Source organism: Phalangium opilio, unplaced genomic scaffold (assembly GCF_054372755.1).
Source record: "Phalangium opilio isolate 3A_F unplaced genomic scaffold, DU_Popi_V2 ptg000329l_1, whole genome shotgun sequence".
Lineage (NCBI taxonomy): Eukaryota > Metazoa > Arthropoda > Arachnida > Opiliones > Phalangiidae > Phalangium > Phalangium opilio.
In genome coordinates, this window is record NW_028324226.1 from 3,970,799 (window position 1) to 4,036,410 (window position 65,612).

Here is a 65,612-nt window from a genome sequence, read left to right on the forward strand (position 1 = left end):
AGGTTATTAAATTACTATAGCCCATTTCGATGTAACTCAGAGAGGGGAAAGACCCGGGGGTAAAACTTTGCTTTCCATCTCGCTTTATGGCACCTGCGCTGTAGTCTTTTTGAATACCAGAAGTAGGATAAGGGACTAGAAGTATAGAGCTAACCAAATTCTTCACTTGGCGAAAGTGAATATTCTTGATAACCCACCAACAGTTAGCCCTCTAGTAGCGGTTTCTGAATTTACCCTCCAAAACGTGAGACGCTCGCGGCGGTAGATGGCCTAACTAGATTCAAGCACCCGCGTCCGTGTTCCACGGCTTTAGGTTGAGGGGAAGTGGGTAGGAACGTTTTTTTGAACTCGGCCAATTTTTTTCTCTCTAGTGTAGGCGCGATGGAAGCGGCATAAAATCCTCAAATTTGTTCACTAGTGCCAGGATCTACCACCAATGCTAGAGCTCTTTACTTCTAGTCTCATCTTACTTCTGCTGATAATCAGCCCCTTTTTTGCATCGAAAAGATCTATTGTAATGGATCAGTGACCAAGCATGCGGTTAGTGTCTTTCGTTCATTAACATAAATAAACGAGAAACTGGGTGAAAAGACATTACCCTTGCCATATATATCAAGTGCTCATATTAGAAGGTAATTACCTTTATCTTTAAAGGGAGGGTGAAATGGAAAAAAAGTGATATAGGGCCTACAGGGAATATCTCCAAATTATAATAGATTCAGATTCCATCGATAACTTACCGAAGTTAATCACGTAACGCTTCCAGCAAATGAATTTTCAGTAGCACCACGCGTTACATTGACAAAATGGCGCCCAAGAAATGATAAATAGAGCTCTCTACACGTAAGCTTGGCGATAACCGTGGCGCCCGACCCAAGGAATTATTTTCAGAGAGGGATCGGTTTTAAAATTGGTCGTACACTCTTGAAGGAGAGAGGGGTGGAGCAGAAACCTCCATAGCTATAACGTTACAGTCTGTACCCCCATCTATGGCAAGGAAGCCCTCCCAGCATCCTCAGCGTTTTGGTAGGGGTCATACGGTACGGAAACGTCCAGGATGCCCTCTGTGTCTTAAAAATAGTAGCTAGTTCTCCTACAAATACAATGGCGCTACGCGGCAGCACTTAAAAATCGCCTACCAAAGGGTAGGGGCGTGCGCGAGGTACACTGGGAGACTATCATTGCAGCAGATCGCCCATCACCATTACCGCTCCATCTTACCTCTTTTCTCCTTGGTAGACGCGATGCATTTTACAGTCCACCTTCACTTTAAGATAGCCCTGACGACTTTTTCGGTTTCATAACTTTGAGCATAAGTTAATAAGATATGTTCCATAGGTATGGCACAACCTGTACTTCGCAAAAATGATAAAGACTTACTGAGAGCTTGTTCGATAACGACAAGCGAGAATTGACTAAGAATCTATGACGTTTCACCTACGTCACTTCATGACCAGCTCTAACTAACCAGTGTCAAACTTATGGAACTATCTTATGAACTTATGCTTCGAGTATATCGAATTTCAAAACAAAAAAAAAAGATAACTTTTGCCTTGAAAATTTCTTCCTAGAGCTAAGCTAATGATGTTACATTTACCTTATTTGATTTTGGCTTATTAATTTCTTAGAAATGAAATATGGTTGGTTTTACCTAAAATTAATTTTATTACCTTACAAAAAGAGCGCTTTTCACCATGCTTAATTTTTCACTCAGTCTTCAGGAGGTATAGTTTCAGATCGTTCTCGTAGGAGTTGAACTATTCTTGGGTCGTAAACTTTTCGAATTTTATTGTACATGTACTTAAAGAAGAAGAGGACGTTGTCGTATCGGCCATCGTAAGGTTCCAATCGCTCTTGGTTGAAGATTTCATCGAATTCCACGAAGAAGTAATAAATAGCTTCGATAGTGGCCAAGTAGGACATGGGTTTTGTTCTTTGGTGCCGCCAAAATAGAGATTGACGGTCATTCAGGATAACGCATGGTAGTCCTGATAAACAAAGTGAAGTTCGTATGTAAATCAACCGAGGTTCTTTGTACAAAACTATTGTTTCGGTCAAAATTATGGCGTTTAATTTTCGCAGAAGTGAGGTGAGACTAGAAGTACTGAGCTAACCAAATTCTTCACTCGGCGAAAGTGAATATTCTTGATAACACACCAACGGTTGGCCCTCTAGTGGCGGTTTCAGAATTTCCCCTCCAAAACGTGAGACGCTCGCGGCGGTAGACGGCCGAACTAGATTCAAGCACCCGCGTCCGTGTTTCGCCGCTTTAGGTTGAGGGGAAGGGGGTAAGAAATTTTTTTGGAACTCGACCAATTTTTTTCTCTCTAGTGTAGGCGCGATTGAAGCGGCGTAAAATCCTCAAATTTGTTCACTAATGCCAGGATCTATTACCAATGATAGAGCCCTTCACTTCTAGTCTCATCTCACTTCTGATTTTCGTATAATACCAGAAGGGGATAATAGAAGAAGAATGACACTCTGTATCCTCTCAATACTTTAGTTATGTAACATGATTCTTCCCAGGCTCACCCTTTTTGTTTGCACACTTGCTCATAAAACTAAGTTCAGATGGGCATCGCACCATGCCAGGGTGAATTCTATAACTGTTTGGTACTAAATCCTCCGTAATCAACCCACAAACCTTCGTTGTCTTGACGTGGGGCAAAAATCCATGTAAAAGCGAGCCTTGGCAAATAGTTAAGCGATAATAGAGTAATGATGAGGGAAATATTTATCGCTTATGTGATTCGGTTTAGTAACTTTGCTATAATAAATGTTAAGGGATGTTGGGAAGAATAATGTTACAATTAACCCGCTTTGCGTTAGTACACTTCTCTCGATGAGAAGCATTATATACGTTTGACATTCCTTAACCCATAGAAGTGATACCGGTAATCTTCATCTCTCTGTTTCCACAGCGTGTACTGTGTAAGGACGTAACTTTGTCAATACAATCTACTCTCACTAATTATCAAAATTCCAGCCGGGGTAATTAAAAAAATTACGAGGTACTGAACATTCTTGCCAAACAAGGTAGGTACTAGCAAAAGTATATAGAAATAGAAACAAAAAAGTAGACTTCGTTGAAACTTGCTAGCGCCGTGTAATATGAGAAGCCCTAACTCCTTTATGCCAGAATAGTGTCGACCCCCCTATGCGTTTGTTTGACTAACTTCCCGAACAAGAAGTGAATAGGCTCATAAAGTAGCAGATGCTAGCAAGATGCTAGCTCTAGTACCAAAAATTAACGTTATAGAAGCACTTCCCTGATTGGTTAGTTCGTGTAGGGGTTGAGGGGAGGGTAGTTTGCTTCTCAGTTTACATGTCGTCTACAGCCAAAGGCAGGGAATTGGTAATGAAGTGTACTTCTGGTTTTTATATCTATATACGTTTGGTAATAGATGCCTGTATTGACAATAGAGTAATGTCAGTTCTACGTATGCAAACGTCACACCCTTCTATCTCTTAGCTCAGTGTCATCCCCCCTACCAGGCGCGTACAGTATCCCCTCTTACAAAAGCGCGCCTAGAGGGAGGGATACACCGTCTACTCCCCTCTCTACCGACACTACTCTATAATGGATCAATTAACATATACAGGGTGTATCTGAAATGGACGTAGGAGCGAAAGTATTTGGGTTCCTGGGGCCAATATAAGGCGAAACTGTGGTATGACATTTTGAGGTACGCCAACCCATTTGGAAGTTACTTGAACCTCACACTTGCTAGTTTGCATAAATCACAGCATGTTGACTTCGTCTAAAACAGTAGGAATTAAGTTCAAGATAAGGATGATTTGCTAATTTAATGGAAACAAGACGTCGCCGGATATGTAGTCTTGTACAAAAACCAAAATGAACGCTTTTGCAACCTTTCGATTGTTTGAAGAATGAAGCGAAATGTCGGTGTTCCTTATTAGTTTCCGCTACTTATCGCTGTCAGTTTCCCGTTAGTATCGGTCAGTTGTTTCAACAAAGTAATCGTAACATGTTGTTTTACAATGATGTTCGTTATGAGTTACCAACTGTACAACTTTCTACTCCATAAAATTTTACTCTATGGCTATGAGGCTTTTTTGTTTTAGCTGGCAACCACTAATTTGCAATAATCATCCTATCTTGAACTTAATTCCTACTGTTTTAGACGAAGTCAACATGCTGTGATTTATGCAAACTAGCAAGTGTTAGGTTCAAGTAACTTCCAAATGAGTTGGCGTACGACAAAATGTCATACCACAGTTTCGCCTTATATTGGCCCCAGGAACCCAAATACTTCCGCTCCTACGTCCATTTCAGATACACCCTGTATTTGCAGCGGTTTTGTAAACTACACAAAATTATAGTACTTAAAACACTCTAGAATTTTTGTACACAATAAACGTCACCCTACAAAACAACAACCAGATGCAGATTGGTTTCTATCGGTTTCAATCCTCAAAAGGACCTATTCCGAGGGGCTAATCACTCCCAGTCACTGTATAGTCAAAGTTACCGAGTGTACATCAATTTCGCGGAATGACTGACCCCTCCAAAACTAGCTGATTAAACTAATTAGCGTGTTCACAGTTCTCTAAGCAAGTTTGAATAATGTGCGATAGAATTAACTACAAATATTAGTCGTTGCCCTACACAATGTGAAACTAGCTCGAAAAATACAATGAATGTTTAGGAAGTGTCAAAGAGAAAATGTTAGACTATTATTAGGTAGTATGGGCATAAGTTCATAATATGTTCCATAAGTTTGTCACTGCTTACAAACTGGAGCTTGTCATGAAGTGACGTAGGTCATAGATTCTTGTAAAGCGACGCCTGGTGAGGAGCTGTCAAAGGCTTAGTACAGACCAAGAAGCGATATCTAGTTTACTAGGGAGAAGGTATAAGATGCCTAAGTATTCGCGCGCCATAATCCCAGTCCCCCTTTCAAAATACAAGGGGGGGACGTAAAAGGAGGCCGGGCTATTTCGCCTCTCCTCAGTAAGGAAAACACGTACTTTTCGTCATTCGCGTCGCGCTGACGTGAGTTTTCAAGAACCAATGAGATGCTGGTTGTAATTTAGAGGCGAGGATTAACTCCGGAACTACGTTTGGACTGGAGATAAAGCTAGAAACGTGGCGAATTTATATCTTCTCCCTAGAAAACTAGATATCGCTTCTTGTACAGACTAAATAGGAAGATGGAAGTCCTGCAAAACGAACCGAGTGTAGTCGCTCTCGAACTAGCTCTCAGTTCGTCTCTAGCACTACGAAGTATAGGAAGTGTCATACTTATGGAACATATCTTATAAACCTATGGTAGTATGTGAGAGTATTTTGAATCGGGTAGCATTAATAACTACAAGGAGCTCGCTTTTGTCAGTAAGAACAATGAATTTCAAGGAGAGAAGAATAGAGCAAACGAGGATAGGAATAAATTAGACGTAGGTAGCTTACTGTTTAATCTTTCGTCCCCGTAGAGTCGCTTCGTTTGTCTCCAGGTGCTAAGAGTAAGCAAAAGGATGGACATTCAGAAAATGATTGAAAAATTTAACAAAAGATTAGGGGCATTCTTAGGCTTTAAAAATATCAGGGATCAACATTATTTACAATGACAAAGGACTGGGAACTTCAGATTTAATATCGCTATAAGTTTATAAGATATGTTCCATAAGTATGACAATACCTAATGCTAGAGACTTACAGCTCGAGCTAGTTCGAGAACGGCAAGCGAGAATTGAAGTCCTACACTCGGTTAATTTTGCAGTCTATCTAGTCCTATTTAGTCTGTACTAAGCCTTTGACAGCGCCTCACCAGGAGTCGCTTTACTATAATCTTTGACCTACGTCACTTCATGACAAGCTCTCAGTAGCCAGTGACAAACTTATGGAACATATCTCATGAACTTATGATATCGCCTAGAACCATTAAATTTTGATAAATTAAATTTGCATATTTTTGAATGCCTATAATATTTTAATGGTTTGATATGAAACTATAACCAAATTTTAAGAAGGCTGAAGTATTAGACTTAAGTCTGCTCATAAGACACCAAGCTGTCTTTGCGGATATTGTATCAAATAAATAAATAAATAAATAAATAGAGTAGTGGCACTCCATGTTAATTTCTCATAGAGCGTAATGTAGCCAAAGCCAGGGAGGTGCCATTACCCTATATACCAGAGGAGCATTTGAGAAATTATGAAATACATTTCAATAAAATGGTATGACTAGGGCTGTTTATATATTATTTGATTCGAGGGGCTAATCATTCAGCGTTATCGGTGTACATGCAGCACATTTTCCAGTACTAAAGGGGTTACGCGTAATCTTTAAATGCCGCTAAAATGATTATGGTTAATCCCTATTCGATGAACAGGGAATCTGAGAGTGATTAGCCCCTCAATTTCACTAGCTTTTGGTTTTAAAACGAGAGTATCTTTCGTTAATATAGGGATTTTTAGTTTCAGCTTTTGAATTATTTGAAACTCGCGGCTTTAGTATTACAGGAAAGCACTGAAAGATGGCGCTAAGCCCCTTAAAATAGCTTTAGCCAATGCATGCAACGTGCGTCTGGGAGGTACTAATTAGCAGAATATTTATTTGCAAACCTTTTTTACAAACTTACAGAACCTTCGAATATCGTAACCCTCGAAAAGGTTTCAATTGGCACGGTACTCAATGGTTCTGCAAGTTTGCAAAAAAGGTTTGCAAAAACCGTTCTGCAAATTAGTAAAAATAAAATAATCTGCAAATTAGTACCTCCCGCGTGGCTACACAGTTTTGGCCATAGAGGTACGACCGAGGATATTATTAATTGCCTAGGGCGGTCAAAGGTCACTGCAGTGTTTACTGGTCATTCTATAATAGTTTTCGCAAAAAACAATGTTGCTCTTTCAAAACGCGCGATCGATAGGCCGCCTTGTAACAGTAAATCAATTATTTTCTTGTAATTACATAAGCCCCAGGTTATTCGCCTCTGGCCCACCTTTGCCCAAATGTTATTTTGACGTAACTGCGGATGGTAAAGACTTGGGTAGAATAGTCTTTCAACTCAGGTCTGACGTAGTACCAAAAACGGCAGAGAATTTCCGCGCTTTATGCACTGGTGACAAGGGTTTTGGCTACAAAGGAAGCATTTTCCATCGCGTTATCCCCAAATTTATGTGCCAAGGAGGAGACTTTACTAGACATAATGGTACTGGAGGAAAATCTATCTACGGGGAAAAATTTGAAGACGAAAATTTCAATTTGAAGCATTCAGAACCTGGTTTATTATCTATGGCCAATGCGGGACCTAACACAAATGGCTCTCAATTTTTTATTACTACCGCTATAACATCATGGTTAGATGGAAATCACGTTGTTTTTGGGAAAGTGATTGAAGGAATGGATGTTCTTAAAAACATTGAAAGTATGGGGAGTTCTAGCGGAAGAACTAAGAAGGTCATTGAAATTAAAGATTGCGGAGAATTACCCCAAGAAGAAAAGAAATAAACTTAATTAAAATTATTTGTAGAATCTTGTTCTAATCATAAATGACTTGTAATAAATTCTAAGTTCAAAACATACCTTATAGCTTTTGGAAAAGAATATTTATTTTGGAAAAGAATACTTATTTTGGAAAAGAACACTTATTTTGGAAAAGAACACTTATTTTTGGAAAAGAACACTTTTTTTCGAAAAGAATACTTTTTTTTGGAAAAGAATACTTTTTTTTGGAAAAGAATACTTTTTTTTGGAAAAGAATACTTTTTTTTTGGAAAAGAATACTTTTTTTTCAAAAAGAATACTTTTTTTTCAAAAAGAATACTTTTTTATTTGGAAAGAATACTTTTTTATTTGGAAAGAATACTTTTTTTTGGAAAAGAATACTTTTTTTGGAAAAGAATACTTTTTTTTGGAAAAGAATACTTTTTTTTGGAAAAGAATACTTTTTGGAAAAGAATACTTTTTGGAAAAGAATACTTTTTTTGGAAAAGAATACTTTTTTTTGGAAAAGAATACTTTTTTTTGGAAAAGAATACTTTTTTTGGAAAAGAATACTTTTTTTTGGAAAAGAATACTTTTTTTGGAAAAGAATACTTTTTTTTGGAAAAGAATACCTTTTTTTGGAAAAGAATACCTTTTTTTGGAAAAGAATACTTTTTTGGAAAAGAATACTTTTTTTGCAGAAGAATACTTTTTTTGGAAAAGAATACTTTTTTTGGAAAAGAATACTTTTTTTGGAAAAGAATATTTTTTTTGGAAAAGAATACTTATTTTGGAAAATAGGCCTACCATTGTTTTTGTGGCAAGTTCTATTTTGATCTAAAAACAATAAGCTTACCTGTCAATAAAAACCACTTTTTCAAAAGGACACTTTGGATGTTCCATCTTAGAGTCAGTATTAGTAATTTTATCACAATAATCTTTAAGTGGTTTTGCATTTTTCCCTGGGAAAACTAATAATACCTAAGAAGAAAATTTAATAGCTTTATTAATTAAAGATAACACCAAAATCTACTGAGTAACTTTTAATTTATTATAGCTTACATTTTCATTAGAATAATCTGGAACATCTGGATAGATATAAACTTTGACTTTATCTCTTGCTAAGACAGCAGCATGAATTGCTGTACTTTTTCCGTCAGTTTCTTTAGCGTGTTTGATGATATCAATGCTTATTGGTAACTAAGAAAAAGTTGCTCTCTGTTGATTCTATGTATCATAGGTTGAAAATAACTAGGTTAAATCTTACTTTAAGTGATGGTAGTTTATCTCTGATACTGTCAAGGGGTACACAACAGTTATAACAGAAATATTTCCGGGATTTGCCACATTCTGGACAACATCCTCTTTGGGCAGCTACATCATCCAAGAAACTAGAGTCGCTAATTTTTAATTTGGTCAAAGGTTCTATTTTATCACAGTTTGTAAAGAAGCAACTGTATTCAATTAAAGGTTTTATATCCTTTTTGATGTCATTTTCAGCAACTTCACTTGACATTTTCGTATATGAATTCAATTTCCTATTCGTTAAAACGTTAAGCCTTGGCTTGACAAACTAATTATTCAAAAAACGTTGTCTAGTTATAAGATTATTCTTATATTGTTGCGTTTAAATTAGTAGTTGGATATTAATTATAGAATAAAATTGTAATCCGTTTTTCTTCGTCGTTACTATTTAAAATTAGAGTTAAAAATTAATAATGATACAAAATATACATCCACAGAGAGCTGCGGTTGATGTAGCAGACGCCGTACGACGTTCGTCGACACAATTCATCCTGATACCATGGAGCAATATTTTAGGAGAGCTAGCTGTTATCTAAGGCACTATTAGGGAAACTTTAATATCACTCCAATAAAATTACTACATGGAAGATACGAACGGGAAAGGGCATAAGAAACATATAAGCGGGAAATTTAAACGTTCTAACAACACGTGGTGCTCAACATATCTTCACATAAAATATAAAATAAAAATGTTTAATAACAAATTTTGTACAACCAGATACAACATTATATGACTTTACCAAAAAACTGCTTACTTATAATTTAACTTGTTAAAATGCAGTATTGTGGTAGTCATAAACAAACGTTCTAAAACCTTCTTTTTTATATTAATATTCACTAACTCCTATCACAACGTAATTAATAGTGTTGATGATTGTGATATATTTCCCGTAAAGTATAAATTCGTGGCATTTTCATTAGAAATGTTCGCCACGCTGGAGTAAGAGGAACCAGGAGCTTGTAATGCCCACCAAGGTATGTCTTTTAAATCGAAAATGTAATACCCCAATGCATTGAAAATAAAAACCTCCACACAACAGCATAAAATGTTCATAACAATACCGGGAAACATCTATTTTGGAGTTGATACATTCAATTACAAGATAATTTCGCGTTACTCTCCTAAAACGTTCTAAACCTTACCAGTTGGTATGTTCGAAGCTCCCCTCTTTGGAATACGATGGCATTGGACGGCTGAGAGACGGGAAACATGAAGGCGAATGAACTTCCAATGGTTGCGGGTATCATCAACAAAAGAGGGTTGATGTTTTTCAACTGCGCCTGTGTGAAAATAGAAATTAATTCGCGTTCATCATCAAGCACACTAACTCTGTTACTTACCAACTGGCTCAAAATTGGTAGGGTCATACTAGTAGCCACCATATTGTTCAAGAACTCCGTGAGGGCGGCAGTGCTTAAACAAACCACAAACGCCATAGCCCCAGGTGTGAGATACTCCAAGGTCATGAAAGACTCCGCTACGTATGTTGAGAATCCAGATTTCTGCGTCATTCACCCAAAGATTAAGGTTGCAATCACCAGTTAGGAGTTGGATAACGACAAGTACCTTAGTTCCTTCAGCCACGACGAATCCGGACCCAACAAGCATGAGCAAACCCCATGGAATTCTCTTCTGGAACGTTTTCCAATCCAGCAAGGGCACTGAAGTCATAAGGTTCTTGGGATCGGACGGTATTAGAAACAGTAAAAGCGCAACACCGATGGATGGTGTAGCATCTTCAATACGACTAAACCATGCATCCAAAAAGGATAGAAATTAATTATTATATCCTCGTTGGAAAAGTACCGCGTTTCTAATAGTATTTTACCGGTAAACTCACACATGGGACGACAACCAAGTTCCCCAACCTGGAATAAATTTCGGTTCACGCATAAACCATATCACAACCAGAAAGGAAAGCAAGAACAAAACGGCGCCTTCCCGGAAAGTGAAACTGCCCAACTGCTCATACTTTTTCTTCAAAACATTTGCTATGGACTTTTCGGTTCTTATTTCCGAATCCGTAGATTTTAAAATACTGTAACAGCAAAAAGTATAAACTCGAAATTAATTATATCCAAGAATACAATAGAGCGTTACACTTGGAATGCCAGTGTATCATAAGTTTATAAGATATGTTCCATAAGTATGACACTACCTAAACTTCGAAATGATAGATGAGAGCTAGTCGGAGAACGACGCGAGACCTGCAGTCCATCTTTCTATTTATTCTGTACTAAGCCTTTGACAGCGCCTCATCAGGCATCGCTTTCCGAGAATCTGACCTACGTCACTTCAAAGCAAGCTCTCAGAAGCCAGTCACAAACTTATGGAGCATATCTAATGAACTTATGATTGTATGTGTACGATTCAAATGTAATAATCCATAGTAAATGAACTCTGTCACTCACCCTAAGCCTAAATACACTATTTGTAAGAAAAATGAGGACAAAAGAGTGCATATAACAGCAACAGGAATGTGACACAACATCCATGTTGCGTAAGTCGGTTCTTCGTGGTTAGGATATAACCTTGAATTAAACTACTGTTTCAGAAACATTCACGAAAATTTTGATTAAATCATCTTACTCCTCCATAATTCCCTTGAAAACAAAGTTAGGACCACTACCATTGAGCGTCGCTATTCCACCAAAGGACGCTCCGTATGTTAAACTCAACATCAGGGCTAATTTAATTCTCTTCTTTTGTCCTTTACTGGATGAACGTACGACTGAAATGTTGAGTACAATTAGAATTCGATAGAAACTGCGGTGTAAATCGGTGTTTATTTCAAATAAAATACTTTGGGTTCGAAGTAACTCTACTTTTCCGTCATTAATGGCGGTTATTTTCACCATCATATCAGCCTTTTCGTCACCGACTTCCGGGTCGATGTCGAACTTCAGTTCACGAAGAAGAGTTTCAACTATGGGTACCATGGACATGGTTGCAGTGAGATTGTTTAACCACATTGACATTAGCATGGTCACCAGCATACAACCAAACGTCAACCTGAAAGATTGCACTTTGGTTGAACGAAGTCAATAGATAATGGCCGAAGTATATTATACTTCTCTTCGAGAGAAGTGTGTCACAAAGCGGGGTAATTGTAACATGATCCTTCCCAACATCATTTTACATTTAAAGCAAGGCTACTAAACCGTATCGCATACGCGATAAATAGCTCCCTCATCATTACGCTATAAGCGCTTAACTATTTGCCAAGGCGCATGCGCGTGTGGATTTTGGTTCCACGTCAAGAAGAGGTTTGTGGGTTGATTATTGACGATTTAGTACCAAACAGTTATGGGATTCATCCTAGCCCGGTGCGATGCCCATTTGAACTTAGTTTGATGTGCAGAAGAGCAAACAAAAAGGGTACTTGAGTCTGGGAAGAATCATGTTACATAACTGAAGTATTAAGAGGATACAGAGTGTCATCCTTCTTCTATTATCCCCTTCTGATTACGGCGTGTCTGCTTACCTTCGTATACTTGTTCCAATTGACAACAGAAGCTTATAAGCGATTCTTTTGTGTAGGCCACTTTCTTCTATGGCAATTCCAAGTGCGAAGCAGCCCATATAGTTCATGACGGGGTCCTATGTCAAGAGTTAAGTTTAGGTGTAAAATAGGCACACTGTAGGAAAAGAGACATACAAACCTTCATCATAGCTTTGCAAGCCACCGAGGTGTCCAGAATAGACATCATGGGGAAAAGAAACACTGGTATTAAAGCGGAGACCGGAACTCCAACTGGTTCCACAATCCAATAGGAAACCGTTAAGATTATGATATAGGAACATTTTGCCACCTGCAATAAATGGTTACTATTAAAGAATTAATTCATTATAAACAGAAGTATATAATACTTCTCTTCGAGAGAAGTGTACGACTAAGAGGGGTAATTGTAACATGATTTTTCCCAACATCAGAACATTTGGAGCAAAGTTACTAAACCGAATCACACACGCGATAAATAGTTCCCTTATCATTACTCTATTAGGGCTTAACTATTTGCCAAGGCGCGCTTGTCAATTTTTGTCCCACATCAAGACGAGCTTTGTGGGTTGATTGCTGAGAATTTAGAACCAAACAGTTAAATAATTCACCCCACAGTGCGATGCCCATCTGAATTTTGATGACCAGTACAAGAGCAAACAAAAGGGGATACGGAGTGTCATCCTTCTATTATCCCCTTCTCTTACTAATAATTAAAAGATATTGTCAATAAGCTATTAATTGCAACAAAATATGAAGACTATATGCGCGTTGCACATAGCACGTGCCTGGCCTCGCGTTGCTATCAACCAATGAAAGAAAGAACTGTGAGAAAGACGTCAGAAATATAAGGTGTGACGGATAGTAAGTTCTCAAGTCCGGCCCACAAACCCCGCATAGAAATTAAGGTTGGAGATATTACGGGATCATAATGATTCCTATTAGCTGCATGCATTCCTGAATACATTTACATATAAACTCTTCTTTATCAAAGTTAACCATGCCCGAAGGTGACAAGTCAATGTCAAGATTTTAATTTCTAAGAATTTCTTGGATGTATCAAGAAGTGATATCTAGTTTATTAGGGAGAAGATTTAAATTCGCCACATTTCTAGCTTTATCTCCAGTCCAAACGTAGGTCCGGAGTTAATCTCCGCCTCTAAATTACAACCATCATTTCACTGGTTCTTGAAAACTCATGTCAGCGCAGCGCGACGCGAATGACGAAAATTACATATTTTCCGACTGAGGAGAGGCGAAATATCCCGGCCTCCTTTTAGGTCCCCCCTTATATTTTGAAAGGGGGACTGGGACTATGGCGCGCGAATACTTAGGCATCTTATACCTTCTCCCTAATAAACAAGATATCTCTTCTTGGGTGTACTAAATGGAAACTGATACATATATAGCTAGAGGGTAAAGTAATACATTTTTACCTGCGTCTGGTAATAAAGAGGTAAAGGTAGTAGAAGTATCGGAAGGGCAAAACCCAACGCTCTCCTCCAACATTTGCGGAAAAACTGAAATTAAAATATTTACAAAACGTTGGTTAATATTACATTTTTAAAATTTCATTCACAGTTCAAGAAACCAATAGACGTTTCTGATGATAGTAATAAAATTTTCAAAAAGACTATTAAATTGATTTACAACTCTTCAAAAACAGTCAATAAAAATCACGGATGAAATGGATTGAACTTCAATTTGAATAAAACCTCAAAGTCCTTCAAAAGTTAACCATAAACAACTAAACACAACGCACCTTATAAGTATTAGGTTTAATCATGGTGAAAACCGTACTATCTAGAATGGTTATACTCTATTTAAAATATTAGAAATAATTACATTCAATTTAATTTAATTTAATTTCACGCAAAGTTTGATGCATTTAAACAGTATAAAAGTGTTCACAATACTAGTAATAAACAAATAAAGTATCTCATTTGCATATTGCTTTATACAGCGAAATCCTTAACACAAATACCGTGAACTACAAAAGTCAGACTGAATCCGATTTCATCTCCCCCTCTTTTCGCCGACGATATTTTGCTATCACGCCTCACTTGATAATATATGTCAAGTTTTTACGTATTCACCAGAAGAAAATTAAACTGAAGATGTTACAAAACGTTAACCAAACCAAAGTCACTTAAGCGGTTGAAACTTGCGGTCGTAGATCCATAAGCTTTTAAAGGGATGTAGGCTACAATGCGTTATGTTGGGAAGTGTCAAGAACTATGTTTTGAAGTAGTAGTGACTGAAAGGGCCGTGACTCATCAGGCTTCGCTTTAGGAGAATCTATGACGTTTCAACTACGTCACTTCACAACAAGCTCTCAGTAACCAGTGACAAACATATGGAACATATCATATAAATTTATGATGTAACCAAGAAGTGATATCTAGTTTATTAGGGGGAAGGTATAAATTCGCCACATTTCCAGCATTATCTCCAGTCCAAACGTAAGTCCGGAGTTAATCCCCGCCTCTAAATTACATCCAGCATCTCATTGGTTCTTGAAAACTCACGTCAGCGCGACGCGAACGACGAAAATTACGTATTTTCGGACTGAGGAGAGGCGAAATAGCCCGGCCTACTTTTACGTCCCCACTTGTATTTTGAAAGGAGGACTGGGACTATGGCGCGCGAATACTTAGGCATCTTATACCTACTCCCTAGTAAACTAGATATCGCTTCTTGGTCTGCATTACTAAGCGCGCGAATACTTAGGCAACTTATAATAACTTCTCCCTAATAAACCAGATATCACTTCTTGATGTAACTAAGAGGGAAACACATGGGGATAAAACTTTGCATTCCATCTCGCTGTAGGCTTGGGGTGTCATGAGAGTGCACAGAGACGGCAAGGGATCACCCCCTTGTACATCCCGATACTGAGGGTTGACTACCACTTTTTTTCATTTGAAAGGGTCTATTTCTAATGCACCGAGAACTCAAAGAAATCCACGCATGCCTAGTTGAGCTCTCTTTGATGGAAGATAAGCTTGATATAGGTCCTAACCGTACACAACACCTTGTACATTTGGCGGCATTTTATTTACAACATGACCATGCACTAGGAAAGACTTTCTTGCCGCGTAACTACTACGTAATTTTCTTCAGCATCCAATGTAAGTAGTTTTGATAATCGGTAGGTAACGTAGATTACGTATTATTTTTAACTTCGAGTTAATCTTTTTCTGAATCTCACGTTTTTGAAGATGAGCAGATACAGTTTTCATATCGCTAAGTATTATTCCCGTAAAATGTTTTGATATTATATTGACCCTCAAAATGTACTTATTATAAGCACAAACACATTCTTTTTTTCTTATCCTTAAAAGTTGCTCAACCATTTCCTTCAAAAAAATATTCTGTTAAACTTAATTTAAGTTACTTTTTTCCGACCTTGATATACCAATTCAAACATTTATACATTTATTACTCACGAGGTTTTAGGAAGATTTATAGAATTTTTCTAGACAAAAATGCTACGCTTGATCCTGTCAGAATAATCGCAATTTAGAATGACATAAACGATAACTATTTATAGCTAAGTTATTTTAGCGGAATGCTCTAGCTTTCCCTCACATTAGTTAGTATAGTGATAAGTATTCTGGTTCATTGCAAATTTACCCGAGTCTGGCAAAACATTAGCCAAAAAATTAATCATTACTAGACTAACTAACAAATCCGCCCAGATACGTTGAGAAAATGATTGCGAAATGATTCCTAGTAGCTGTATGTATTACTGTTTAAGCTTATTTGCTTAAATGGGGAAGAATTTATTCCAAGGAAGGCAATTTTTATTACTCCAGACCAGGAATGTTTTGTGGGGATTTTCCAATGAGGAAAACTATGGGTAAAAAACCTTAATGATGATAGTCTAATAAACTCTAAATGGTCTTTGCATAAATTATAAAGCACTCTTAAATATATTTCACTAAACTATCCTAGACCTGTGTTTAGCCATGATTATTTACCCATGGTCCTACCATTGCCAAAAAATTGGTAAAACACTGCAGGAATTTTGACCTTCAAATACCCCTACTTAATTATACCCAATAATGAGCTAACAGTTGGTCAAGTTTGGAAATAGTTTGACATCATACAGCCCTCCATAGGTGGAGTAGTTGCGGAGAGAATACTGTTATCTACCTTGTTGGGGGAAGACACCGAAGTTAGAGATAGATAGGTATGACGTTGTAAGGTTTGAAGCGTTAGTTCCGTGTAGCATTACGCGTGATTAGCATAATTAAATAAATTAATTCGTTGAGTAACTTTATTTAAACCAAAAAATCCCATTAAAATTATATAGGCATTTTCGGTGTTAATCAAGGCGCTCTAAGACCTTGGAGAAAAGAGTTGGATGGACGACCTCGGCAATGAAAGTCTCCCATAGTACTAAGTAGTTAGGTAGGTAGGATCGTGGATGAGGGCTGCTGACACGACCCTACCGAAACGCCTTAGACGGGGGTACACAGGCAAGGTTATAAGTATGGATATTTTGACTCCATCTCACTTATTTCCTACAAGCTAAGACCACATCTCTAAAATAAGATGTGCTAAGTTTAGCAACACCATTAAAACTTAAAAGTTAAGTTGTGTTCACGCGTAACGTTACATCTTACATCATAGCCGTACAATACTCTCCATAAAGATGGGCCAAAATGACTTAATACTAATGGCGGATTTGTCGGAGAAGAAACGGTTTAGAAACCTACGCCAAGTGTGTTCACTATCTCTATTGTGACATCAGTGCCTACTTAAAACGTCGCGGGCGCCGGGCAGGGCCGGATCTCGGCCCCCGGGTGCGAAATTGCTTAATCCGGCCCTGGTTACGGGCTTAGCTTTAGAAGTGGGCGGCCATGTTTGGTACCGCTTTGGTTCTATGGGAAAATAGAGATATATCAGAAGCCTTAGTGACCCACACTATTTCCCATAGAACCAAAGCGGTACCAAACATGGCCGTCCACTGGCAAAGCTAAGCCGGTGACGTTCTACCTGAGCACTGACGTCACAACCGAGATAGCTCTATAGTATAGGTGACGTCACACTAAGGCTTCTGAGATAGATCTATACCATGGAAGGAAAATTATAGTAGGCTAATGCCTCTATCTGTTGTGGTTTGGAGGAGATGGCGTAGAAGTATTTAATTATTTGGTGTTGCATCCAATGCCTACGGCAGACCCAAACTTACGGAGAATATTATATGATTATTTCTTTAATGAATTGTGGTTAGGGTAACAAGTATCTTAGCAAACTCCCCACGCTTATGTATGTATAGCTTAATATTTCGTTAAAACAACTGTTTGTAATAAGCAAGCATAGTATTTTTAGACATATTTTTAGTCTACTTATTAAAGCAATTCTGAAATCAGTAACACCCCTGGTAACACCTGTAGTCTAATGTATATTTTTTCTCTCAAAATTCGAGGGGTTTCATAAGTGGATGTCAAGAGAGGGTACTCTTCTTTATCAGATTTTAATCTTTTCCTAATAGCAAAGCCAATAATTGTGCATGATTGCCTCGTAAGTGCCATTCTGTGTTTAAAGTTCATTCACTGACCAAGAAACAATACAGTAGAAGTTGGGGAGTTAGAGATGCAGGTATTGCTCTCATACCTTACACTCCATTGCTTGTTAGACAGTGGACATAAGTAATTTAACTCCTTCGGATGTTGAAATTTGGTTTATACAAAGAGTCGATTATTTTAGACAACCTAATTTTCAACAAAAACCTGAAAAATCTCGAGGGCGGTTTTATACAGAGTGTTTCTGATAAGTCTGTCATAAATTAAGGGGGATGTTCTTTGGGCGATTTTGAGTCTAAGATGTAATTTCTATCACCATTTTGCCATAAGGGTCACTATTTTCGAGTTAAGATTGGAACATTTTAAGGGTGGTCGCTTAAATTTAATTAAGAAACTGGAAGACAATGCTAATTAACTAAGGGGTCATCCCTAAAACACTCAAGTCATAACTCGAAAACAGTGGGCCGGACGGCAAAAATGGAGATAGAAATTACATCTTAGACTCAAAATAGAACAAAGAACATGCAGACCATTCAGAAACACCCTGTATATGCACACACAGTTATTGACCTATACATTATCTGTTTTGAGCTAATGTCAATTTACTATTTACCCCGAGATAGAAATAGAAAACGAACAAAGTTTACTGAAATGTCTGCCTATTATCAACAGTATACCAGTGATATACAGGGTGTTTGTGAAAGGTCTATCAATAATGAAAGGGCGTATTTATTGGGCCATTTTGAGTCGAAAATGTTCTATGACATTTTGCCGTCCGAGCCACTGTTTACAAGTTATGATTGGAGTAATTTACGGACGACCCCTTAAATTTAATTAAGAAATTGAAAGACAGGGCTAATTTAATGAAGGGGTCATCCCTAAAATATTCAAATCATAACTCGAAAACCGTGGCTCGGACGGCAAAATGTCATAGAACATTTTCGACTCAAAATGGCCCAATAAATACGCTCTTTCATTATTGATGGACTTTTCACAAACACCCTGTATAGCCTATTAACCCGTAGCAACAGCCAAGAGCGGTCAGTTGGCTTTCATGGCTCTATGGCGAATTAATATTACGGAATGCGATACGGTGGTCACGCAACCACAATATACTCTCTGACACTAAAGACGCGTTTACACCAGACACTTTGAAACCGTTTTCGAAGTGTAAAACTTTGCTGTTAATCATAGAGATCTTTTATGAGAAAAAGCAGTTATTACTTTTAAAAATGGATTAGGTCTTTCCAAAATGGTTCAAAAAAGTTTCAGTTTCTCGTGTAAACACGGCTTAAGAAACTTCGTAGGAATGAAATATGTCATTTAATTACGACTATCCATGCAAAGTCATAGCCAAAATTGACGCAATTGCGTTAAAGACAATACCCCGCCTTCAATATAAGTTTTCTTTCATAATATTTTGTAAATTTCTTTAAACAATTCCGCGATTAAAATTCCACAGATTTTTTGAAGTTCTCCAAGTCACCTATGAAACTTGTCTAGTTCAAGACTAACACAAAGAATAACTGAACGAGGGGCTAATCATTCTCAAATTCCCTGTACATTGATTAAGCTGAGTGACTTAACCCTCCCCTCGTAACCGAACTATAAAAAAGTACACTAACCTGGAATCGTTTTCCATGGCGAAAATTCTGATTTTTGTTGAGTCTACTAGAAGTTGTTTCCACGTCGTATTCTCGAACCGTTGGCCGAATTGTTTTTTTAACGAAATTTAATTCCATGTAACAGTACCTAATGAAGTATAACGCGTACGTAGTTTTGAACTTGGCTTTGAAGTATATGTTTTTTCCCGCTAAACGACAGTAGACTACTCGGATCGAGCAGCTTGAATAGAAATATTAAATTCTTCACTTCTAGCGGCAAACAGCGGCGTTGTCAACCCTACACTGGTTCACGCGATCAAGTTTTTTAGTAGCTATTAACACCGAAAATATACCTGAGGAATGGAAGGTTTTTTATGACCCAAGAAAATTTGTATTGAAGCCGTTGTTATAGATAATTGTTTACGCAAAACATAAATTGATAATCTACCATTTAGTTTCTATGTCTGAATGGGATCTATAGAGGACTAGTCTGTTCCCTGCTGCCTATAATCCGTCTCACCGCAACCTGGTATTAAATAGAGCTGTCTCAGAAGCCTTGGTGTGACGTCACCCATGCTACTTGCCCATAGAACTAAAGCGGTACCAAACATGGCAGCCCACTGCCAAAGCTAAGCCCGTGACTATTAACATAGACACTGACGTCTCAACCGAGATAGCTCTATTATACGAGACAGCACCATGTATTAAAAGTAAAACTTCCATCGTAAAGAGTCAGGCCACCCCATAAAGGTCTGCTGCTACTACGAACTTTCACGTGACGTCACACCCTCCTGTCTCTTACCTCGGTCTTGGCAACCATATTGGAAGTCGTCAGCTCAGGAGTCAGGCCATACAATTGAGACTACCAATATTGACGTCATGTCCCGTAGCTCCTCCCCTCTCAGTACCACTCTATACTTCTCTTAGCCAAGAGCGGAGCTACCAGGGAAAGAAAAATCTCTCTTGTATTTTTTGCGCCGATTTCACTTGGGCGCTGACGTAAACGACAGGGGAGAAGTTCCACCAAACACCTAATGATAGACACTTAAAGAGGATTATCGCTTATGGTCTATATTATAAAGATTCAGTTTCTCTTGTAAATTTTCTATGGCATCTAGTTTCATCGCTAATTTTTTAAGAAGTTAACGAATCGGAAGTGATAAAACTTTTGACGGAAGTAAGGTCCCACGTCTACTTCCGAGAGGTCGGGCAGCTGACGTCATATTGAGACGTAAATAGGCAATTAAAAAAAAACAATACTTGCGTAACCTTTCGGATTGTTTTGTGGCTATAATGTCCGATCCTTCGTTTAGACGGAATGGTGCGCTTATACTTACTGGATAGCATCACGTTTTTCACTTATATCAATTAATTAAACGATAAGATGCCGTTATAATTGATCCTTTGGTGGTTGTAGTAGTAGTAGTAGTAGTAGTAGTAGTAGAAATAGTAGTAGTAGTAGTAGTAGTAGTAGTAGTAGTAGTAGTAGTAGTAGTAGTAGAAGAAGAAATAGTTGGTAGTACTGCATAACGGAAAGAAAATTGGCATAAAACTAGCTCATTTAATATCTATTTTTATAATTTGTCAATTTTCATATAGGATTAAATTTACACTGTTGTTTAGTCCAGCTTTCAACAACCCTAAATTAAACACCAATACCATATATTTTTTAACATGATTTTATACTGTCAAATAAAATACTTTATTAAAATACAAGCATTAAACGATTTCAGATTAGTTAGTTAATTAGAGATGCTTAAAATTTTGGTTCCGTAATATACCAATTTATCAGTAATTTTGACACGCGCAGTAATTACAATTTGACATGCGCAGTAATTACAATTTGACACCACACGTCTGGCCGGCGCGCAACATTATAGAAAAATTCATACCAAGCCTAGTATGAATTCCCCTAAAATAATTAGATAATATTCCGTAGTATGGTTAATTTTTTTTAACATATTTATTTAATAATTAATAAACGAACTATATCATTTATTCATTATATAATTAGAATTAAGAGTACTGTTTCTTTAAAGAGTGCATTTGTTTTATATATTTATATATATACGTATAAAAATTCATTTACAAGCCCTAATTAATTATTATTATTATTATTAACTTACAAAATACCCAAATATACTTTCTTTATATCTTAGAGAAAATTTGTTTTGTTTTCTAGTTATCCTTTTTATAATTTCTAGCAATTAAACCGATTCATTAATTACGTAATATACCAAAATATCAACTATAAGTTAGACTGGTCGTGGGCAATGTCTAGGGTGCGCTATAGAGAGCTTTCAGATGGGATGGTAGTACTCCCATCTTTATACTGAACAACAAAACCGTCCTCGCGCCACAATTTTTGAACTATCAAAGCTGTCATGTTTACCAGTTCCCTTTACAATTGAATTATCCATGGAATCGCGTGCACCACACCCACTAAATAACTAACTAACCAACTTGGTATCAGGGCATAACTCCGTTTGTAATAACATTTTCTAGTTATCCTTTTTATAATTTCTAGCAATTAAACTGATTCATTAATTACGTAATATACCAAAATATCAACTATAAGTTAGACTGGTCGTGGGCAATGTCTAGGGTGCGCTATAGAGAGCTTTCAGATGGGATGGTAGTACGTCACACTCTCCCAAGTCTTACCGCTGTTCTGGTAGCCATATTGGGTGGTGTCAGTTTCATTCCTGAGACTCTAGCTCCTCCTCCAACTGAAAGCTTTCTATGGACCCTTTCCAAAAGGTGGGTAGTATGGTTCGTCTGCTTGATAGATTTCAGATGGAACATCCGGTATGTGGACAATAAAGACAATAGAGAGGGCTTCAAAGTTACCAGTCCACCAAAGTACTTATGTTTGAAGCCATAACTAATATCTTTGTTGTTAATATACCCATCAATGTTGCGTCTTAAAGAGGCTGTCCGACCCCCGTCTCCTTTTTTACCCACCCGCTATGCTAAGCTCTATGAAGAAGATCGTAGTTTGTCCCACGGTCCGAACAGCCCCTTTAACAAAACAAGATGGTCGAACACCATTCTCTACTTTACCCAGACCTTTGAAAAGGGCGTCTTACTTATTAGCTAGTGAAGCCAACCATAAACTAAAGAAATAGCGAGCTCCCGTTTGGGTGAGTGGTACGCCACACCCTCCCTAATTCTTACCCGGTTTTGGTAGCCATACTTGCGGGTTTTAGATTTCCCTCACAAGTATGTCGGTGTAAATTATCATGTTACGAATCGTAGCTCCTCCCCTAACCGAAACCTCTCTATGCATCACCAATTTATGATTGATGTAAATTGATATAGACCATTTCGGAAATTATATAGAGAAAAACCAACACAAAGAGGCGAGACCGGCATTGGGGTATTCTCCCTCGCGTCACGAAGCAACGCCAGATGGAGCCCAAGCTCACCACACGCGAGACACTTCCCAACTCGCACTGATTCTATCCGTGCTTCTTGGCGAGAGCATAAGTTTATAATGCCAAGTAGAGAAATGGCTGCTACTCCTATGGCAATAGTGTTTGTCTGGCTCCCTGGATCCCTTCGGATCTTAGCGCTATACGAGTTCTGACGTCACAGTAGCCTGCGGAAGATGCCCAGTTGTAACCCGTATTTGTGTACTTAGAGGCATGATAAACTTATGGCGAGAGGGAGACTACCCCAATGGTGGCCTCGTCCCTATATGTTGGTTTCTCCGTATGCAATTCCCGAAATGCTCTACAAAGGGGGGGGGGGAATTGTTTCAAAAAAACGTCATTGTGGCGGAGGGATATAAACTGTAAGAAGGACCTCTTACACAAAATGGGGTTGCAACGTTTCTCTCAACCTATTTTACCAAAAACTATACTAGGGGTCTAAATGGGATTGAGATTAAAACTCTACTTTGAAATGAAATGGGAAGGTCCTATCTCTAGTCGCCGACGCTACTTCAGTTTTTCTTATTTTTTGTTTAGCCTAAACAATATATAGAATAAACAAACTCTTCTACAAAAGTAATAGTTCATTGGTTCATACTACATACATAATACATCGTACTTTTTTTCTCCTTTTTCGTTACAACGCTATTTACAAAGCCTGAAAAACACAGTACCCAGCCTTTTTTTAAATTTTAATTTACTATATATGCATATATATTCTATTTTTTTAAATTTACTCCGTAAGTTGTAGACGCTTTACTACTGAGCAACCATTTTTGTACGGACTTAACACCTTAATTCTTTTTATTTTTTTATTTAACGTTTTGTAACCTATAACCACCGTTCAAATGGGGGGGGGGACAAGGGGGCTGGGAAGGAATAAAAACATACCAGTCCTCCTAATACTGGTAACTTAATTTCTTTTAACATTCTCATTGGCGTATTCAGCCAAAAAACTCATTTGTTAAAAACAATTAAATAATTAATTAAGACCTTAAAGAGGAATAAAAGATTGTTTACAAAACAGATGGCGACACTAGTAATGTGTAAAGACTAGTTACGCCATCTTGTGCCGTATTTCCAAACGTTTATTCCAATTTAAATAACCAAAGATTTAATTGTGAACCTTTCTGTAATCCGAATTAGAAAATAATTAAGAGTAGATGTAAATGAGAATAAAAGATTGTTTTGACAATAGATGGCGACACTAGTAATATAGAAAGACCAGTTCCGCCATCTAGTACGCAATTTTTAAAACTTTTATTCCAATACCTACAAAATTAATCGGAATTAACTTAATTGTGGACCTTTCTGTCATTGGGTTTAGATACTAAAGATTGTTTTGACAATAGATGGCGACACTAGTAATATAGAAAGACCAGTTCCGCCATCTAGTACGCAATTTTTAAAACTTTTATTCCAATACCTACAAAATTAATCGGAATTAACTTAATTGTGGACCTTTCTGTCATCGGGTTTATCTACTAATTGTTAGAAATTAAATAAGTTGTATTTAAAGAGGAATAAATGATTGTTTACTAAACAGATGGCGACACTACTAATGCATAAAGACTAGTTACGCCATCTTGTGCGGAATTTCCAAACGTTTATTCTAATTTAAATAGCCTTTGTGAACCTTTCTGTAATCCGAATTAGAAAATAATTAAGAGTAGATATATGAGAATAAAAGATTGTTTTGACAATAGATGGCGACACTAGTAATATAGAAAGACCAGTTCCGCCATCTAGTACGCAATTTTTAAAACTTTTATTCCAATACCTACAAAATTAGTCGGAATGAACTTAATTGTGGACCTTTCTGTCATCGATCGGGTTTAGAAACTAATTATTAGAAATTAAATAATTAAGTTATATTTAAAGAGGAATAAATGACTGTTTACTAAATAGATGGCGACAGTAGTAATGTAGAACGACGAGTTGCGCCATCATGCGGAAATTTAACAAACTTTTATTCCAATTTAAATAAATTTCAAGCAAAATTAGCGGTGACCTTTTACCTTTCATGAAACCACTACCATATGTTTCATATATATGGAGTGTTAAGCATAATCTTTTGGCATTTTATCTAGGTCATAAGGATCAATTCACCTTCAACATTTACTTATATATTTATTTATTATTTATTTGTATCTGCATCAATATTAAATTAAAATACTTTCCTAGATTCAATTCAATTCAACAAGGCTGAAGCTTACAATTCGCTGCTAAAAATAAAATAAAATTAAAAAAATGGCATAAAAGAATTCCTAAACTATTAATAATAATAATTAATAATAGTAATAATAGTAATAATAAAAATAAAAATAAAAATAAAAAAGAACAATTGTAAATAGAAGACGGAATTATTTTAACTACTGCATAATTATTATTTATGGCAACAAATTTATAAACATTCCTATATATATATTTATATTTGAAGCAAATTTATAAAATATACCATAATTTTCTTATTTTATACGTATGAAATAAAAACTGTTGTGTATTTTGGTTTTGGCAAAATAGAATTATATCTTTGCTTTCACGATTTCATTTTTACGTTTCTGTCACCTTATGATCCAAACAATTTGGAATAAAATAAAATTAAATAAAAAAAATTGTAGTAAAGTTTTAGTCAAAAAGATATAAACCATTTGCTTATTATATTTTCCTCGTTGACGGGAAAACTTCTTATAGGAATGTCATCTTAGTCAGGTCGATTACTTATTAAAACAGTCCCGCATCTAAAAATCTTATTATCTTTTCAATACCCACAGGGGAAAAAAGGAGTACGTGTTTTTAGATCAAAGGTCATCGTCACCAATCCCTTCGAAAGCATCGTTTTCAACCAATGCACGAGCGGATGAAACGCTGCCTCCTTTATTGGACGGTTTGATGGACACAGATGCCAATTTTTCCTAATGTGTTTTGAGTAATGTACGTGAGAGTGTAAGAGACTAATCTCATTTGTGTGCAAAGCTTCGTCAAGCAAATTAAATTGTGATACAAAGCTATAACTAGGCATTAAAGCAAGTCTCAGCGGCAGTTTAAACAAATGCCACTTAAAAGGAGGGTGAAGTAGAAAATCAAGTGATTTTTTATCGATTCTTCTACCAATTTTAAGACCAGTCTGCATAGTAAAACATTCAGGAAATACCAGCTCCGAATGATTTTAAAATTACAATTAGGTTAAGAGTTTAAGGACAATTTTAAAGAAGGACCTCCGACCAATCGCGTAACGCCCTGCCTTTTTATTAACAAAATTCTTGTTGCCACGTTCCATGTCTCGCGCCACGATTGTCACGTCGTGCGCCTAATTTTTATCAAATCTCGTGATAAATTTCATTTGACATGGAACGTGCCACGAGAATTTTGTTAACAAAAAGGCAGGGCGTTACGCGATTGGTCGGAGGTCCTTATTTAAAATTTTCCCTAAAATCTGAACCTAATTTGAGCTTTAAAATCATTCGGAAGTATTTCCTGAATGTTTCACTATGCAGACTGGTCTTATAATTAGTAGAAGAATCGATAAAAAATCACTTGATTTTCCACTTCACCCTCCCTTTAATGCTCCCATAATCAAGGGGTGGAGTTGACTGGCCCTCTAAGCTTAGCAAAGGCTAGTTTTAGGTCCGCCCTCATGGACAAGTTCTGACTGGTCAATGGTCACATTTTTCCTCTACAAGTTGCCTTTCCTCACGAACTCCAATTTTATAAGTGCACTTATAAATACTGCCCACAAAAGCCAAGGCAAAACTGGATACGTCCTTAAGGAAAGTCGAGTTCAACTTGTTGAGGAACCACGTGACCCGCGCTTTGCTGTAAGGGTATCATGTGACTGAGTTCGCCAATTAATGTGGTGTCCCTCTAACCTTCAGAATAATGCTCAAATACAGCTTCTACTACGCAACTAAGTGATGCAATTGCCACCTCTATTACTAAAAGAATAGCTAAACTGCTGTTTGTAGGTGAACGACGTGACCCGCGCCTTGCTTTAAGGGGTATCATGTGACTAAGTCGGCAAATTATTGTGGCGTCCCATTAACCTTCAGAATAATACTCAATTACAGCTTCTACTATGCAACTAAGTGATGCAATTGCCACCTCTATTACTAAAAGAATAGCTAAACTGCTGCTAATAAAAGTAAAAAAGCAGCTACTGAATGGTAAAGAAAATAAAAGACAAACTTACAGCAACCTTTTTAACATCAGTGGATTTTCCTGTAATACTATTTTTGGGATGCTCCATCTATGAAGACAAAGAATGTACAATGAACCCGAAGTTTCACAAAAACATATTGCCTATAAGGCGCTTAACCTGCGGAGTTGTGGCGTTATTAACAATTCCATCGGTGGAAACGGAACGACTGATTGAAATTTGATGACTGCTACCGTCACGTTTCATGTAACTCCAAGATCCTCTCCTATTAGAAGAAATTCCGGCGTTACCGTTACTAACCCCCCATCTTTGCTGTTCTTGAGACTTTCGAAACTGCGTGCCACTTCTCTTCATGAGTAGCTCTTCTACCATGGCTTGAAGGCACACGCTCATCAAAATGGCCTGATCAATAAATAAACCATAAACAGTAAAGTTACTTGTTTCGAAAAACATTTGATTATTGTTGTCAGCACCCCTTAAATACAAGGGCAAAAATCATTTTGCAATACTACGTGTGGTTTAAAATGTGCTAAGGTTGTACAGCACCCAACAATGATAAAAGGCGATACAGTGTCTCGCATACACTATAAAGTTATCAATTAAGAGTCCCACATAAACTTAAGAAATGTCTGCCCAATTCAATACTCGCGGGATACAGTGACCCGACACTATAAGGTGCCGTTTCTATAGTTTAGCATACATTTTTCTCTATCAGAAAATTGTAGAAAAGCAACACAATCGTAAATAAACCCTTGCAGTGACAAATCTCAGAAAAAAACTAAATCCATCAACTTAGTGGTCTATTGAAGGTGTCCCCGATGTCTAAGTAATTTCGAAAGCAACCTCACGGCGACTAATCGCCTCCCAGTGAGGGAAGGCTTTCTATACATGTATTAGGGATGTCAAAAACCGCCCGGTTTAACCGAAAACCGGTTTTTTCAATTCCGGAGCACCGGTTTTTTCCGCTTTTTTAATTCTTCGGTTTTAATCGGTTTTTTAAAATAAAAACCGAAAACCGAATCGGTTTTTTTTTAATTCACAAAATTAAAAGTTTTCCCTTTTTGTCACTTAATGTTACTTAGCTTCGGTTGGCTGCTAACAATCTACCACCATGGAGCAATATCAAAGGAGACATAGATGCGTATAAAGCTATTTTAAAGGAACTTTCGTTCTCACTCCAAGAAAATTACTCCATCTATCGAGTAATTTTTCATTGGCCTATTCTAGAATGCCAATGGAAAACGGCATTACTTAACATCTATTGGTACTAACTACTCGGTACTAGTATTTGGTCTTTGAGTTTACGTTGGAGTATCGCATTTATCAACATTTATCATAAACGACCGGTTAGAAACCGGTTTTTTGAAAAACCGGTTTTTTTGGCCAGTTTTTTGAATCGGTTAAACCGGCCATTTAAATATACCGGTTAACCGAAAACCGGTTTTTTTCTGGGAAGTTGACATCCCTAACATGTATAAGAAAACTGGTTCCCAAGTTGTAAAACTGGTGGGTCAGGGACAATATATACTCATATGGGACTAGCAAACAATAGGAAATTCTTCATTTCCAGGAAGAGTTTAAAAATTATTCTACACTACTACAAACTCTTATAAGATACGTTTCACACGACCATAGCTTCATACTGAACTTCAAGACCGTCCTCGCGCCACGATTTTTGAACTATCAACCCTGTCTCTTTTACAAGTTCCCTTTACGATTACAATATCCATTGAATCGCGTGCGTCACAACCACTAAATAACTAACTAACCAACTGGCTATCAGCGTATAACTACGTTGGTAATTACATAACAATGTGGAGTAAAAAAACAGTAATAAATATTATTGTACAACTAAAGTTAAATTTATAATAACAATTATTTTCTAATCTTAAAAGGTTAGATTAGATTATATACAAAGACGCCCATCTAATTATCAAATCCTAATTCAATCGGATAAAGAAAAATATGATATTAATTGTTACAGACCTGATTGCTGGTGATAGCAATCCACTGTAGTTTATCTTTGCTAACCAAATATTCGAAAGATAATTCTAGACGAACATTTCCCTCTCCGGTGCAGTTTCCATTGGCACAAGTATCTTGGTGCTAAGAATTTAATTAAAATGGAAAATGACCTACATTTCAATCAATAAAATCAGAAACAAATGAATAATTACGGAAGTTGTAATCCTCCAACATCTTATTCTCGTCACTCTAAAACTCATTTCTTTAATTTGGTCCTATAAATATCACATTTCTCCTCACTAATCCGTTTGTCTGACATTAAGTCTATAACTCTTTTTACTTACCCCTGTTGGCATTTGAACCCTGAAATTCAATTCTTTCCCACCCACTGAAATAAGAACTTTGGAGCCAGGTTGAGGATAGTCGCACGTACATGGTTTGAATTGTAGGTAGCCATAGTATTTCAAAGTTCTAGCTAATTGAATATACTACGAAAAAGTGGGGTGAAAAACACGTACGTTACCGAAGAATATATTAATTAAATATGGTTAAGTCTACGAGATATTATTCCAAAGAGGTTGAACACGTTACATTTTGATAAAAGAGTAAAAGACAGATTTTCAAATTTTGATGTAGAATTTTGGGTACAAATTTAAAGGGAAATGTTCAGGTAACATAACATTACACCTTAATTTAAAAGAAGGGCCCTTTTTCTAAATATAAAAGAAAAAATAAATGATCTCTTATTACAAAATAATTAGTTTGCTTTTAATTAGTCTTAAAAATAATCAAGGACTACTGCGCCATCCGCCATTGGTTTAGTGGCGTCTGCTAGTCAGAACCTCTTACTCCTACGGGATCGGTTGAATTCTCACAGGCTGAGAGAGAAGGTAAGGGGTAAGAGGTTCGATTTAGCAGACGCCACTAAAGCAATGGCGGATGGCGCAGTAGTCCTTGATTGTTTTTAAGACTAATTTTTATTACAAAATAATTAGCATTTAATTAGTCTTAAAAATAATCAAGGATTACTGCGCCATCTGCCGTTGGTTTAGTGGCGTCTGATAAATCGAACCACATACCCCTACGGGATTGGTTGAATTCTCACAGGCAGAGAGAGGTAAGGGGTAAGAGGTTCGATTTAGCAGACACCACTAAACCAATGGCGGATGGCGCAGTAGTCCTTGATTGTTTTTAAGACTAATTTTTATTACAAAATAATTAGCATTTAATTAGTCTTAAAAATAATCAAGGACTAGTGCGCCATCCGCCATTGCTTTAGTGGCGTCTGCTAGCCCGAACCTCTTACCCTTACAGCATTGGTTGAATTCTAACAGGCTGAGAGAAGTAGGGGTAAGAGGTTCGATTTAGCAGACGCCTATAAAGCAATGGCGGATGGCGCACTAGTCCTTGATTGTTTTTAAAACTAATTCTTATTTCAAAATAATTAGCATTTAATTAGTCTTCAAAATAATCAAGGACTACTGCGCCATCCGCCATTGGTTTAGTGGCCTCTGCTAGTCAGAACCTCTTACTCCTACGGGATTGGTTTAATTCTCACAGGCTGAGAGATGTAAGGGGTGAGAGGTTCGGGCTAGCAGACGTCACTAAACCAATGGGGGATGGCGCAGTAGTCCTTGATTATTTTGAAGGCTAATTATCATATTGTAATAAGAGATCGTTTATTTTTTCTTTTTATATTTAGAAAAAGGCCTTTCTTTTAAGGTATAACGTTATATTATCTGAACTTTTCATTTAAGAAGAGAGGTGTTTAGATTTTGACGTGTTCAACACTTTCTATTTCACTAAACTAAAAAAAAAAGATTACTTCGTTTTTTGATCCCCTGGACTGAAGAGCGGTCAGTTGACGCTGGATTTCTTTTGTGGCGGAAACCCAACCTAACTCTACATCACTAAGAGCTTGTACGTATAAAAGATTGAGCGCTGTCCTGTCATCTATAACCTCATCATCGTAAGACGAATCCCAATAGCTAAACAAATATTACCCCCGATTTTATTCAATTTTAAAATTCCCAATCAAAAACCCGAAGAGATTAATTTAATTTAAAATTAAAACAAATTGAACCTTTTTCTAATAACGAGAAAATGATTTGCACCCGCTGTTTTTAATGTCATGTATGGAGCTTCAAAGTCTTCCATTCGTCTTTGAACTTTAGAAATTGCAAAGGTAAGTAGTAATTAAAGAAGGTGATCGAGGAAATGAATGATTGAGTTAGTTTTAACTTTTTGATTGCAGGTTATTTGTTAAAGGGAGGGCGAAGTAGAAAATCAAGTGATTTTTTATCAATTCCACTACTAATTATAAGACCAGTCTGCAAAGTGAAACATTCAGGAAATACCAGCTCCGAATGATTTTAAAATTCAAATTAGGTTCAGATTTTAAGGATAATTTTAAAGAAGGACCTCCGACCAATCGCGTAACGCCCTGCCTTTTTATTAACAAAATTCTCGTGGCACGCATGCTCCGTGTTGAATGAAATTTATCACGAGATTTGATAAAATTAGCGTGCGACGTGACAATCGTGGCGTGAGACATGGAGCGTGCCACGAGCATTTTCTTAATAAGAAGGCAGGGCGTTACGCGATTGGTCGGAGGACCTTCTTTAAAATTATCCTTTAAATCTGAACCTAATTTGAATTTTAAAATCATTCGGAAGTATTTATTGAATGTTTCACTATGCAGACTGGTCTTGTAATTAGTAGAAGAATCGATAAAAAAATCACTTGATTTTCTACTTCACCCTCCCTTTAAAGGAAAAGAAAATGTAATTACTCGTGACTTTGTTGTTATCTTTGTGAACAAGATAAAGACAAAAATAGCAGGTCAAGTCAGGGGAAAGAGAAAGTGAAGTAGAAACTGCCTGTGAAAATAAAAACGAAAATTCAGTTTTTACAAGATGTTGACTTAAATTTTCTTCAGGGTTGCTACAAATCTCACATAAATCCTTGACTTAAAATCAGAAAAAAGCACCTATCTTCTGATATTTCCAAATTTCCCAAAATTAAAGGAAAAATTCCAGTAACATAACATACCTTAAAAGAACTACCTTTTTCAAAATTCAAAAGGAATCAAAATATTAAAAAAAGTTTGTGATCTCTTAATAAAAAATAATTAGCATTTAATAAATCTTAAAAATTGAGCCGCCATTGGTTTAGTGGCGTCTGCTAGCTAGAACTTCTTACTCCTACAGTATTGGTTGAAATCTCACAAGCTGAGAGAGAGAGAAGGGTAAGTTAGGGGTAAGAGGCTCTGGCTAGCAGACGCCACCAAAACCAATGGCGGCACAGTAGACCTCGTTTTGAAGAGTCAAGACTAATTAAATGATAATTATTTTTCAATAAGAGACCATTTATTTATTTTTTTCAATATTTTTTCATTTTATATTTAGAAAAAAGGTTGTTCTTTTAAAGTTACCTGTACTTTTCCTTTAAAATCAGAAAAGACAACTAACTTCTGATATTTCCAAATCACCCAATTCGGAAATCTATGTACATCTTTTTGTAGACACGATTGACCTGATTTTGAACAACATTTCTCAAGAAAATGTCTCTTTGACAATTCAGACTAAGAATTTTACAGACATCTCTAGATTCCCCCCCGTTCTCAACAACGTATTATGCGTTTTTTAATATTTTCCCTAGACAAACTGTACCCAATTTAATTTTCTTTTAACTCCATAACAAATCTTTAGCAGTTATTTCAATCACACAATTATTAACAACAGTTGTAATCTTAAAGGCATGTGTTTTTCCTTAAAAATCAGGGCCCATCTAAATCACATTATTTCTTTTTAATAGGGAGCTAACAACTGGCTAGGGGGAAGAGATAGTCTGACGTCACGCAGCCCCTCTCTGGTTGGCATTTTTGCGCGTAGAATACTGTTTCCAACCGTTAGGGGGGATGAAACTCCAGTAAGAGATAGAAGGGTGTGACGTTTCAGGTTCAGAACTGTTAGCTCAATCCTATTAATCATTAATCTTAGGTAATGTAGCAACCCTGGCGTACTGTATGTATAAATCACCAAAAATCACATCACCTCAAGAACATGTGAGCTTGGTGCATTGGACTTGACAGAAACAGTCAGTTTTTGCCAGTTCATCAAATAAACTTGTACTTCAACATCAGTTTCAGTTACATTAAGGGATTCTTGTTGAGCACTCAGCAAGAAACCATTAAATACATCGCTATTTACAATCCTAGGGTCTTGACTCACTAAATTTTTCCAATATCTTACGTTAATATAGCGTAACTACGACCTAACAGATAAAACAACGCTCAATTGCCCACCAAGTTGAATATATTTCTCTAACTGGGCTCTTCTTTCTTCCGTTTGCAACGGAGTGAGTGGAAGGATTTTCTTTGGTGGAAACGACGGAAGAGCGTGTTGTCCAAACTCCCTTTTCAACTGGTCATGCAAATTGTGCAATTGTCGGTAACGCACGGTGCAGTGAAACGTTCCATTTACGTGGATATTATAAGCCTAAAAATTACCAAATCCCAACACAGGAATGTAATGCGTCGTGTATACTATAAATAAGGACATATCGGGCAGCTACTATGAAATTAATTTCTAATTTTTCTACTAACAAAATACCTCGAGCATAAACAGTTCAACAAACAATGCAAATAGGGCATGATTGATCCTAACATGAAGCTTACAATGATGATTTATAACATGACAGGGAATCCCTGACAGATAAAATGTTTACCGAATGTATGTACATAGGTACGTACTATTTTGTGGAAATTTAATATAGAAAACAACAAACGGAAGTAGCCTTGGCTTCTTACCACGTATGGAGAACCAGTTTCTTCTTTGATGTCCCTTGTATCAGGGATTGAGAAGTGCATTTTTCCACTTTTTCATGCGGATAACCTCCATATAAAGTGTATATTAAACCTAATAACACTGGCACTTTTCCGCGTTTACAAATTAACGTTTATTCCACGATGATTTTCATCACTTTAATTGCACAATTACCTCCGCCACGAACCTAAGACACACTGCCTGAACTTTGAAGCCGTCCGTGTCTGGCTCAGGCTGTATGTCTGTATCTGTATGAAACTCCCCTAGCCAACCTAGTACCTCAGCGCTCACGAAGCTGAAATGACAAAAACACCCCCGAGGAAGCTAAGAGCAAAGCTCGCAGGAGGGAAAAAGAGGCCAAACATGGGAATTTAAAGATAGGGATTTTTGGGGTATAAAATAAAGGGGAAAGAAATTTGCATAATCGAGCCAGATTTTATTTTGTTTATCCCCGTAACCCCCCCCCCCCCGCAATGAAGTGCATTTAAAAAGAACCGGTTCTCGTGATGTTTTCGCGCCAAATTAGAATTGGCGCGAATTTCGAAATTTTCCCGCCAAATCATGATATTTTTTAAAAAAAATTAATTTTTCTAATTAAAAGGATTTCTTCACACCTGTGATGAATAAAAATACCGAATGAAACAAGTTTCAACATTACATACGCTTTCCAAGATATTGAGAATGCAGTTACTTGTCAAAATGTAACTAAGGAAATACTAAATAGGCATGAACCTTCTGTCCCAAAAAATAATATGGCAACACTGTTGAAAGAACGTCCCAAACCTTTATCAGGGTTCATACAACTTTTAGAAAACCGATTTCCCCACGTTTTTTCCCTAAGTTTTCCATGTTTTTTCCCCATTTATGGAGTAATAACAGGAGTAGTTTTAAATTTTAAAAGGGGCTGGCCGGAGCTGTTGGGGTGAAGGGGGGGGGGGTTAAACTGTTGGTTGTTAGCATATTGCTTACCCGCCCACCGCGACGGTGGCGCCATTCCTTATGACCAAAGAGCTGGGTGTTTTCCCCCTGAACTAAGAGCGGTCTCCCCCCAAACAGCGCCGGTGAGCCCCTTTAAAGTTGAAGCAACCCCCACAGAGCAAACTTACTCAAACCTCACAAATTTACCTGAGTTTTTTTGTCAACTGTGAGTTTTCCAGGTTTGTATGAACCCTGATTATCCTTATGAATGAAACCTAAAGAAAAATGTCAGTACAACTAAATCGAGATACAACGAAACGGGGTCATTTTAATTAAACTCCCTGAAAACACTGGTTTTAATTTCAATCTATAGATTCTCAGTTTTAATAAATAAATCTAAAAACGTCAATATCTGAGTATAATATGAAATTTTCTGAAATCTGCTGCCTAATAAATAATTTTTCACACCATCCATATATTAATTCTAATAAAACAAATTTTCCAAAAAAAAAAACTAATTAGAACAATGATGAGCAGGAAAATAGAGCGATATTTCTTTCAAGAGCACTTTTCTATGAATGAAGATTAAGATTATTTTTCCTTTAATTTAATTGAATTAAACTATTTTTTGAGAGAGAAATAGAGAGAGAGAGAAAGAGTGTGTAGCGTGTGTCAATGGATGTTGATAATTTAATAGGTTGGTTAATTGGGTTTTTTTAAACCCCAATCTCTTCAAATATACTATAGTGGCTGCTAAAAGCTCTAAAACATTTAGTTATAACTTCCTCTTAAAGAGTTGGCAACAATTATACGTTTTATATTCTCTTTTGTTTTTTTTTTTTTTTCATTTTATCTAACAATTCTTTTTAATTTAATTTAAGACACCTTAGAACAGATTTCAGCGGTGAATTCTGAGCAAGTGCCTTGACCACCCAAATCGGCTGTTAATTTCTATTAAAAAAAAGGGGTAATTAACCAAATTAATTAAATTTCCTATTTGTTTAAACGTCTTTAACACGGTTCATACAACTTTTGGAAAACAAATTTCCCTGAGAAATATGGGAGGTTTTTCCCCATATACTTCCCTGAATTTTCCAGGTTTTTCCCGTATATGGACTCAGTATCCTACGGAGCAAATGTTATCGAAAGAGGGGGATAAAGAGGACTATAATATACTCAAAGGACATCTCCATATCTCTAACATAACCAGAGTTATGAGCCTCCAAAATTTAGTGTAATGTTAATCCTATGGAGGGTATGTTTACGGACATTTTGCTTAATTACTCGGCCCCTGTTTGTCGTAGTCATACGTTTTTAGTATGGTTAGATGGGGGATAAAGAGGACTATAACATACTCAAAGGACATCCCCGTATCTCTAGTAGAACCAGAGTTATGAGACTCCAAAGTATAGTGTAATGTTAATCCTATGGAGGGGGGTATGTTTATGAACATTTTGCTTAATTACTCGGCCCCTGTTTGTCGTAGTCATACGTTTTTAGTATGGTTAGATGGGGGATAAAGAGGACTATAACAGACTCAAAGGACATCCCCCTATCTCTAATATAACCAGAGTTATGAGCCTCCAAAATTTAGTGTAATGTTAATCCTATGGAGGGTATGTTTACGGACATTTTGCTTAATTACTCGGCCCCTGTGTGACTCAAATTTCCCTGATTTCCCTGAATTTTACTAAAAATTATAAATTTCCCTGAGGTTTTTGTCAACTATTTATTTCCCTGATTTTTCCGTTTTCCAGGTTTGTATGAACCCTGTTTAAACAATTACCTTCTTTTCCTTGATAGTTTCGAAGCAAGCCTTCTCTATTCTATCAGCGTATTCATTCAATTCCATATACCTTAGCATCATAACAGAGCTAAGAAGAAGGGCAGTTGGGTTGGCTTTATCTTGACCAGCAATATCTGGAGCGGTTCCGTGCACAGATTCAAAAATGGCTCCGTCTTTTCCAATATTTCCACTAGGGGTGACACCCAAACCTCCAATCAAACCAGCGCACAAATCACTCAAGATGTCACCGTAGAGATTTGGCATGACTAGGACATCAAACTTTGAAGGATCTTGAACCATCTATTGATAGAATAAGAATTTAATTAGTTCCCACAACCCCTTAAAGGGAGGGTGAAGTAGAAAATCAAGTGATTTTTTTATTGATTCTTCTACTAATTACAAGGCCATTCTGCATAGTGAAACATTCAGGAAATACCAGCTCCGAATGATTTTAAAATTCAAATTAGGTTCAGATTTTAAGGATAATTTTAAACAAGGACTGCCGACCAATCGCGTAACGCCTTACCTTTTTATTAACAAAATTCTCGTGGCACGTTTCATGTCTCGCGCCACGATTGTCACGTCGCGCGCGAATTTTATCAAATCTCGCGATAAATTTCATTCGACATGGAACGTGCTGCGAGAATTTTGTTAATAAAAAGGCAGGGCGTTACGCGATTGGTCGGAGGTCCTTGTTTAAAATTATCCTTAAAATCTGAACCTAGTTTGAATTTTAAAATCATTCGGAGCTGGTATTTCCTGAATGTTTCACTATGCAGACTGGTCTTACAATTAGTAGAAAAATCGATAAAAAAAATCACTTGATTTTCTACTTCACCCTCCCTTTAAACATTAAATTCAAATATTAAATCTTACGTTAAGGCATACTGTATCTAAATACATTTCATTGTATTTAATTTCCGGATGTTTTTCAGCTACATCTCGACAACATTGCAAAAAGAGGCCATCAGACATTCTCATAATGTTAGCTTTGTGTACAGCCGTGATCTTGCTTCGACCCAAAGCTTTGGCATATCCAAAAGCGTACTCGGCAATTTTCATAGAAGCCTTTTCAGTAATCAACTTGATACTTTGGACAACACCAGGAACAATCTTTTTTAAATGTATTAAAATTAGATCAAGTGATATTAATATTAATATTAATTAATAATGCATTAATTACTTCATGCTCAATGCCACTGTATTCTCCTTCAGTATTTTCACGAATAGTTACCACATCTACATCTTTGTAAACTGTTTCAAAACCCTCGATAGATCTGCAGGGTCGTACGTTTGCATAAAGACTAAAAACTCTACAAAAAGCAATTGAATTAATTAGATATAATTATCTGACAGGGTTCATACAACTTTTGGAAAACAAATTTTCCTGAATTTTCCAGGTTTTTCCCTGTATGTGGAGTATCCTATGGAGCAAATGTTAACGAAGGAGGGGGGGGGGGGCAAATTGGACTATTAAATAATCAAAGGACATCCCTGTATCTCTAATATAACCAGAGTTATGAGCCTCCAAAGTGTAGTGTAATGTTAATCCTATGGAGGGTATGTTATTGAACGTTTTGCTTAATTACTCGGCCCCTGTTTGTCGTAGCCCTAAGATTTTAGTATGGTTAGATGGGGGATAAAGAGGACTATAACATACTAAAAGGGCATCCCCCTATCTCTAGTAGAACCAGAGTTACGAGCCTCCAAAGTTTAGTGTAATGTTAATCCTATGGAGGGAATGTTCACGAACATTTTGCTTAATTACTCGGCCCCTGTTTGTCGTAGCCCTAAGTTTTTAATATGGTTAGATGGCGGATAAAGAGGACTATAACATACTCAAAGGACATCCCCGTATCTCTAATATAACCACAGTTATGAGCCTCCAAAGTTTAGTGTAACGTTAATCCTATGGAGGGGATGTTCACAAACATTTTGCTTAATTACTCGGCCCCTGTTTGACGCAAATTTCCCTAATTTCCCTGAATTTTACTAAAAATTCTAAATTTCCCTGAGTTTTTTGTCAACTATTTATTTCCCTGATTTTTCCAGGTTTTCCCGGTTTTCCAGGTTTGTATGAACCCTGATCTGAAAATTAAGTAAGGTGGGGGATGAAATGACAGCTTGAACTCCCATTTTTCAAAACATTGACCATTATAAGTCATAAGGGGGTCAAGTTCTAGATTAAAGGTACTTACTGCCTAATAGTTAAATTAAGAGATCTATGTCCTTTTCCAATAGGTGTTGCCAAGGGTCCTTTTAAACCAATTTTGTTCTTATTCATAGAATCAATAGCTTTTTGAGGTATGCCAAATTTCCCATCTGGACCCTTTACAGGGGTAACATCCACAGCCTCCCATTGAATTGGTACCTAATACAAGATACATTTATTATCACTGACCATATTGCATTAATTTCTCAAAAAAATACACTTACACTAGCCGCCTCAAAGATTTTCTGCACTGCAGATGAAATTTCAGGTCCAATACCATCGCCAGGAATCAAAGTTACAGTTCTAACATTGCTACTACCATGCCTAATAAAGCTCAAGTTCTTCAGTGGAAGTTTTTTGGTGCTCTTTGCTCCCAAAACCTAGGAATAATCAGATAATTCCTTCAGATGTGATTAAAATGTGAAAACTAAGCATAAATTATGATAAAATTAGTTTCGGCTCATAATATTTAATCTCAATCTAGCGCTAGATGACTAGAGGAGGCGGGAGGCAGACCCTTGCATGACCTTTTGGCAAGCCTAGGTCATTTATAATAAAATAGGCCCTAGACTATTAACATTTTTCTGAAATAATATATTCCTCATAATATGTTTCCTTTACCACAGTAGAGGAAAAGATATATCAAAATATCGTAATCAATTCACAATAAGGAAACTTTTCCGTTAGTTAACTACGCAAGTTAAAAAACTTACGCAAATTTTCTTCAATGTTTGAGCCATTTTCGACTTTGAATGGGATTAGTCGGCGTGCGAGAAAGTGAAGGCAGCAAAAACAAGGCTGAAAGGCTACGGAAGTCAGGCGGGAAGCTGTCTATAGGGGTAGTGTCGTTCAGTGCAATGCATCAAGTCTTGACAATGGTCAAAAATGATGGATCGGAGAAATCGCTGGATTTTGGTACATAACATCGAACGCACCGGGCTTTAAAGACGGCAGGAGAACGACCTTGGTTTCTAACGATGGTTCATGGATTCTTTAGTTTTTATTTGATGAGAAATTAATTATGCCTAGAAATTAAATAAATGCATTTTAGGCACAAGAAATTAATTGTATTTCAGGCATACTTCTATGCATAGCCATTCTATGTCATTTCGAGCGCCTTACCTTTTTGATGACCTTTGGGTGCAATCACGTGGTGCAAAGTCAGTGACCTCATAAAGGTCAATGACCATTCCTTTCGGAACTATTTAAACTTAATGACAATAAGTGTACCTAATTAAAGCGTTTTAAAGTATTTAATAAATATTACAATACAAGGAAAATGTTCCATTTTTACCAAGATGTTATTTTTTTGTATTAAAACATTCGAATATTTTTTTTTTTGAAATAGCATTTTAAGCTCTTAATTTTTTTTTTAATTAGGCAAAAATGGCACAATCTGGAAGGAACACTAAAAATATGTCTTAGTACGTTATACAATACTTAATATTTTTTTCAACAAAACAAAGTTACATAAGAAATACTTATCTAAATTAAAGCTTAATTCTAACTAATAATACTTATTAAATCAGGTCTAGGAGACAAAATGAATTGGTTTTGAGATCATCTACCTCACTAATAGCCTATTTTTTTCTAGACCAATAATTTTTATCGGAGTTATTACTTATATATATATACACTTTTATATTATAAAATAAGATAATTAATAAGTAATTAGCAATACTAATTTCTTGGTGGTCGTTTTAAATTTGGCAATAAAACGCCTATAATATTTTTTTTTATACAAACACTAATAACTTGGGGCGCCCAATAAACAAAATTTATATAAATTTCAGAATGACAAAAAATTTCCTTAAAAATTTTTACATTAAAAGTTGAAATTTATAACCATTTAAAGGGAGGGTGAAGTAGAAAATCAAGTGATTTTTTATCGATTCTTCTACTAATTATAAGACCAGTCTGCATAGTGAAACATTCAGGAAATGCTTCCGAATAATTTTAAAATTCAAATTAGGTTCAGATTTGAAGGATAATTTTAAAGAAGGTCTTCCGACCAATGGCGTAAGGCAGTGCCTTTTTGTTAACAAAATTCTCGTGGCACGCTCCATGTCTCGCGCCACGATTATCACGTCGCGCGCAAATTTTATCAAATCTCGCGCTAAATTTCATTCGACACGGAGCGTGCCACGAGAATTTTGTTAATAAAAAGGCAGGGCGTTACGCGATTGGTCGGCAGTCCTTATTTAAAATTATCCTTAAAATCTGAACCTAATTTGAATTTTAAAATCATTCGGAGCTGGTATTTCCTGAATGTTTCACTATGCAGACTGGTCTTATAATTAGTAGAAGAATCGATAAAAAATCACTTGATTTTCTACTTCACCCTCCCTTTAATTTTGGCTTATGAAATTTGGGGGTCATCAATAAAAACCAAATGTTACAAATCAATTAAGAAATCAACTTTTTAACAGAAGTACAATATTTTTTCTCAATCATGACAATTTTTATCGTTTTTTTTTAACAAGAGCGTTCAATTTATTACCTTTTAAAATTTAAAAACTCTTTTTCATAATCATACATTATCATTTCCTTCGCAAAATAGATGAGGGATTTCTCTCAAAATTTTACAAATTTACATGTAAAAGCATTCAACCACTAGCTTTCTCCGCTAATTTATTTCAATCTGCCTTTTTGTTCGATCCATATCTCTCAATTATTAATTTTTTGCTTTAATTATTTACAGCTGAAGGTCCGAATAAAAATTTGAAGTTCTTTTAACAAAATTGTAGCGATTCATTTCAAAAAATATTCATGGGCTTTTTTTACCATAGATACAACATAGACTTACTCTCTTTACTATTTTAAAGCCGCATTTGCTCCAGATGTTAAAAAAAAAAAAAATCCAACCACATATAGAGTATTACGTCACAGCGAAACAAAATTAAGTGTTTGCAAAATTGATATACTTGAACGTTTACATTATAAATCCAACTATTATTAGATTAAGTTTTGAATTTAAATCATTTTCAGTTTCCAGTTATACAGTATTTCCGGGTTTTAAATGATTAACTGTATCTTGAAAATGGTTAAAGAAGTAATTAACTAGACTTAAAGGAAAAGTTCGGGTAACATAACATTATACCTTAAAAGAACGGCATTTTTCTAAATATAAAGGAAAAATATATGTACAAAAGATAAATGATCTCTTATTACAATATAATTAGCATTTAATTAGACTTAAAAATAATCAAGGACTACTGCGCCATCCGCCATTATTTTAGTGGCGTCTGCTAAAGCGAACCACTTACTCTTACTGTATTGGTTGAATTTTCAGAGGCTGAGAGAGGTTCAATTTAGCAGACGCCACTAAACCAATGGCGGATGGCGTGGTACTGGTAGTCCTCGATTTTAAGACTAATTAAATGCTAATTATTTTTTAATAAGAGATCATTTATCTTTTGTACATATATTTTTCCTTTTATATTTAGAAAAAGGCTGTTCTTTTAAAGGGAGCCATCGGAGGGTTTGCATTTCCCTCCCGCGGATTTCCGAGCCCTCTTCTAGCTACGAGGGGAGTGAATAGAAAGTATCCCCCCATGGCCACCTAGAACCAGGCTTCTCCCACAGAAAACTGAAACAAAGTTGGACGTGCAGATTCAGCGCCACAAAAGTGCAGCGTCGAAATTTGAAACGAATAGGCAGACTGGCTAGCATACCCTCCGGTGGCTCCCTTTAAGGTATAACGTTATGTTACCTAAACTTTTCCTTTAAGAAACGTCAAAAATAAACCAGGAGTTAACAACTGTTTCAGTAACGTCTCACGCAAATCAAAAATTAGTTACTTAAAATCTAAGCACTTTAAAAATAAGCACAAACCATTCTGTTTCGTATTTTTTTAGAAAATTAAGATTATAAAACAACTATTACATATTAGTTCCCATTTTTCCATATAAATAGTGTATTACCCGACAAATTTGCATACAATGTCATTTAAATGGTAAATACAAACAAGACAATATTGGTATTTAGCTGTTAATTTATAAAGTTTTTTTTACAATATCAAAACTAAAATCTACCAGATTTCTCAGACATTAAAATACGCAGCGCAAAAACTTCAAAAACAAAAACCTTAAATTTGTCGAATTGAAGATTTTCATAGTTTTAAGAAGATCCTTGTGAAAATCGCGGATAAAGCGAAAAATGTTACAATACAATTAAAGATTGTTGCAGTTCCATTATTCATAGGGCTGTAGTAATATTTATAACATTTAATAATTAATTAAATTGAGACTAGAATTTTAAGAAATCACTATACATATTGCTAAAAATTTTGCGACAAGTTTTATCTTTAACTTTTAGAGATTGAGGTTTTTACTTTGTACATTAAGATGATATGACTCGCGTTTATTTTAAAAGAATCTTTGGCTAAGTTTCTAACTAAAAACATCAAAATAATTAACATCTTTACGAAGGTACGAGATTTTTTTTTGGGTGCAGTATTTAACAAATTTGAAATTTCGCTAAAGTTTAGCGCATCACTAACGGCTAAATAATGGAAGTGTATCGTGATAATTAATGATTAAGAGTCGATCAAAACACTAGAGACACAACTTTATATCATCATCGTACTTTCAACGATATTATTATGGAAATCTTCAATAGTTACAAATGTTTTATCATCCATCTTGAAAAGGGGGAAAGTAAACAACCTTTTAGAACCATTGAGTATAACCAACCAAAACAGGAGTTTCACAAAGTGGAAGACATTTCTTCGCAACTTTATATAACTTTTTTGACATTTTTGCACCGAAATGTTTAATTGTAAATACTATTTGTACCACCAATTTATTGAACCACGTGAATAAAACAACAAGCCTGGTGAAAATTTCTTTATTATGTAACTGTAAGGTGAAAATTAAAAGAATTAAATCTTAATTCAGTTTTAATTCTCGGTATCGTGTGGTAACTCTAATCAGGTAGAATTACTTAAATTCTCACGAGACTCTTATTTCAAGGGTGGAAAAGCGGTTTGTACCAAAAATAAGATATAATAGCAACACTAGTTTGTCAAAGTTTCACATTTGGTACCGTATATCACAACCATTTAAAAATAAGAAAGAAAAAAAAAATTACTCCAGGAATGGTACGAAGTTTATCTTACGCTGAAGTTGTTCTTTACATTATTTAAAGGGAGGGTGAAGTAGAAAATCAAGTGATTTTTTATCGATTCTTCTACTAATTATAAGACCAGTCCGCATAGTGAAACATTCAGGAAATACAGTCTCCGAATGATTTTAAAATTCAAATTAGGTTCAGATTTTAAGGATAATTTTAAACAAGGACTGCCGACCAATCGCGCAACGCCCTGCCTTTATGTTAACAAAATTCTCGTGGCACGCTCCATGTCTCGCGCCACGATTGTCACGTCGCGCGCCTAATTTTATCAAATCTCGTGATAAATTTCATTCAACGCGGAACGTGCCACGAGAATTTTGTTAACAAAAAAGGCAGGGCGTTACGCGATTGGTCGGAGGTCCTTGTTTAAAATTATCCTTAAAATCGGAAACTAATTTGAATTTTAAAATCATTCGGAAGTATTTCCTGAATGTTTCACTGTGCAGACTGGTCTTATAATTAGTAGAAGAATCGATAAAAAATCACTTGATTTTCCACTTCACCCTCCCTTTAATAAAACTAAGTACTTTTAATAAAATTAAATCAGACCTAAAATTAAGGCGAATTATATCAATAAAATGAAAGATATTGATTGGACCTTCGATATGTTAAAATAGTTATCAATTTAGAATAAGGTGAGTTTAGAATGATCGCTACCAATTATCTTGTTGAGTGTTAATTTGAACATCAAAAGAGTCATTTTCCTGACTAACATTATTTGAGTCTGACGATAAACTCGAACTAAAGGAGAGTTTTAGATTCTCTTTTTTAAAACTAAAAGCTTGACTAGAATTATCGCAATCCGCCGTTGCCGTTTTAGAAGAACTTTGATCAGAGTTAACAATCGCGTCTGAAATATTGTTTGAAGATCCTTTTTTACCAAAGTCAAAAGTTTCCCATTTTTGGCCAAAATTATCCTCTATATTTGAATTCCCAAATTCGTTGTTAAAAGTGGAACCAGGAGGAGGGCTTAGCTCATTATCAAAGACCTCATTCGAGGGTCTCTTGGCTATTCGGGGGCTGTGTAGGCCAGATTGACAAAAATCTTGCCAGCTTTTTTGTTGCAAATTCTTCTTGGGACTTTTGAGACGAGCGCAAAATTGTTCACCGGGAAGGAGAACTTTCAGTTTTTCAACACTGGGATCCACCGTTTGAGTTTGTTGGGCCGACTGAATGAACGCTTCAAAGGGAGCTACACTGATTGGGGTTGTACTACGTGGTCTATCAATTGGAACTGTAGTTATTTCAAGTCTCTGTCGTCTCGGTTGGCTTTTTGTTTCAACTTTAACAACTTCCAACAAAGAAGATTCGCTAATCAAACTTTCATCGTATTCAACCGAATCTTGGTTTAGCAAAGTTTCAGCTTCAAAATCTATCTCCTCATCATCATCCTTCTTTTCAACTGGTTCTTCGGGAGCCAGTTCCGATTCGGAGGAACCTTTAAAATCATCATTCCCTTCTCTAACAATTGGTTCGTGATCTAAGCTTTTAGATTTCCTCTCCAAACTCAGCTTCGCCTTAAGCTCCGGATGCGTAAAAGCTTCAAATTCGTCCCCCTTGTTATTATTCACGGGACTTGATTCAGTGATAAGTGTTTCCTCTTTTTTAACATTTGGGAAAGGTTCCACATTTTGGCTGCCTAACGTTGACGACACGACTATAGTTTCACTTATTTTTTTTATTTTTGCATTTGTATTCTTAGATTCTACAATGAGCGAAGTCTCTGGTTTGAAACTTGAAGGCGAAGGCATAGGGAAGGTATCTGAAGGAACATCAATTGAAGGAGGAACTGGGCTAACTGGTGATTTAGCGTGTTTATCCGACTTTTTTCCATGAAAATGAAAAACACTTAAAATTCCAGATTTCTTCTTGCTCTTTTTACCTTCCCCAGATTTGGTATCATCAATGGGTAATTCTGGTAAAGCTTTACGCGGAGATTGAGGAGAAGGTTGCGGGGATCTACTGCCACTATGACTTCTCGATCTAAATATATCAGTCCAAGAACCTTTTCGTCCATTTTTTGATATATTTACTTGCAATTCATCAGGATTCGCTAAGGTTGGACTTTTAGGTTGATCTAGTACAGTTTCTGTAGACATGGCAGATTCGGGTTCCACCACGCAAACTGGTATAACACTAGGAATAATTTCTTTATCCTCAGGATTACAAGGGGTTAAAGTGTGTTGAGATTCATTATCGTAATCTTGCGAAATGTCAATTTGTAACGCGGAAATTGGGGAGCAAGTCATGGTTCCCGGTGTTGTACTATCGAGATTTAAATCATCCAAATTGGAAGACATTAAATAGAGACTATCTTGATCTGGATCATCCCGACTTGAATTAGGACTGTCCATTTCATCGGAAGGAAGATCTTCGAAAGATGCCAAGGGTGCTGGCCCAGCTTTAAGTTGTTTTGATGCGAAACTAGCTTTTTTGGCAGCAGCCATCTCCTATATTACTATACACCTAAAATATTTTTAAGCAATGTGTTTTACAACAAATGTTAACGAGAACAACACATAGTACACTAGACAAGACATAAATCATGAAGTAAATAACCTAAAAAACAATTAAATATGTAGATTTTTTACCCTAAAGGAAGACCACAAAACATGGGAGACAACAGTCAACAGTGGAGCAACAGTTTTTTTTTTTTTTTTCGTTACATCCTACCAAAAATATCCTCCACTCCTTGTGATCCTAAGCCTTGACATTTGACTCGATTGCAATGATGACACAATCTTTATAAAGATAATTATTTCGATATCACACGCACTTCACTCTCTTTCCTGGTAAACATAAAACTTAAGGATTTGCCTCCCTCGTCTTCACGCGATAGTAACTCGACTTTATCTTCATATCTATCACTTTAAAAATGAAATTAGGGCCGACGCCTTTGTTCGTAATTTGTTTGCGATCCCTGAATCCCCAGCTCCAGCCTCCCGGAGCAACTTCCTCGCGATCGTGCGTGCATCAAGCTGGAATCCGGATCTTTAATGTACCTCTTCTTCTGCCTTGTCAGTGGGGTGGGCTATGGCCTCGTCTAGAGACTCTAGAGAGGGTGGGCGAGAAAACCGGAAGTCATCCCATTTGACCTTTGAACTACGTAATGATGCTAGCTCACAATATAATTATATATCTGCTTAATTATTTAAAAAGGGGTCGGCAAAAATGTATAAAACAATATAAATTTGACTAACAAATCAGCAATTTTTAAACACTTTCACGAAGGTCATTTAAAACTGGGGTTTACAGTGTAGAAGCACGGGAAAGTTTACTTTACACCAGTGGTCAGAGTCGCAGCATGGCTCTAGGCTGTCGACTTCAAGAGACTCATTCTAGAGTATAGACAAGAACAATAGCCAATATAATACAAGGTTTCAAGGTTTCTTTATTGCCGTATAAGAAACAAGATGTGCCCGGCTGGGCACAGAATACTTTTGCACGGCAACTGTCGAATTACTATTATTACTATCAAAAAATGGCCCAGGGATGGACTCATAATATTAGCCACAGCGTACCGAACTTAAAAGGCGTATAGAAAATTTACGTGAATAGCCGTAACTATGCTAAAACGATTACCCGTAATTCTAACGTTAATTTATTTACTTCTATTATTATTCTAATAGTGCAACACAGTAATAGAAGTGAGTGAGTATGCCCTCGTTGTGAATTCTTTAACAGCGCAATCATTCAAATAATTTACTTAAGTTATAATTTTCAAACTTTTTCCTTATTATCTTAAGATGAATTTCGTCCCGAAACATCTTTAATTAAAATAAAACGTGAAAAAAAAAAATTATTTTCTCGTGTGGAATCGAACTTGCGACCCATGGTTCTGCCGAGCAAAACTCAATATTTCTAACCGATATACCACCTATACCACGCGCCCAGCCTGAGCGCGCTCCCCCGAGAATTTTTTCGGTACCTTTTAATTCGCCGAATGCCTAAGTTTTTTTTATCTCATTTTAAAAACAGGAATGTTAAAACAGAACATTAATTTTTATTACGTAAGTCAAACAAAACTGATTCAGATTATTTTAAAACATTTTAAAACATTTTAAAACTAGTATTAATATAGTGCCACATTAAAACAATAATATTCCTGTTTTTAAAATGTGAACAATTTTATTCCTATTTTTAAAATGGGACTCTATTTTATTCCTATTTTTAAAATGGGACTCTATTTTATTCCTATTTTTAAAATGGGACTCTATTTTATTCCTATTTTTAAAATATGACTCTATTTTATTCCTATTTTTAAAATATGACTCTATTTTATTCCTATTTTTAAAATATGACTCTATTTTATTCCTATTTTTAAAATGGGACTCTATTTTATTCCTATTTTTAAAATATGACTCTATTTTATTCCTATTTTTAAAACATGACTCTATTTTATTCCTATTTTTAAAATATGACTCTATTTTATTCCTATTTTTAAAATATGACTCTATTTTATTCCTATTTTTAAAATATGACTCTATTTTATTCCTATTTTTAAAATATGACTCTATTTTATTCCTTTTTTTTAAATATGGCTCTATTTTATTCCTATTTTTAAAATATGACTCTATTTTATTCCTATTTTTAAAATATGACTCTATTTTATTCCTATTTTTAAAATATGACTCTATTTTATTCCTTTTTTTAAATATGACTCTATTTTATTCCTTTTTTTTAAATATGACTCTATTTTATTCCTTTTTTTAAATATGGCTCTATTTTATTCCTATTTTTAAAATATGACTCTATTTTATTCCTATTTTTAAAATATGACTCTATTTTATTCCTATTTTTAAAATATGACTCTATTTTATTCCTATTTTTAAAATATGACTCTATTTTATTCCTATTTTTAAAATATGACTCTATTTTATTCCTATTTTTAAAATATGACTCTATTTTATTCCTATTTTTAAAATATGACTCTATTTTATTCCTTTTTTTAAATATGACTCTATTTTATTCCTATTTTTAAAATATGACTCTATTTTATTCCTATTTTTAAAATATGACTCCATTTTATTCCTATTTTTAAAATGTGGCAATATTTTATTCCTATTTTTAAAATGTGGCAATATTTTATTTATATTTTTAAAATTCCTCAATCTCAAAGTTTTGCTGGTTTTAAAAATTCGCGGGGATTTTTGAGATTTGAGGTTTTGAAAAGCGACATCTATGCGTGGTGCCCAAATACACCTTGACTGCCTTCCCTGAGATAGCGCGCTTAGGCCTGTATTAATAATAAATTTACTTTTGTTAAAACTTTAAAACTTTTTCGTCGTTAATTTAAGACGAATTTCGTCTCAAAACATCCTTAATTAAAATTAAACTTAAAAAAAAAAAAAAATTTCGTCGTGTGGAATCGAACTGCGACCCATGGTTCTGCCGCGCAAAAGGCAACTGCTCTAACCACCATACCACTAGCCTAGTTATCCAAGCCACTATGCGTGCTGAACAAATACACCTTGACTGCCTTCCCTGAGAGCGCGCTTAGGCCTGTATTAATAATAAATTTACTTTTGTTAAAACTTTAAAACTTTTTCCTCGTTATTTTAAGATGAATTTCGTCTCAAAATATCCTTAATTAAAATAAAACTTAAAAAAAAAAAAATATTTCCTCGTGTGGATTCGAACTGCGACCCATGGTTCTGCCGCGCTAAAGGCAACGGCTCTAACCACCATACCACGAGCGTAGTTAATCAAGTTCATATTCTAGGGGTATTTTTTTATAAAGCTCGCGCATGCGTATCAGATTCTTGGTTACACCATGACGTCAGCAAACCACCGCCGGTATTCCACTGGGGAATTTTTCATCGTTTCCCTCTCGTGGGCCCGTATATTTCAATTGACACCCGAGCGTGCTCGACGGGCTTTAAGTCTTCCGTTTATAAAAATATAACTTTTGAACGCCATCTGGCGTGCAAAAGTAAAAATACACCCTTTACAAAACTTTAGTCATAGCCCACTCGATCACGCACTCGACAACGCAAGCTGCTTGCCCATTCAATAGGACAAAAAATGCGACTTTTTGACTATCGGCGGGGAGTTCGAAGGAACCCAAAATTAACATTAAGTTCTATGGGAGGAGGTAGGTTTTTGGACAGATCCTTTGTCCTATGCATCCAAATGACCTGAAATTTTAATGAGACTTTTGTTTTGACGTGTTTTATTATTCTACAAAGAATAGAGCTATCTCAGAAGGCTTATTGTGACGTCACCCATGCTATTTTCCCATAGAACCAAAGCGGTACCAAACATGGCCGCCCACTGCCAAAGCTAAACCCGTGACGTTTTACCTAGACACTGACGTCACAACTAAGATAGCTCTATTCAAGCTTTTAGAGTCGATAGAGTTTTTTAATAAAAATTAATTTCCAATGTCAAAATTGTAAATTCAGTACTTATAACCGTTTTCCAAGTCTCCAAGATAAAAAACCCAACCCCATCCTCCTTGTCCAAAACATGCCTTTTAGATTATACAAGATTTTACCAGATTGTCTAGCCCATAATTAATTAGTTTTACCTCAAGAAACCAAGGAACGCTTTCGCTGTAACGTTTGAGCTAGCGCACATGTTGGGGAAACTAACCTTAGTATTATTGTCCATTGTCATTACTGGAGGGAAGACTCGCATCTCTCGCGATTGAACCATTTTAGGTGGAATTTCTTATAGCATTTTGACGTGTATTGCAACCCGATTATTCTTACAGGACACCCTCTTTATTGGGCATAGCATCTTCTTTCTTCATTACTTTTTTATTTTAGTAATTTTCTAATTAAGAACAGGAATAATTAGGCCAAAAACAAACAAAGATTTTGGAATATGTTACACTTTTAATTTCAGAACATTTATTTGATCTAGATCAACGTAAAACTGGGTCCCCTGTAAAATGAATTAACTTTCATAGGAATTAGTTTAATTACTATGATTTCAGGTTTCGACCTATTAGACAAACACGTTTATAAGGTGGTTTTTCCAGCTGCAGGAATCCATAAACTCCAGTACCACTTTTTAAAAGTGGAGAAAAGTGTTTTGGGCCGTTTAGAAGACATTATTGACTAAATTATTAATTATATTAGAAAATAGAAACAGTAAAATTGAAACGCACGCTCCCGCCATATTTTGAAGTCTGCCGCAGCCTAACTTCAGCAGCGCCATCTAGCGGTCCGTGTTTGGAGCCAATAAGCGTATTCTTTCAGGGTTCTTTTTGGGGTCGTTTTCCGTGAGAACTGGCTGCTGCGATTTTCTGTCCGATCTTTGCTGGTAAATATTTTGATTTTATTTATATTTTAAGGGTTAATTTTGATTAAATAACAAAGTTTTATCGCAACCGATCGGAAATTAAGCGTTGGAAGTGGAAAATTTATGGTCAACCGTGCCAAAATACGTTTGTTAATTACGACCAAGGCTTACGGGACCACGTTGGTTGGCACCACTGGCTGGTGCTACTATTACCAAGGCTTACGGGACCACGTTGGCACCACGGATTCAAGGAAGCTGTTGCCTCTTTCAGTAGTGGTATAAGAGATCTTTCCAGGTAAATATTTTATTTATATTTTAAGGGCTAATTTAGATTGAATACCAAAGTTTTATCGCAACCGAATGGAAATTAAGCGTTACAAATAGAAAATGTATCTTAACCGTGCCAAATAGGTTTGTTAATTACAACCATTGTCTGTTTGAAGAAAACATAGCCTTAGTTGATTTTATATATTGGTTACCAAACATAATGGTAGTTATTTGGAACTCCATAGTTCTAAATAACTAATGCACTTTTGTTGCTTTGGTTATTGGCTGTATATTGCCCTTAACTGAAGCGAGTAGAAAACCTTTAACAACAGTTGTGTATTAACGCCGAAGTGAGCTTTTTAAGTAACTGTAGTTCTCTAAAATGTTTTCAATTAACTAATCTATTTGTGTAAATATGGGTGTCTAGGGCCGGAGATAAGCACAGGACACATTGTCCAATAACATTTTAAAATGTCCCATACAATTTTTAAAAACTAAGGCCGGTTTGACCAATAAATTTTCCCAAAGTTTTGATAGCTTAACCATGAACACGCGATACTATTTTTGCACACTCTAGTGGACAATGTCCTATAAATTTTCTAGTCAAAGGAGTTAAGTCGTTTTTGTCCTTTGAGTATGTTATAGTCCTATTTGCCCCCCATCCAACCATATTAGAAACCCAGGGTTACGGCAAACAGGGGCCTAGTAATTAAGCAAAACCCTTACTGAAAAAAACCCTCTAAAAAACGTCTTCAGCCCAACCTAAGACGTGTTTTAGAGGTGGTATTTTCGGTAAGGGAATGTTCACAAACATACCCTCTCCATAGGAATAGCATTCCACCCAACTTTAGGGGTTCATAACTCTGGTTCTACTGGAGATATGGGGGTGGCCTTTGACTATGTTATAGTCCTATTTACCCCCCCCCCCTCATCCCACCATAATTACACCCAACTTTGAAGACTCATAACTCTGGTTCTACTAGATATGGGATGATGCCCTTTGAGTATCTTACTGTCCTATTTGCCCCCCCCCCAATCCAACCATACTAAAATCTTGGGGATCGAGTAATTGAGAAAAATGTCCAATAACAGACCCTCCATAGGAATAGTATTACCCAACTTTGGTGGTTCATAACTCTGGTTCTACTAGATATGGGATGATGCCCTTTGAGTATCTTATTGTCCTATTTGCCCCCCCCCAATCCAACCACACTAAAATCTTGGGGATCGAGTAATTGAGAAAAATGTTCATAAACAGACCCTCCATAGGAATAGTATTACCCAACTTTGGTGGTTCATAACTCTGGTTCTACTAGATATGGGATGATGCCCTTTGAGTATCTTACTGTCCTATTTGCCCCCTCTCCAATCCAACCATACTAAAATCTTGGGGATCGAGTAATTGAGAAAAATGTTCATAAACAGACCCTCCATAGGAATAGTATTACCCAACTTTGGTGGTTCATAACTCTGTTTCTACTAGATATGGGATGATGCCCTTTGACTATCTTATTGTCCTATTTGCTCCCCCCCATCCAACCATACTAAAATCTTGGGGCTCGAGTAATTGAGAAAAATGTCCATAAACAGACCCTCCATAGGAATAGTATTACCCAACTTTGGTGGTTCATAACTCTGGTTCTACTAGATATGGGATGATGCCCTTTGAGTATCTTACTGTCCTATTTGCCCCCCCCCATCCAACCATACTAAAATCTTGGGGATCGAGTAATTGAGAAAAATGTTCATAAACAGACCCTCCATAGGAATAGTATTACCCAATTTTGGTGGTTCATAACTCTGGTTCTACTAGATATGGGATGATGCCCTTTGAGTATCTTACTGTCCTATTTGCCCCCCCCCCATCCAACCATACTAAAATCTTGGGGATCGAGTAATTGAGAAAAATGTTCATAAACAGACCCTCCATAGGAATAGTATTACCCAACTTTGGTGGTTCATAACTCTGGTTCTACTAGGTATGGGGTGATGCCCTTTCAGTATCTTACTGTCCTATTTGCCCCCCCCCTCAATCCAACCATACTAAAATCTTGGGGATCGAGTAATTGAGAAAAATGTTCATAAACAGACCCTCCATAGGAATAGTATTACCCAACTTTGGTGGTTCATAACTCTGGTTCTACTAGATATGGGGTGATGCCCTTTCAGTATCTTACTGTCCTATTTGCCCCCCCCTCAATCCAACCATACTAAAATCTTGGGGATCGAGTAATTGAGAAAAATGTTCATAAACAGACCCTCCATAGGAATAGTATTACCCAACTTTGGTGGTTCATAACTCTGGTTCTACTAGGTATGGGGTGATGCCCTTTCAGTATCTTACTGTCCTATTTGCCCCCCCCCCTCAATCCAACCATACTAAAATCTTGGGGATCGAGTAATTGAGAAAAATGTTCATAAACAGACCCTCCATAGGAATAGTATTACCCAACTTTGGTGGTTCATAACTCTGTTTCTACTAGATATGGGATGATGCCCTTTGAGTATCTTATTGTCCTATTTGCCCCCCCCCATCCAACCATACTAAAATCTTGGGGATCGAGTAATTGAGAAAAATGTTCATAAACAGACCCTCCATAGGAATAGTATTACCCAACTTTGGTGGTTCATAACTCTGGTTCTACTAGATATGGGGTGATGCCCTTTCAGTATCTTACTGTCCTATTTGCCCCCCCCCTCAATCCAACCATACTAAAATCTTGGGGATCGAGTAATTGAGAAAAATGTTCATAAACAGACCCTCCATAGGAATAGTATTACCCAACTTTGGTGGTTCATAACTCTGTTTCTACTAGATATGGGATGATGCCCTTTGAGTATCTTATTGTCCTATTTGCCCCCCCATCCCACCATAATTACACCCGACTTTGAAGGCTCATAACTCTGGTTCTATTAGAGATATGGGGATGTCCTTTGACTATGTTATAGTCCTGTTTGCCCCCCCAATCCCACCGTAATTACACCCAACTATGAAGGCTCATAACTGTAGTTCTAATAGAAATATGGGGGTGTCCTTTGACTATGTTATAGTCCGTTTTGCTCCCCCCCCGCCCATCCCACCGTAATTACACCCAACTATGAAGGCTCATAACTGTAGTTCTACTAGAAATATGGGGGTGTCCTTTGACTATGTTATAGGCCGTTTTGCCCCCCCGCCCATCCCACCAAACATACCCCCTCGATAGGAATAGCATTCCACCCAACTTTTGGGGGTTTATAACTCTGGTTCTACTAGAGATGTGGGGGTGTCCTTTGACTATGTTATAGTCCTATTTGCCCCACCATAATTACAACCAACTTTGAAGGCTCATAACTCTGGTTCTATTAGAGATATGGGGATGTCCTTTGACTATGTTATAGTCCTGTTTGCCCCCCCCACCATCCCACCATAATTAAACCCAACTATGAAGGCTCATAACTATGGTTCTACTAGAGATATGGGGGTGTCCTTTGACTATGTTATAGTCCTATTTGCCCCCCGCATCCTACCATAATTACACCCAACTTTGAAGGCTCATAACTATGGTTCTACTAGAGATACGCGGAGTTTTTGCACACACTAGTGGACAAGGTCCTATAAATTTTCTAGTCGAAGGAGGGGACAGATGTTCTATATGAAAGTTTCCTCATTTCTGGCCCTGTGGGTGTCAAGCGCATTTGTTTTCACCGTAATATTTATGTAGTTACAAGTTAGCCGTATCCAAATGGCTTCTTGGAAAGAATTTATAAGTTTATTTTGACAATAATTTTAATTTTGTATTAGATTGTTTGAATTGAACAGGTTTTATTTTTTTAGCTATCATCTGTTTCCAAAGGAGAAATTTATGTTGGATTCTAGAATGAATTATTATTATTTGACAAAATACACCCTATATTAATCAGATCAATGAACCCATTACAATTTCGGGTCTACACTTTGATTTTATCCGTTGAAACTGAATCTCACTAGGAAAACAATTTAGATATTTTAGGCTCTCAGTGAAGTAATTAAATCTTATTAATAGTAATTTTAGCAATATTAACAGGACAATTCCATTCTCAATTCAGGTCTACACTTTGATTTTATCCGTTTAAAGGGAATCTCATTAGCAAAAAGACTATTTCGACAGCCTGTAACATTGTAGGCAATTATTGGGGTATTTAGTTTATTATTTATTATTATATTTATTCTTAGAAGGAAAGAGCTTGTGTCCTTCTCTTTTTAGGGATTTTTTTCGCCAGGACATGAATAAAATGCTGAAATATGGAATAGGTGAAAACTGGTCCTAGCCCTCCCTTTTAAGAATAATGAACGCGTAATCAGGATTTCAAGGGTGAGATTCCCTTTGCGGTATTAAGGTATCTAGTTTATGGTTTTAATTATAAATATTTTTAGGGGAAAAGCGTTTGGCAACTCGTTGAGGGAGTTATGTAGGATCTAAATAAATTTATGATTTATGTTTAAGGTAGAAGGTTGCTTATACGCTTTGTCCTTTAAAAATAAACACGATTTTGAGCGGGTTTAAATCAAGGCTTAGGTTTTTATGGTATTATTTTACTTCCCCGTACTAAGGTATTGAGTTTAATGTTAAGAGTGTGCTATTTATGTCAAATAATAATAATTTGTCTTCTGCCCGAACATTTTACGTTACATCATGCAAGAATATTCAAGTGGATTTTCATATTAAGGTAATTTAATTTGAAGTTATGCATGTTCCATTTTCTCTAAATATTAATAAGAATTTCTCTTGCGCAGAAACATTCTCTCCAGTGGAGGAATTCAATCATCGAGCGGAGGAATTCAATCATCGAGTGGAGGAATTCAATCATCGAGTGGAGGAATTCAATCATCGAGTGGAGGAATTCAATCATCGAGTGGAGGAATTCAATCATCGAGTGGAGGAATTCAATCATCGAGTGGAGGAATTCAATCATCGAGTGGACTTTCATTGGAAATCCCATGCTAAGGACGAAGTTTCCTTGTTTTGGGGGCTCCACAGCGGGCTTTAGTTTAAATTTAATAATTCCCGAGTTAACCAGGGACTTGTTAAATTTAAATTGGGCTCGCAAGGCTTACCTTGGGGGTGGTAGCTTAAGTTTAAATCTAAAGTTTCGATATTGGGGAAGGAACAAAAATAGTCGAAAAACACTTGGGGTAGTTTTTTAACCTTTTTTATGCTTATTTTATTGTTTTTTTAATAATTTTTTTATTTTTTAATAAATTTTTCAAAAAAAATTTTTTTTTTGTAAAAAAATTGTTTGAAAAATTGTTTTTTAATGTATTTTTTACTTGTTTTTAAGGAAAAAGCTTAAAAAAGGGGTCAAAAATATCCCCCTAAGTCCAGAGGAAAAAAAACTGAAACCAAGTCTAGTATGTAAAAAACTCAAGAAAAGAAAGAACGAGGTTTAAGGCAAAATTTATTGAATAAAAAACAAAAAAACCGAAGTGTTTACAAAAATTTCGAACAAAAAAAATATTAAAGAGTTTTGTAAGTTAAAGTTTGAACGCAAAAAAAATAATAAGTAGTACAAATAAAATTTGCAAGCAAAAAATTAAGTTAAGTGGTTACATGAAAATATTGCAAGTAAAAAAGATGTATTTTGTGTCTTCTAGCTTCGATGATTTCCTCCATATCTTTAAGTCAGCGCCAAGAGAAAGAGCAAGTCCAGAAGACATCATGTAACGTGAATCCAACGAAGCATGTCATCAGGAATGATGGATAGAGAGTCCAGAACAGCTTCGCCTTGCCTCGATCGGAACAAAGGATGCCATCTGGAAGGATAAGTCTCGGAATGACCAGCGACAGAAAAATCCAAGAGAGTCATCCACATCTATAAATTAAAACTTATTAATAACACATATTAAACTATTGCCTACTAACAAAGTAATCTCGTAGATTTAAATAATTTAAGAAAAGCGTGTCATTAATTAAAAAACTGGCTACCAAATTTATAAACCGAGACGAACTACACCAACTAATTGCCACCCTAAATTAAAGAAAGTTGTCTACCGTGAATTCCACCCCGAATTAAATAAATACTCTCGCTAGCTAATTCCCAAAATTGTATAGAAAATAGCTTTAAGAAAAGCGGCCCTTTATTTAAAATTAAATTATGTAACTTAAAATGAAAATAATTTAAAACATCCCCTAAACTAATTTCGGAAAAACTTGCCATTCATTTATTTTAAATTACGCAGCTTAATAATGAAATTAATTTAAAATATCCCCTAAATTAATTTTAGGAAAACCTGAAATTTATTTAAACTAAATTGCTTGCCCCTTTTAAGAGAATAATAATTTAAAATATCTTCTTCGCCAATTTTAGGAAAACCCTTATTTAAAACTATTCCCACAGATAGAACCCATAAACAAAAACTTGAGTTGAAATTGGACAAGGCTGAACTTAGGCTTAGGGCAAACGTCCACGTGTCTTAAAACTATCTCTGCGGGATTTGATTTTCGAAAATCTGTCGCTTGAGCTCTAAATTAACTAATAATAGCCCCTGAACTAATTTTAAGAAAACCTTCCATTTATTTTAAAACTATTCCCACAGACAGTATCCGTAAAATAACTAGAGTTTAATAAGACAGGCTTAATTTAGGCTTAGGGTCCTCGTGTTTTAAAATTCTCTCGGCGGGACATGATTTCCGAAAATCCGTCGCGTTATCTCTAAATTAATTACGTACCCCGTTTAATAGATGATAATAATAGCCCCTTAACTAATTTTAGGAAAACCTTCCATTTATTTTAAAACTATTCCCACAGACAGTATCCGTAAAATAACTAGAGTTTAATAAGACAGGCTTAATTTAGGCTTAGGGTCCTCGTGTTTTAAAATTCTCTCGGCGGGACATGATTTCCGAAAATCCGTCGCGTTATCTCTAAATTAATTACGTACCCCGTTTAATAGATGATAATAATAGCCCCTTAACTAATTTTAGGAAAACCTTCCATTTATTTTAAAACTATTCCCACAGACAGTGTCCGTAAAATAACTAGAGTTTAATAAGACAGGCTTAATTTAGGCTTAGGGTCCTCGTGTTTTAAAATTCTCTCGGCGGGACATGATTTCCGAAAATCCGTCGCGTTATCTCTAAATTAATTACGTACCCCGTTTAATAGATTATAATAATAGCCCCTTAACTAATTTTAGGAAAACCTTCCATTTATTTTAAAACTATTCCCACATACAGTATCCGTAAAATAAGTAGAGTTTGATAAGACACGGCTTAATTTAGGCTTAGGGTCCTCGTGTTTTAAAATTCTCTCGGCGGGACCTGATTTCCGAAAATCTGTCGCGTTATCTCTAAATTAATTACGTACCCCGTTTAATAGTTTATAATAATAGCCCCTAAACTAATTATTAAGGAATTCTCTCTTGTCCAAGATCTTGTTGTAAAATTTTATTTATGGTACTTGATTTTTAATAAATAAATAAAATTCAGTAACATTTAACACAACCTAATTAATTTAAATACTTGAAATAAAATAAATAATTTAAGGGGAGCTAGATGAGTTTGGATTATTGTAAAGTTTACGCTTACGGACTGTTAAAGCACCACGAGGCGAAGCAATGGCCGACAAGTATGTTGAAGAGCGTCGAATTCAGCTTGCGTTCTCGGCAAAAACGATCAACGAAATGGCAGAGCTATCAAGAATCATCCTTAAAAGCCGGGATCACGATCAGCTGGGCTGCAAAGGTTTTTCCAAGCGACCTCCACGACGGCTTCCAGGCAAAGAATGAGCCGTCTGACCTCGACGGCTTCCAGGCAACGAAATAGCCGTCTGACCTTTGCCTGCAACCAAATACATTTCCAACGTCGGGGGGCGCTAAAAGCTCCTATGCGCGGACTCGGGTGCGCCATACCCCGGGCACGAAATCCAAATAGCTGAACACTGCTAGGCCTATTTGAATGAACGCTAGGCCTAAATGAATGAACGCTAGGCCTAAATGAATGAACGATAGGCCTAACTGAATGGACAATCATTACCTATTACCATTAACATCTGTCGTGACGTCACAAGTCAATTACCTCGTTGACGTCATAGCTGACGTCACCGGATATGACGTCATAGGTGACGTCACCGGATATGACGTCATGACACGTCACCGGATATGACGTCATGACACGTCACCGGATATGACGTCATGACACGTCACCGGATATGACGTCATGACACGTCACCGGATATGACGCCATGACACGTCACCGGATATGACGTCATTGATCACGTCATCGAATTTGACGTCGTTGGCCACGTCACCGGATATGACGTCATAGCAAAAATTTACCATGCTTTAGATGTCAGTAAATACGTAACTACGTACACAGCGCCCCTAGCGGCAATTTATGAACTATCTATTGCTTACACGAATGTCTAGCAGAATTTTATCATGTTTTAGATGTCAGTAAATACGTAACTACGTACACAGCGCCCCTAGTGGCAATTTATGAACTATCTATTGCTTACACGAATGTCTAGCAGAATTTTATCATGTTTTAGATGTCAGTAAATACGTAACTACGTATACAGCGCCCCTAGTGGCAAATGTGTTAATGCTTAATTATCCGTTAATATTAATAATAATAATAATAACCCATAGCCCCTAAGTAACCCCAAATCCCTATCCCGTTTAAAATCACTAACGAGTTTTTAGTGAGTAGCCTCTCGATAACCTTTAATTCGTTCACTACCACACACATAAGCAAACACACAGTTATGTAACCAGCACTAGTTAAAGCATTAGTTTGTTTGTTTTACGTGGCTGCTACGACACGCTTCAGTGCAATGCACTTCGAATAAAATCATTCATTATATCTTTGAAACTGTATTCAAAATATTCATTCTCGACTGACGGCTCTACTATGTTGAGCAAGCACTTTATTCATACTCTAATTCAGAGGTATGAAGCGAGTTTCTATACCTTAGTCACTAAATATAATTAGTAAGCTTACAAGTAAAAATAAATTTATCAGGCAGACTTATAAATATTAATTCAATATTTTATTTCGAAATCTATTCCATTAGATACATTCGGATATAATAAAAATTTGTAATTAAAATACTTTTCAAAAATGTGGTAATCATTTTTATAACTTTGGTTAAAGTCTTTTATTCTTTTTATTATTTGACGCCATAACTATAATATAATTAATAAGCTTATGAATAGAAATAATTTTATCAAATAATATTTTATAAATATTAATGCGAGTTTTCATTTTGAAGCATATATTTCATTGATACATTAGATATTATTAAAAAGATTAATAATGAAAATAATAAGAATATTTTTATAAACGCGTAACTTCCGAGTGTTGAGTCCAGGTACTGAAAATAATAAGAAAATTTCTATTATTAACAAATTTTAATCGGCTTAGAATTTCCACTGTTTTCCCACGCTAATATCCTACGGTGGAAAACGAGGTTGTTAGGATGGAAAACCAGGGTATTTGGTGGCAAAACGTAGCATTACGCTTTTGCGTCCAGATAGGAAGCGCGTAAAGTTTCTGAGTGTTGAAAAATTAGGAAAGTAATTTGCGCGTTTTTATGGAATAAGTTAATTGTTAAAATTAAAATTGCATAAATATTATTAACCATGTATAGATTAAGCGTATAAAAGAAATATGTAAGTGCGAGTGAACAATAGTAAAAAGATAAAAACCCACCCAACATTGAATACAAAAATAACGGAAGTAAAAACCTTGAGCTTTCAATTTCTAAAGCGGCCAACCCTTAATAGTAACGAAAATGCACCTTCGTATTTGTAAAACAAGCTTTGTTAATCTGTAATCCTGGAGAGCTTCTATCTCGAGCTAGCGAAAGGGGAACGTTCCCAAAACACGTCTATTTCTCCACAAATCGAGAAGAGTTTTTAAAGAAAGTACTAGCTTGTGGCCCCGGATATTCACTTATAACGTAAGTAAATTTATTGAAATAAGGATTAAGGGTTCTAATTTTATGTTAGAGTATCGATGGGCTATTCACTCTGATTTTCTTTACGGGTACCATGTTTCAACACTGTTAAAAGATGCGCATCGAGTACGATGTGGCTACTCTTACGAGCCCAGCCCTTGGGTCGTCTTGTTATAACTTCGTATTAAATTATTTGTTTAGATAACCCAGAGTTGCTAAATAATTACCTCGGAACTAAGACCAATTAATAAACAAAAATAACTACCCAACCATTGTTTCAGTCCGGTGGAGGGATTTAAATATATTAGCTCTCCCAAGTAGCGCTTTTCTACACTTAGGACAGAATGCGCGACAGCGCGAGTGTTTAGCCCCTCGGTGACACTATAAACTACTTCAATCTCACTATTAAATTATACATTGTCGAGGGGTCCGATATTTACACGAAATCCCGTACGCTTCTCATGAAATCTTGGAAGTAATCAATAAATTACGAAATCAAAGAGGAAATTCCGAAATCTTAGGCGAAATCAAGAAGAAATCCCGAAATTCCGTACGCTTTTTTTTGGTATAGTCGGACTCCTCGTATACTTGGTATGCCTCAAAACATAAACATTTATAGCTTAGAAAGAAATACCATTATGGCGGCAAGGAATAGAGTAACGCCGGAATTGCCAGGAACGTTTGAATCAATACCGAACATCTGTAATTATAATAAACTAGCTTTTACCCGCGGCGTCGCTCGCGTGTAATAAGAAGTTCCATCAAAATGATATAAAGAATGGGTATATTTTATTGATGACTAATATTTTTGTAGCACCCTAGGTCAGCGAAAGCACTAGGCGTTGCCCGTCAGCCCGTCGGGACATTTTTTATTACTTTTCATGCGGACATTATTCCATAAAGAAGGGTTTTTAAATATCTGGCCGCCATTTAAAAATATGGCCACAAATCGAACCCGAAAGACCATTCAGCCCGTCTATAGGTTAAAGGAAACCAGTGTACTAAATATTTGCGAAATCGGTTGAAACGCGCGGACTTTGTTGCATAGAGAAGATTTTTACATTTCTGGGCGCCATTTATTAAGATGGCGGTGGATTGGAAAAAGCGCCTACTACTTATGAGTAACGTTCCTGCAAATGTTCAGCCTTCTAGGGCAAGCAGTTTGGACTGGGCGTTGATTATCAGTCAGTTTGTCAGTCAGAACTTTGATCTATATATATACAGATAAATAAATTAGTTCTTCCATGATAGAACTAAACAGAAATATTCATAAATTTGCTTGAACCGGCAAATAATAATGCTTGAACACGAAAGATTTGATTAAACAAAATTTCTAATAAATAAAAGTTAAACAAGATGGGCCAAGGGCTGGGCTCATAATAGTAGCCACATCGTACCGTACTTAACAGGCGTACATAAAATTTACGTGAATAGCCCCTCGATGCGCTACTTTTAACTGTGCTAAAATGATTACCAGTAATCCTTACTTCAATAAATTTATGTTATAATTGTAATAGTGCGACGGCAAGAGAAAACTTGAGTGAGTAGCCCCTCGATGCGCTACCCTTAACATTGCTAAAATGATTACCCGTAAGGCCATTATAAAAACAACGTTTTAGCTTTAACAATGCTAAACTGATTACACACAAGTAACCCTTAATTAATAGAATAACAGAAAGTTTTAGTGATTATCCCCTCGATGATCGAGTTACCTTTGACAGTGCTAAAATGATTACGTACTTAACGTTCAATTAATACACGTACAGAAACTTTTAATTTACAACTTATGCCTACGCATACTTATCGCGTCTTAAAAATTTCTAACATGAACTTATGGCCAGAAGCGTTTGAAAGAGAAAGAATTCGGTAAAACACTCAATAATTGTAATATCCCGGTGCCTTAAGACCATTCCAAAAATAACATCAGCATATATTTTCCTTGCCTAGATTATAAATTCCCCTCGATTTCTTTCAATGTTGAAATAGGGGAGCGGTATTGAAAGCGTGAAATCGTATTGTGGACGACGACGAATTTTAAAGGGAGAGTATATATAGCTTAACCTTACTATCATAATTCCCTTCATAAGTAGACGAACGAAAAATATCACCTCACCACAATTCTCTCCCTTTCACTTTTCCTTCAACGAATAACGAAAACTCTTATACAGCCAAAAATGGGTATACTGGCACGACGGGGACAACAACAACAGGGCAGGTCAAACTAAGAGCCTCACCGTAGATGTACGTCATACGATGTGGCTAAATAGCGTACTTTTTCTTACTTGAGAAGTATTACTACTGAAAGCTTATGCAGAGTTAAGAATATGTAAATCGAGTCCATGGTCTTACCTTTTATGATGGCGGCAGGAGGATGGGGGGGGGGGATAAAGAGAAACGTCCAAACCGCGGTCCCCATCTCTTTAGATGGTTACTGAAAGAACATGTAAAGGATCAAAATTAAACACTTACGCCCGTCTTTTCACAAACTAAATAAAGAAATACATTTTTTAAATTAATTTTTGGGACCCTTTTACGAACTGAAAGAGCTTACCTTCCTCAATACACGTATATTAATAATCTACACCTAGACTAGGCGGGAATACAACTTTCTAATCTAGTAATTCTCTATTGTGAATGTAATATTTTCCTTTATGTTTTTCACATTTTTTAAGTTACTAATTTAATTACTAATACCAGGGATAGATTTAATTTTGGAAGCAGGAATGGAGAACGGTTAGTATTTATTTCAGTCCGACTCATAGCCTAGTATAGAGCCCCTCCCTCCAACACGTAATTAAAAGTTTAAACTATCTTATAGGCTCACTTAAAACACGTTTTGATGACGTTGCTGACGGGGAAGGCGAAAAATACGTAATTCCTTTTTACCTCTGTCGCTCTTACCCGCCTCTTCTTTCATACCCCTCCGTTCGTTATTTCAATTTTTATTAATAGTGAACTATGGTTCTTAGATAAAGGTAACGGTATTTTACTCTTTCCCTACACCAAAAACTCTACTAGATAAGTGTTTAAGATGGATTAAAGATTGTGGGAGGGTCGAGTTAACGCCCGATAAAATTAAAAAAAAATATCACTACAAGTGCAGTCAACACGTAATATAGGCGGCGTTGCTTCAAAGTCCTAAGCTAGCGTGAAAAACCCGCTATTTTTTAATTGGATTTGCGTGGTCACGTGATGCGCATAACCAAGGTAACTAAGTACGGGTGCACGAATCTCCCATCGGAGACGCCGAAACCTGAGCTCTAAGATCGGCCAGTCGAAGACTACCTCACCCCTATCCTCCTACCTACTATTACGCTCGTTCCGCTTTTATATCCTATCCTTCTCTCTCTTGGATACTGATAAAAATTATTGCATTAAAAAGAAAAACACAAGAAGATTCAGAATGTCATCGAACAAGCAGAGTACCGCTGCGAGGAAGCTTTTTTCTTCTTGGCCCTCCTTGACAACTAAGTATAATCTAAAATTCTCGAAGAGAAGTATTATATACTTCTGATACAATATATTGTAACACACCTCTCATTAGTTTCATTACATTTGGACCATTAGATCCAAAGATATTGTGGATTGAATACTGAATTTACAATTTTGACATTGGAAATTAACTTTTATTAAAAAAATCTATCGACTCTAAATGCTTGAATCTTTTTAATAGAATAGAATATATTGTGGCACACCTCTCATTCAAATTTCAGGACATTTGGAGCATTTAATCCAACGATATTGTGGATTAAATACTGAATTTACAATTTTGACATTAGAAATTAATTTTTATTAAAAATTTATTCATTCTAAAACCTTGAATCCTTTTTTAGTATAATAGAATAGATTGTAAAACACCTCTCATTAAAATTTTCGGACATTGGGACCAGTAGATCCGATCACCCGAAGATATATTCAGTCTTAGCACTGAAGCCATCATTTTGACTTTGGAAAAAATTTTTTATAAGAAAAACTATCCACTCTATAGCTTGGACCCTTTTTAGTATAATAAAACACACCAAATGACACGTCTCATTAAAATTTCAGGTTATTCGGATGTATAGGACAAAGGATCTATCATTAACAAATTTTAATCGGCTTAGAGTTTCCACCGCGTTTCCACGCCAATATCCTACGGTGGAAAACGAGGTTGTTAGGTAGGATGGAAAACCAGGGCATTTGGTGGCAAAACGTAGCATTATTATGCTTTTGCGTCCAGATTGGAAACTGTAACCCCGGAGATCTTCTCTTTACCGAAAACGCGCAAACACACCACTCTTTGCCCGAAAACATATGCACGTTTACCACGGAAAGCTCGAAAATGATTCGCTAGCTAAGAGAGAGGAGATCTTTATAAA

At 36.2% G+C, this 65,612-nt stretch overlaps 6 protein-coding genes, 1 long non-coding RNA gene and 1 pseudogene across 9 annotated transcripts; 2 read left to right on the top strand and 6 right to left on the bottom strand.

The window, feature by feature from the left end:
- Nucleotides 1–1,641: 1,641 nt before the first annotated feature.
- On the bottom strand, nucleotides 1,642–9,188 carry LOC149610392 (tRNA-uridine aminocarboxypropyltransferase 1). The gene is made up of 5 exons (XM_089859637.1): nucleotides 8,716–9,188; nucleotides 8,511–8,648; nucleotides 8,305–8,429; nucleotides 5,432–5,478; nucleotides 1,642–1,988 (listed from the first exon to the last, which is right to left on the bottom strand). Exons 1-5 carry the CDS (start codon nucleotides 8,962–8,964, stop codon nucleotides 1,711–1,713), a joined length of 837 nt encoding a protein of 278 aa, XP_089715763.1. The 5' UTR covers nucleotides 8,965–9,188; the 3' UTR covers nucleotides 1,642–1,710.
- LOC149610393 (peptidyl-prolyl cis-trans isomerase pseudogene) lies at nucleotides 6,729–7,546 on the top strand (annotated as a pseudogene).
- Nucleotides 9,189–9,429: 241 nt separating the features above from the next.
- On the bottom strand, nucleotides 9,430–13,808 carry LOC149610394 (Na(+)/citrate cotransporter-like). The gene is made up of 11 exons (XM_089859636.1): nucleotides 13,690–13,808; nucleotides 12,417–12,566; nucleotides 12,239–12,354; nucleotides 11,558–11,766; nucleotides 11,344–11,485; nucleotides 11,166–11,285; nucleotides 10,595–10,792; nucleotides 10,321–10,501; nucleotides 10,095–10,256; nucleotides 9,897–10,034; nucleotides 9,430–9,825 (listed from the first exon to the last, which is right to left on the bottom strand). Exons 2-11 carry the CDS (start codon nucleotides 12,462–12,464, stop codon nucleotides 9,601–9,603), a joined length of 1,539 nt encoding a protein of 512 aa, XP_089715762.1. The 5' UTR covers nucleotides 12,465–12,566; nucleotides 13,690–13,808; the 3' UTR covers nucleotides 9,430–9,600.
- Nucleotides 13,809–21,054: 7,246 nt separating this feature from the next.
- Snx17 (sorting nexin 17) lies at nucleotides 21,055–34,131 on the bottom strand. Its single transcript, XM_089858968.1, has 12 exons — nucleotides 33,757–34,131; nucleotides 33,253–33,445; nucleotides 33,002–33,177; nucleotides 31,738–31,825; nucleotides 31,030–31,114; nucleotides 30,772–30,934; nucleotides 29,291–29,434; nucleotides 29,159–29,221; nucleotides 28,968–29,087; nucleotides 27,141–27,383; nucleotides 27,015–27,071; nucleotides 21,055–25,740 (listed from the first exon to the last, which is right to left on the bottom strand). Exons 1-12 carry the CDS (start codon nucleotides 33,814–33,816, stop codon nucleotides 25,627–25,629), a joined length of 1,506 nt encoding a protein of 501 aa, XP_089715094.1. The 5' UTR covers nucleotides 33,817–34,131; the 3' UTR covers nucleotides 21,055–25,626.
- An 861-nt stretch (nucleotides 34,132–34,992) lies between these two features.
- On the bottom strand, nucleotides 34,993–39,619 carry Idh3a (isocitrate dehydrogenase [NAD] subunit alpha, mitochondrial). Its single transcript, XM_089858969.1, has 7 exons — nucleotides 39,402–39,619; nucleotides 38,913–39,068; nucleotides 38,675–38,847; nucleotides 37,660–37,789; nucleotides 37,353–37,589; nucleotides 36,477–36,776; nucleotides 34,993–35,641 (listed from the first exon to the last, which is right to left on the bottom strand). Exons 1-7 carry the CDS (start codon nucleotides 39,426–39,428, stop codon nucleotides 35,567–35,569), a joined length of 1,098 nt encoding a protein of 365 aa, XP_089715095.1. The 5' UTR covers nucleotides 39,429–39,619; the 3' UTR covers nucleotides 34,993–35,566.
- Nucleotides 39,620–39,922: 303 nt separating this feature from the next.
- LOC149610397 (uncharacterized) lies at nucleotides 39,923–47,227 on the bottom strand. 2 transcript variants are annotated; one of them, XM_089858961.1, is made up of 2 exons: nucleotides 46,495–47,227; nucleotides 39,923–46,287 (listed from the first exon to the last, which is right to left on the bottom strand). In XM_089858961.1, exon 2 carries the CDS (start codon nucleotides 46,266–46,268, stop codon nucleotides 44,475–44,477), a length of 1,794 nt encoding a protein of 597 aa, XP_089715087.1. In that variant the 5' UTR covers nucleotides 46,269–46,287; nucleotides 46,495–47,227; the 3' UTR covers nucleotides 39,923–44,474. The 2 variants fall into 2 exon arrangements, with proteins under 2 accessions (XP_089715087.1, XP_089715086.1); XM_089858960.1 differs by having other exon boundaries at nucleotides 46,413–47,227.
- Nucleotides 47,228–50,145: 2,918 nt separating this feature from the next.
- LOC149610398 (uncharacterized) lies at nucleotides 50,146–58,804 on the top strand. Of its 2 annotated transcripts, XR_016376822.1 has the most exons (5): nucleotides 50,146–50,704; nucleotides 50,735–51,090; nucleotides 51,174–51,364; nucleotides 55,154–56,025; nucleotides 56,093–58,804. XR_016376822.1 is itself a non-coding variant. In XM_089859659.1 (4 exons), exons 3-4 carry the CDS (start codon nucleotides 55,922–55,924, stop codon nucleotides 56,301–56,303), a joined length of 315 nt encoding a protein of 104 aa, XP_089715785.1. In that variant the 5' UTR covers nucleotides 50,149–51,090; nucleotides 51,174–51,364; nucleotides 55,154–55,921; the 3' UTR covers nucleotides 56,304–58,804. The 2 variants fall into 2 exon arrangements, 1 of the variants encoding a protein (XP_089715785.1); XM_089859659.1 differs by having other exon boundaries at nucleotides 50,149–51,090.
- LOC149610399 (uncharacterized) lies at nucleotides 56,737–59,153 on the bottom strand. The gene is made up of 2 exons (XR_016376823.1): nucleotides 58,884–59,153; nucleotides 56,737–57,168 (listed from the first exon to the last, which is right to left on the bottom strand). It is a non-coding gene; the product is annotated as an uncharacterized LOC149610399 (long non-coding RNA).
- Between the last annotated feature and the right edge of the window lie 6,459 nt (nucleotides 59,154–65,612).

Excerpts from the sequence above, each read along its gene's own strand:
- Snx17 (XM_089858968.1), bottom strand. The coding sequence starts at position 33,816 with ATGCACTTCTCAATCCCTGATACAAGGGACATCAAAGAAGAAACTGGT. Across the intron at positions 31,826-33,001 it reads CAAGCTCACATGTTCTTGAG|GCAGTTTCTACTTCACTTTC; the intron begins GTGATGTGATTT and ends TTATTTTCACAG. Across the intron at positions 31,115-31,737 it reads AGATAACAACAAAGTCACGA|TTCAAAGACGAATGGAAGAC; the intron begins GTAATTACATTT and ends CAATTTCTAAAG.
- LOC149610394 (XM_089859636.1), bottom strand. The coding sequence starts at position 12,464 with ATGATGTCTATTCTGGACACCTCGGTGGCTTGCAAAGCTATGATGAAG. Across the intron at positions 11,486-11,557 it reads AGAGTTACTTCGAACCCAAA|TCGTACGTTCATCCAGTAAA; the intron begins GTATTTTATTTG and ends TCAACATTTCAG. Across the intron at positions 10,257-10,320 it reads TCGTGGCTGAAGGAACTAAG|AAATCTGGATTCTCAACATA; the intron begins GTACTTGTCGTT and ends TGAATGACGCAG.
- LOC149610397 (XM_089858961.1), bottom strand. The coding sequence starts at position 46,268 with ATGGCTGCTGCCAAAAAAGCTAGTTTCGCATCAAAACAACTTAAAGCT.
- LOC149610392 (XM_089859637.1), bottom strand. The coding sequence starts at position 8,964 with ATGTCAAGTGAAGTTGCTGAAAATGACATCAAAAAGGATATAAAACCT. Across the intron at positions 8,649-8,715 it reads ATAAACTACCATCACTTAAA|TTACCAATAAGCATTGATAT; the intron begins GTAAGATTTAAC and ends ACTTTTTCTTAG. Across the intron at positions 8,430-8,510 it reads CAGATTATTCTAATGAAAAT|GTATTATTAGTTTTCCCAGG; the intron begins GTAAGCTATAAT and ends TTTTCTTCTTAG.
- LOC149610398 (XM_089859659.1), top strand. The coding sequence starts at position 55,922 with ATGTTAAGAGTGTGCTATTTATGTCAAATAATAATAATTTGTCTTCTG. Across the intron at positions 56,026-56,092 it reads AAGTGGATTTTCATATTAAG|AAACATTCTCTCCAGTGGAG; the intron begins GTAATTTAATTT and ends TCTCTTGCGCAG.
- Idh3a (XM_089858969.1), bottom strand. The coding sequence starts at position 39,428 with ATGGCTCAAACATTGAAGAAAATTTGC. Across the intron at positions 38,848-38,912 it reads AAATCTTTGAGGCGGCTAGT|GTACCAATTCAATGGGAGGC; the intron begins GTAAGTGTATTT and ends ATCTTGTATTAG. Across the intron at positions 35,642-36,476 it reads AAACTATCAAGGAAAAGAAG|AAATTAACAGCCGATTTGGG; the intron begins GTAATTGTTTAA and ends TTTTTTTAATAG.